We start from the raw sequence: 72,089 nt of genomic DNA, 5'->3' as shown, positions 1-72,089 counted from the left end.
ATAATTTTTAATATAAATTTATATATAAAAAATTCCCCTTATTCTTACTATATAATATGATTTATTTATTATTATTATTTTGGGTTTTGATTTTGGGAAAATACTAAAGGTATAACAAACTTTACTACGAAAAACTTACCAATTAATTTTGTAATGAATGTGACCAACACTTTAAGAAGGTAATAAACGAGTACTTTTTTTTTGAGGAAAAGAAAATGAGTATTTGAATCAACTATGATAGGGATACTATAAATTTTATAGCATGAGGTTTACAAAAATTTATCACCAATCAAAAAAAGTAATTTCAATATGCATTTAATTGGTTGTGGAAGTCTTATATATATATATATATATAAAAGGTTTAATGTCACATGACTCACATCAATTTGTAAATACTATTCTATAAAATTTATAGTATTTCTAGAATTTTTTATTTGAATTACTTTTTTTGATTGGTGACACATCTATTTGTAAAATCTATGTATTTAAATTTGAGAAATGATATGTACACAACATTTTCACAATATTTTAACAATAAATTTTAAATTGCAGGTTGTTATTAGTTGTTATTGTTGGGGCAAAAAAGTAATCTTAGTGTTAGGTTCAAATTTGAATCAATAACAACTAACCACCTATAATTTGTTGTGAAAATATTGTGGATGTAGCACCTCTCTTTAAATTTGTATTATCTCTAGCTTTGCTCAATTTTTTGAGTCCACTTAAAAGTGGAAAAAAAAAAATGTGAAACTGAATTTTTTTTTTAAATATTTGCAAAATACATTATTTGAAAAAAAAAAATTAAAAATTATATTTGGCCCGACATTTGGGGGCCTTCCTCTAGTAGGGCACCCCAGTCAATGGCCTAAGTGGGCTAAGCCTAGGGCAGGTCTTGGAAGCAGAATATGCAACCCAAGTCACCCTCAATGTCACTACTAATCCTATTACTTTAGCAAGACGTGAAACTAGAAGATGATTGCCATGGGAAAAGGTCATTGGGCTGGGCTCATTGTTAAATTTGAAGCATTCTAGGTTTTTTTTATTGGCTTGGGGTGTTCTTATATTCAAAACTAATACGATAGGGCTCATGTTTCATACGAATTTTATAGAACACACACGGAAGCCTTAATCAGATGACAACTATTAAGTGTGCGTTTGACATGACTTAATTTTGTCAATTTATTTTACTATTTAGCTTATTTTTGTTATTATTTATGGGTCCTGTGGGAGTAGAATGGTTAAAACACGCACTTGGGCCTTGGGCTTGACTTGGTGGTGTGAGCTTGTCCGAGAGAGCCTTTGAGGCCCATAAGCCAGCTCTTATTAGAAAAGTTGATGACCTTGTTCGAGGAGAGGCATCTCCTCATCTAAATCAGGTGAGGCTTCTAGGACACGTCATGGTGTTGGGAGAGGGAATCCTGGAAGGTCTGTTGGGTAAAGATATATTTCACAGTTATGAAAGGAGAAGCGTATGAGAAATATCAAGGGAAAAGGCTGCTACCACTGTATTAAAGACCCTGCACCTACCTCTCTGGTCGCATTAATGGGGAAATGATATCTGAACAGTACCAATTAGCCTTACAGTTGTTATTTGGGGACTTCCAGATGGCGGTGAATGGAGGAAAGGATCTGGATCATTGATTTGTGTTACACGTGGAAGGTAGAGGGAAGAGGAAGAGTGATATAAAAGGAAAGAGAGAAGGAAAGAAAGGGGGACTTTTCATTTTGTAAGTTATTATTTAAAGAAAGAAAGGCAATACAAGTTGTCCTCTGCTTACGTCCGAGGAGAATATTTGTTATTCTTATCCATTGATTGTGTGTATAGTGGCAATCTAGCCCTCCATCTATTGTCCAATATCCATAAGACCTAGGTTTCAAGCCCACACTCTACAAATTTTTGTTATATAAGGCTTTTTGGGCCTGAGTCCGTCTAGTGATTGGACCGGGTACAAATTGCCCACCTACAATTGGCGCCGTTTGTGGGGATCTTGTACTTAAGGAATTGTAATACTATGGCAGGCTCATGTTCGCATCACGCAGGGTCTCAGGGATCCCAGCGTGAGGATCATTTCCATCGACTTGAACATGAGAGGGATCGAGAGGGTAGTGTACATACGGTGCACACTGGTGTGAGTAATTCGAGGGACGGAAGCAGAATCCCCCATAAGAACGACGCAAAGGCCATGCAAAGGGAGATCGATCACCTTAGGAAGAAGTTGCGTCGTGCTAGACGGAGACGAACACCATCTCATTCTGATCCTTCCTTGGAGGGCTCCCAAAGCTGTAGTTACAGGCCAAGGTCCAGGACTCCTCCTAGTGATACTTTCTCTTACGAGAAAGACGACCTCCCTGGTCATAGGGATAAGAAGTCGTCCTCCAAGGGCTTAGGAAACGATGCTATGAGCAGGGCGCTGCACCAGATCTCCAAGTCACCTTTCTCGCGAAGGATCGAAAAAGGAAAGCTTCCATGACGGTTCATTCAGCCCACGTTTACCATCTATAATGGCAGAATAGACCCAGTGGAGCACGTGAGCCATTTCAATCAAAGGATGGCGGTGCACTCCAAGAATGAGACTTTGATGTGCAAAGTCTTCCCTTTTAGCTTAGGTCCCGTGGCGATGAGGTGGTTTAATGGCCTGAAGGCGGGGTCCATTGATTCGTTCATGGAGCTCACTAGGGCATTTGGCTCTAGGTTCATTACCTACAGCAGGATTCCTCGGCCCTTGGATTCATTATTATCCATGGCCATGAAGGAGGGAGAGACCTTGAAAACTTATTCAGATAGATATTGGGAGATGTTTAATAAAATCGACGGTGATTTTGATGAAGTGGCGATTAACACTTTTAAAGTGGGACTTCCAACTGATCACGACTTAAGGAAATCCTTAACTAAAAGGCCTGTACGGAGTGTACGTCGGCTTATGGATCGTATTGACGAGTACAAAAGAGTTGAGGAAGATCAACAGCAAGGTAAGGGGAAGGCGAAGGTGAAGGTTATCCCTTAGGAGAGGAGGAATTTCAAGTCGGATAGATATAATAACAACAGGCCAAGAAGAGATTTTGCTAGGCAGTCCGGTTCAGCCACCCCTTAGGTAGTCAATACCGTGTTCCAAGAACTAGTACATCAGTTATTGGAGAAAATCCAGAAGGAACCATACTTCAAATGGCCTAGTAAGATGGCTGGAGATCCTACGAAGTGGAATCAGAATCTCATTTGTCAATATCACCAGGACGTGGGTCATACTACCGAGAACTGTCGGACGCTGTGGAACCATTTGGAGCAGTTGGTTAGTGAGAGTAAGTTGAAATAGTTCTTGTGTCATCCCAACAGACAAGCAAGCTATTTAGCTTCGGGTAACCAAAGGAACAATTCATCCAGGCCCCCCTTGGGAACAATTAATGTCATATTCCCAGCCCTTGGAAGGACTGGCTCATGTCCTACCAGGGTGATGTTTGTGTCATATGTTCTCGCCGAGGAGTCAGGCTCGAAGCCAAAGAGGATTAAAGGGAATATTTCGCCCATTTTGGGTTTCTCGGATGAAGATAAGGTGGGGACCATTCAGCCGCATAACGATGCTCTGGTGGTCACGCTGAGGATAGGGGGCTACGATGTAAGAAGAGTGATGGTTGATCAAGGTAGTGGTGCAGATATTGTGTACCTCGATTTGTTTAAGGGGCTTAATTTAAGGCTAGAAGATCTTACTCATGATTTGCCGTTGATAAGTTTTGAAGGGAAAGCTGTCTTACCAAAATGACAAATTTGTTTGCCTGTGCAATCAGGTCCGAAAACAGTTGATGTAGATTTTATTGTGGTTGACGCTTATTCCCCATATACGGCCATCATGGCAAGGCCTTGTCTGCATGCTTTGGGTGCTGTATCTTCGACGCTGCATGTCAAAGTGAAGTTCCCGTCGGGGGAACAAATCGAAGAAATTCTTGGAAGTCAATCAGTAGCGAGACAATGTATATCGGCTATGATACTGCATCAGGCTGAACCTAGATCCTCGGCCTCGGCTACTGAGGACTTATAGCGATTAACGCCTCTAGATGCGCCCAGTGCGGTGACAGCAGAGGAGGCAACATGTGAAGAGTTGGAAAAATTTCTTATAGGTGACGACCCTGAAAAGTTCTTTCAAGTAGGTGTTCGGTTGCCACATCAGGAAAAGATGGAATTGGTCATGTTTTTAAAAAACAATATCAACATATTTGCCTGGGATCCCTATGAGGCACCTGGGGTTGACCCAAAGTTCATTTGCCATCATTTGAACGTCAATCATGTCATCGTCCCGAGGAGGTAACCACCTCGGCGTTCTTCCAAAGAACATGCCGAGGCTGTCAAGGAAGAGGTGCTCAAACTTAAAAAGGCTGGGGCAATCAAAGAAGTTTTTTATCCCGAATGGTTAGCACACACTGTGGTGGTGAAGAAGAAGAATGGAAAGTGGAGAGTGTGCGTAGATTTCACAGACCTAAACAAGGCTTGTCCCAAGGATTCCTTTCCCATGCCTCGCATAGATCAGTTAGTGGATGCTACAGTTGGACATCCTTGGATGAGTTTTCTGGACGCTTTCCAAGGCTATCACCAAATACCTTTGGCACTGGATGATCAGGAGAAAACAACCTTCATTACCCCTACAGGGAATTACCATTATAAGGTGATGCCCTTTGGTTTGAAAAATGAAGGGGCTACTTATCAAAGGATGATGACCAGGATGTTCGAGTCGCAGTTGGGAAAGACTATTGAAGTACATGTGGATGACATGGTGGAGAAAAGCAAGGTCGTGTCCATGCACGTGAAAGATTTGGATGACACCTTCCAAATGCTCAGGAAGTACAAGTTGCACCTTAACGCCTCTAAATGCTCTTTTGGTGTAGGCTCTAGTAAATTCCTAGGCTATATGGTGACTCATAGAGGAATAGAAGTAAATCCGGCACAAGTTAAGGCAATTGATAGCTTGTAGCCTCCTCGGAATCCAAAGGAAGTTCAAAAGCTAACGGGGATGACTGCCGCTCTCAACAGGTTTATTTCTCGATCTGTTGATAGGTGTAGGCCTTTCTTCCAGTTACTAAATAAGTGGAAGGGATTCGAATGGACCGAGGAGTGCGCCTTAGCTTTTCAACAACTTAAGGAATACCTTTCTCGACCACCCATCATGTCTTGGCCGGAGATGGATGAGATCCTATTTGCTTATATAGCGGTGGCCATTCATGCTGTCAGTTTGGTTCTAATACGTGACGATGATGGTGTGCAAAGACCAGTTTACTATGTGAGCAAATCTTAAATGAAGCTAAAGTGCATTACTTGCCGTTGGAGAAGGCGGTTCTGGCCGTAGTGCATGCTACGCGTAAGCTTCCTTACTACTTTTAGGCCCATACAATTGTTGTTTTGACCCAGCTTCCTCTTAAGTCGGTATTGCGGAGTGCTGATTACTCTGGGAGGGTAGCTAAGTGGGGAACTATCTTGGGGGCTTTTGATATTAAGTATATGCCTCGCACCTCTGTCAAGGACTAGGTCCTTGCTGACTTGGTAGCAGAGTTCGCTGAACCTTCATTAGAAGAAAGTACAAAGGGGTTGCACATGGATGGAAAATCAGTTGGCACGATCTCGTGCAAGGAACTTCTGATGTGGAAGGCATATGTTGACGGAGCAACAAATCAGAGAGGATTTGGTGTGGGGCTAGTTTTGGTATCCCCTAAAAGAATTATTTTTGAGAAATCATTGAGATTGGGGTTCTCGGACACTAATAATGAGGCTGAGTATAAAGCTGTATTGGTTGCGATGGATATGGTTCAGAAAATGGGGGGAAAATTAGTCCAAATGTTCTCGGACTCTCAGTTAGTCATGGGCCAGGTGATAGGGACGTTAGAGGCTCGAGATCCAAGAATGCAAGAATATCTGACCAAGGTTAGATACTTACGATCCAAATTTGATTATTTTGTCATGACGCATATTTCTAGGAGTGGAAACACGCATGCAGATTCATTAGCCATGCTTGCAGCATCCTCGGCTTAAGGTCTGCCTAGGGTCATCCTCGTGGAAGACTTATTGAAGCCTGCTCGGACGTCTGTTGATACCGTCCATATTCATCAAGTTAGGTTCGGACCTAGTTGGATGAACCCCATAATATCCTTTCTTAAGGGCGATGTCCTGCCTGAGGAGAGATCTGAGGCAGATAAAGTTTGTAGAAAGGCGCCCCGATTCTGGTTGTCCGAGGATCAGAAGTTATATAAACGCTCATTTTCTGGGCCATACTTGCTGTGTGTACACCCTAAAGCATCAGAGTCATTGTTGGAGGAATTGCACGAAGGGATTTGTGGAAGCCATACATGAGGAAGGTCTTTAGCTCATAGAGCTTTGCCCTAAGGATATTGGTGGCCTAACATGCAGAGAGAAGCTTAAGATTATGCGAAAAAGTGAGATCAATGCCAGAGATTTGCTCCTAACATCCATCAGCCCGGTGGTGTGCTCAATCCTTTATCTAGTCCATGGCCATATGCTCAATGGGGATTGGATATTGTAGGGCCTTTCCCAAAGGCCGTGGGAAATAAAAGTTGGTTGCTAGTAGGAACTGATTATTTTACTAAGTGGGTTGAAGCTGAGCCTTTGTCAAACATTAGGGACGTAGATGCAAAGAAATTTGTCTGGAAGAACATTGTCACTAGATTTGGGATACCTCACACACTTATTTCAGATAATGGCTTGCAGTTTAATAGCAAAGCTTTCAGAAAATACTGTGGTGACTTGGGTATCACGAATAGATACTCCACTCCAGCTTATCCTCAAGGAAATGGGCAAGCCAAGGCTGTTAATAAAGTCATAGTAAGTGGACTCAAGAAGAGGCTAGATGATGCAAAGGGAAGATGGGTGGAAGAATTGCCACATGTTTTGTGGACATATCGGACTGAAGGAAAAATTCTGGTTTTGCATCTCATGCAAAACCCACAGCGGAAGCGATGAACTAGGATCTATTTCATTCATGATTGATAATGTGAACAATGTAAATTTCAAAATTTAAGAACAAGATAGCGTACCTTGGTGTGGAGAAATTCAAAACAAAGATTAGAAGCACTTGGGAACACTTTTAATCTTCACTCCAATTCCACTTTACGCCCAAGATGTGTGGTCTCTCAATCAGTTTTTCAAAGGGAGAATGAAAGTGTGTCTCACACTCTCTCACACACAGTTTCTTTTTCTTTTCTTAACTCTCCTTATCAAAATTCTGTATGTTTCTCCCTTTATAACTAACTGATTATCTAATTGGGCTGGCCTATTGGGCCTTTCCAATTGGGCTTTAGTGTGTGGCTTGGAGTGGGACCAAAAGGGACCAATAAGACACTAGCTCCAATGGGCCTTGGGCTTTTCCGTCAACTCTTGACAAGTCCAAAGTTACCATTAATTATATTTAATACCACTATATAAATATAATTGCACTCTAGGCCTTATTAATAAATTATATCCCAAGACTTTATTATACACGTAACCCCTTCATAAAATATTCGTAGTAATACAAAGTCATAAACGTAGACTGCCACTTTGTAAATTACTACATCTTATCCTTGAGTACCCAGTTTAATTCTTTAAAGTTATTCATTATATATTTATGAAATCCAATTTCATAAATATATACTTTAGTAACTTCTTACCAAAGTGGTTAGGCCTAACTCTCCGAATAAGCGAAACCATTAAACTTATCTCAAGGGAATATTTTATATCTCCATCAAGAGACTATGAATTCCATCTTGAGAATATATGTTCCATCAACACTAAATGTGGGCGCCCAACATACCGAGGTTTCGACCGTTATTTCGCATCTCACCCCCGATATATCAAAGCAACCTACACTTCATGATTAGGTCCATTATTCTCTCGGGATTAAGAGTTCATGCAAATAGAAGTCGTGAGATTTATTATTCATTTGACGATCGTTAGAAGAATAATAAATCTCACAAATTCCTCGTTCAATATGTTTTAACTCTTAAAACATATCAACATATCAACTAGAAGCTTCCACTTCCATGATCAAGACAAATCATCTTAGTTGACACGTTATAGTCTTCGCAGATGAAATGCCCAATTTCATCACCGACTACGAACTATTAATTACGAGTTTACAAAGAACTTGTGATTTACATCTTCTGTGACTTTTCACATAAATCACATACAATGCATCTCATGGACTATATGATAATGTCCCATATTCACGTAACCACTATTTTAGATAATAATAAAATAACTTTATCAAACACAATATTAAGTCAAACATCATGTCATACATAATGTCATACATAATATCATACATAGCATCATACAATAGGATTTAAGGGCACTAATCCTAACAATCTCCCACTTGCCCTAAAGACTATTGTGCACTAATCTAACTCCCATTCCCTCCAAATGTGACTCGAAAGTCCTTTGAGGTAAGGCTTTGGTAAAAGGATCTGCTAGATTATTTGCACTTTCAATCTTTGCTACCACAACATCTCCACGAGCAACAATATCTCGAATGATGTGATACTTCCTCTCAATGTGCTTTCCTTTCTTGTGATTTCTTGGATCTTTGGATTGTGCAACCGCTCCACTATTGTCACAAAACAATGTGATGGGAACTTGCTCCATTCTCACAACACCAAGATCAGAAAGGAATTTCTTGAGCCAAACATCCTCCTTTGCTTCACAAGCAAGCAACGTACTCGGCTTCCATGGTGGAGTCCGCAATACAAGATTGCTTAACGCTCCTCTAACTTATGGCTCCACCTCCCAAGGTGAAAACACATCCCGAAGTGGATTTTAAATCTAGATCCGACCGAAAGTCCGAATCTGTATAGCCAATGGGAATCAAATCCTCACTATGGTAAACAAGCATATAATCTCTCGTTCTCCTAAGATACTTGAGAATATGTTTTACAGCTTGCCAATGTTTTGGTCCTGGATTTGATTGATATCGGCTGACCATGCCAACTGAATAACAAATATCTTGTCTAGTACAAAGCATGGCATACATGAGACTTCCCACTGCAGAAGCATAGGGAACTTGTCTCATCATATTTTCTTCCTCTTGAGTCTTAGGCCTTTGGTCATCAGACAGAGGAACTCCATGTCTAAAAGGAAGCAATCCTTTCTTGGAGTTTTGCATGCTAAACCGTTCTAGAACCTTATCTATATATCCAGCTTGTGATAAGCCTAACATCTTATTCTTGCGATCTCGCCAAAGCTTGATCCCTAGAATAAAGTTAGCCTCACCTAAGTCCTTCATATCAAATTGACTTGACAACCAAATTTTAACCATGACATTACCCCTACATCATTCCCAATGAGTAGAATATCATCAACATAAAGCACTAGGAACATTACTACTTTGTCTCGATGCCTTTTGTACGCACATGGTTCATCAAGATTTTGTTCAAAACCAAATGACTTGATTGCTTGATCAAATCTGATGTTCCATGACCTAGATGCTTGTTTAAGTCCATAAATGGACCTATTCAACTTGCATACCATATGCTCTTGATTCTTTGCTATGAAACCTTCTAGTTGCAACATGTATATTTCTTCTTCAAGATTGCCATTAAGAAATGCAGTCTTGACATCCATTTGCCAAATCTCATAATCATAATGAGCAGCAATGGATAAGAGAATTCTGATAGATTTAAGCATGGCTACTAGCGAAAAAGTTTCATCATAATCAATACCTTCTTTTTGTGTATACCCTTTCGCCACTAGTCTTGCTTTAAAGGTTTCAACCTTTCCATCTATCCCTCTCTTTCTCTTGTAAACCCATTTGCAACCAACAGGTTTAATGCCGTCAGACGCCTTTACAAGATCCCATACATGATTGGAATCCATAGAATCCAATTCAGATTTCATAGCTTGGACCCAATGATGTGCATCTATATCATTTATTGCTTCATCATAAGTATAAGGATCCGATTCAGCCTCTTCTGAGATAGCCTCATAAGTTTCTCCCAAACCTATGAATCTTATAGGAGGCCGAACAATTCTCCCACTACGACGAGGCACTTGTGTACTAGACATCTCATGAGTAGTATCTTGTGGTGTATCTAATACAAACACATCATCCCTAGTTTCATCCATTGGTTGTTCAACTACAGGTTCATTCATTTCAGCCAAGACAACTCTACTTCTCGGAGTAAAATTATTCATATAGTCATTTTCCAAGAATTTGGCATTTGTGCTAACAAACACTTTATTATCCTTATGACTATAGAATAAACCTCCAACTGTTCCTTTTGGATACCCTACAAAAAATACCACTTCGTTTTGAAGCCGTAACTTGTCGACTTTCCTTTCAACACATGTGCTTTGGACAACCCCAAATGTGGAGATGTCTCATACTAGGCTTACGCCCATTCCACAACTCTAAGTGTTTTAGGAATAGACTTCGAAGGTACTAAATTCGGAAGATACATTGCGCATTTAAGGCATATCCCCAAAAAGAAATTGGTAGAGTCGAATAACTCAACATGGACCTAACCATATCTAAAAGAGTCCTATTCCTTCTTTCGCTACACCCTTTTGTTGTGGAGTTTCGTGTGCAAATCAATTAGGATATAATCCCATTTTCGATTCAAGTAATCCTTAAAATTACCAAGAAGGTATTCGCCACCTCGATCGTATCGAATGGCCTTTATGTGTTTACCTAATTGATTCTCAACTTCAGTTCTAAACTCTTTGAACTTTTCAAAGGCTTCGGACTTCCGTTTCATTAGGTACACATAACCAAATCTAGAGTAATTATCGGTGAAAGTAATGAAATACTCATAGCCACCTCTTGCTTGGATTGACATAGGACCACATACATCCGAATGTACTAGTTCTAGCAAATCTTGGGCTCTTCTACCCTTTGCATTAAAGGTCGTTTGGTCATCTTTCCTTCCAAACAAGATTCGCAACCGGAAAACCATCAAAGTCCATGGGCTGTAAAAGTCCATCTTTGATTAGTCTTTGAATCCTACTTGAATTGATATGACCTAAACGCAAGTGCCATAGATATGCATCACTAGTAGAAGGAAACTTTCTCTTTAATGATTTCACATAAGAGTTACTATCTAATTCAGAATTGTATAATTCATGCTTATCAGGAGTTAAAATATAAAGACCATCCACAATATTGCCGTAATCGTATAAACATTTTATCCTTCTTTATTACAACATTGTCTTTCAGGATAATACAATATCCATGTTTACCTAAGTAAGTTGCAGAAATTAAATTCCTACGAACATTAGGTACATACAAACAGTCTTCCAATATTAAAACTCTAGACTTAAAACACAAATTAAACACTCCAACAGCTTCAACCGGAATCTTGCTCCCATCAGCCAAAGTAGGAAATAGTTCTCCCTCATTCAACTTTCTGGTCTCCTGGAACCCCTTTATTCTTGGCAGCCTTAAATGTTGGACAATTCCTCTTCCAATGTCCTTTCTCACCACAATGGAAACACTTTCCTTTGATTTTCTTTCCTTTGTTGGCAACCCCTAAGGCAATTTGTTTACCATCTTTTTTAGTGAAGTCCTTCTTCTTCTTCTTCTTCTTCTTCTTCTTACCCTTGCCTTTCGACTTAGGTTGAGAAGTAGAAGCTTCACCCACATTGGCTTCAACACTAGAAGTACCAAGGATGCCTTCCGCCGCCACTAACTCATTCATTAATTCAGACAAAGAATAAATCTTTTTATTCATATTATAATTGAGTCTGAATTCCTTGAATGATTCTGGTAGTGACTGGAGTATCATATCCACTTGGGATTCTCCATCAATGTCGGCACCTAAAACTTCTAATGTGTTCAGATTAGCAATCATCCTAAGACAATGCTCCCTCACTGAACTTCCTGCAGCCATTTTGGTATTATAAATTTGCCTCATGGTTTCTTGCCTTGCGCGTAACGACCACGCTCACCAAACATCTCCTTCGAGACTATGCATTATGTCCGAAGCAAGTTCTACATCCTGCATTTGATGCTGTAGAACATTTGAGATAGATGCTAGGATGTAGCACTTGGCCATCTCATTAGATTTCTGCCAACGATCATATCGCTGTTTTTCCTCAAGAGGAGCATCTAATGAAGGAAATTTAGGACATGATTGAGTAAGCACATACTTGTGCTCTTCAGCAGTAAGAACAATGTCCAAATTTCTTTTCCGACCAACATAGTTGGATCGGTCGGTTTGTTTTGGTTAAGAATAGAAACAAGTGGGCTAAATGATGCCATGATAAAATCTGAAAATAATAAACATGAATATAATAAGTAAACTAGACATTATCAATTTAGCATATAAGTATATAATATGGAACCTTAATAAAACCATAAAATAATATATTCAACGACAACCTAATCTCATATTCAATATCCCTCAGCATAGAGTGAACATAAAATACTATGATTGATTGAGAACTATTCTCATTATTAGTGCTATCATGACAACTCTTATCAAACACTAATAATATGCCGTTTTACATTTAGCCTCTAAGTAATAATAGTAAGAACTCAGCATAGAGGATACTAAAATACTTAGTCTAGTGTATACCATTGTCTAGAATCATGTGTAACCACATCTCATCCCTTTAACAGGCTTATTTTGTAGTACCATGATAAAACACCCTCCGCATGGAATGCAAAGCTCGAAGCTAAGACAAGGTGTTTATCAAACCACTATAAACCAAGAAATTCAATCTTGTAGGACCATGAAATAAATACTCTCGCAACGTGGAATGCTAAGCTCGAGGCAAAGACAAAGTATATATTTCACACTACTAGCGAAACCAACTTGATAGGGCCAGTGAGATCCAACCTCAATCTCTCCCACTAGATATTTTAAAATAAAGGTTTTTAAGATCAAGAATGATAATAATGCTAGACACGTGAAAAAAAAAATATAATCCTAATCTAATTAGGAATAAATTTTATTAAACTAGCATTAACGTATATAAATATATATATATATAACGTAATAAAAATCTTTATTATATATAAAAATCTATATTATATTATATATAATATAATATACAAATTAATATATATAATATATAATTATTACATTGTATTATATATATACATATTTATTGGACATCAAGACAACGTCCAACAAGACAATTGTCATGGAATTGTCTTATTATTTATCATGGTGGGCCATCAAGGAATTGTATTTTAAGACAATCCATGAAGTTAAGTTTTGTCTCATGCAAAGAACAACTTTATATGTAAAAGTTCATGCATGAACCGTGGGCCATCAAGGAATGGATCCCTTATATGATTAATATATAATATTCGGCCATTACCTTTTCTAAGGTATTCAAAATGACCAAGCCATGTGTGAAGTCAACCCGTGCAACAAATTCAAACAATGCAAATTGAATTCAAAGTCGGGTCCAACAACTGAAGCAGTTTTCCTTTTTCAAGCGGTTACTTCATCAATTAATAACTACCATAAGGCATGCAATCCGTACATCAACTATGAAATAACAATCAATGCATCAACACTCAATTGTATTCATATCCAAGCACTTTTCTACAAGACATGGCTTCACACAAAAACAATATATCCTTGTGAAGAAACGGATATGTATATACAAGTGATGCAATTCTCTTCATTATATTCATATGATGCAGAAAATTAAAAACACAAAGACAATGACGGTTTTTTAAATTCTAAAATTTAATCACATATTATACAATCATGATATGAAAACACTGAGCCCGATACCAAATTGAAGGAAAAAATTTGGTTTTGCATCTCACGCAAAACCCACAATAAGCCGACGAACTGTGATCTATTTCATTACGTGATTGATAATGCGCACAATGTAAATTTGGAATTTAAGAAACAGATAACAGTACCTTGGTGTGGAGAAATTCAAAACAAAGATTACAAGACTTTGGGAACACTTTTAATCTTCACTCCAATTCCACTTTACGCCCAAGATGTGTGGTCTCTCAATCAGGTTTTTCAAAGGGAGAATGAAAGTGTGTCTCACACTCTCTCACACACAGTTTCTTTTTCTTTTCTTAACTCTCCTTATCAAAATTCTGTATGTTTCTCCCTTTATAACTAACTGATTATCTAATTGGGCTGGCCTATTGGGCCTTTCCAATTAGGCTTTAGTGTGTGGCTTGGAGTGGGACCAAAAGGGACCAATAAGACACTAGCTCCAATGGGCCTTGGGCTTTTCCGTCAACTCTTGACAAGTCCAAAGTTACCATTAATTATATTTAATACCACTATATAAATATAATTGCACTCTAGGCCTTATTAATAAATTATATCCCAAGACTTTATTATACACGTAACCCCTTCATAAAATATTCGTAGTAATACAAAGTCATAAACGTAGACTGCCACTTTGTAAATTACTAGATCTTATCCTTGAGTACCCAGTTTAATTCTTTAAAGTTATTCATTATATATATATGAAATCCAATTTCATAAATATATACTTTAGTAATTTCTTACTAAAGTGGTTAGGCCTAACTCTCTAAATAACTGAAACCATTAAACTTATCTCAAGGGAATATTTTATATCTCCATCAAGAGACTATGAATTCCATCTTGAGAATATATGTTCCATCAACACTAAATGTGGCTGCCCAACATACGGGTTTTTCGATCGTTATTTCGCATCTCACTCCCGATATATCAAAGCAACCTACACTTCATGATTAGGTCCATTATTCTCTCAGGATTAAGAGTTCATGCAAATAGAAGTCGTGAGATTTATTATTCATTTGACGATCGTTGGAAGAATAATAAATCTCACAAATGATCTTTGTTCAATATGTTTTAACTCTTAAAACATATCAACATATCAACTAGAAGCTTCCACTTCCATGATCAAGACAAATCATCTTAGTTGACACGTTATAGTCTTCGCAGATGAAATGCCCAATTTCATCACCGACTACGAACTATTAATTCTGAGTTTACAAAGAACTTGTGATTTACATCTTCTGTGACTTTTCACATAAATCACATACAATGCATCTCATGGACTATATGATAATGTCCCATATTCACGTAATCACTATTTTAGATAATAATAAAATAACTTTATCAAACACAATATTAAGTCAAACATCATGTCATACATAATGTCATACATAATATCATACATAGCATCATACAATAGGATTTAAGGGCACTAATCCTAACACGGACTACACCACGAAGGTCCATAGGAGAAACACCATTCTCCATGACTTATGGGGCCGAGGCCGTGATCCCTTTGGAAACTGGGTTTCTGACGTTAAGGACAAGCTCTTTCAGCTCAGTCAGCTCAGATAATAACAATGGCTTATTGGAGAAAAGCTTGGACCTAGTTGAGGAACGAAGGGAGAATGCAATGGTTCAACTAGCTTATTTTCAGCATAAGCTCAAACTGGGGTATGATGCTCATGTGAAGTTAAGGTCACTTGCACTTGGAGACTTAGTATTGAGGAAGGTCTTGGGTAATGCCAAGAACCCAGCATGGGGAAAGCTGGGACCTACCTAGGAGGGACCATATCGAATCATTTCTGTCGGAGGCATATGGGCATATCGTCTAGCAGACTTAGATGAGAAAGTTGTACAACATCCATGGAATGTAAATAACCTGCGAAGGTATTACTATTAATGAATGGCACTTCTGCCGTTTTTGTTCTATTATCCTTGTGTTGTGTTTCAATTCATTATTACCATTCATTCTTATAAGTATCAAACAGAAACTTGGTTATGCATGGCTCCTCGGACCATATACCTCGTGGAAATTGATATCTTATTAAGTGTTAAACAAAACCTTAGTTATGTCGGGTCCTCAGACCTTCTACTTTGGGGAAATTAACATTACTGTTCATTCTTATAAGTATCAAATAGAGACTTGGTCATGCATGGCTCCTCGGACCACATACCTCGTGAAAATTGATATTTTATTAAGTGTTAAACAGAACCTTAGTTATGTCGGGTCCTCGGAGCTTCTACTTTGGGGAAATTAACATTACCGTTCATTCCTATAAGTATGAAATAGAAACTTGGTCATGCATGGCTCCTCGGACCACATACCTCGTGAAAATTGATATCTTGTTAAGTGTTAAACAGAACCTTGGTTACGTCTGGTTCTCGGACCATCTACCTTGGGAAAATTAACATTGCACTTTATTTTTCTAGATATCTGACAGAGATTTGGATAAGCCTTGATTCTTGGGCCATACACCATGGTAAGTTTACTGGTTTGCTTTATGTCCAAGTTAAACATCAAATCAAGCCTTAGACTGTTTTTCTCCTGTCTTGAGTTTAGATATATCCATACATATTCAACTGTATCCTGCTGCACTTTAGATGTTGCAGTTTTAATACGTAGTGTATTTGTTGATAATTTAAGTTGATGAAGTTAGCATAGTTTTCATTTTAGATTATTAATACTGGCTGAGACATTAATAAGATTTCTTTGTATGACGGGGTATTAAGTCAATTGTGCTACGCATATAATTTACACTAAGGTAAAAGAGGTAAATATTTCAGTAAAGGAGATTGGCAGTGAACTAAAGAGCAATCTTTTGAATTTGTCATTAATTCTGTCAGTAGGTACATTGGAAATGAAATTCTAACAAGGATCAAAATAAAAGTTCTAAAACAAAAAAGAAATTACATAAAAGAAAAAGTCCTAAATGGCCTATGCCTAGAGTTTTGTGGGAGGATCCTGTCTGGACTTGTTGGCAACTTCTTCTGTTTTGACCTCCTCCTCTGTTTGCTTAAGCTTTGCTTTGAACGAGGTTTGGACTTGTTTTCCTTTATCCTTTGCCACTGGTGGAGGAACATTTGGCTTGGCATGCTCGCTTATGCGCTTCCCGGCCCCATCACCTTATTCCTTCTCTTTATCAGAACCGGTAAGTTCTTTAGGAGATGGAAGAGGTTCTTGAATTGGAGATGGCTGTGCCGAAGGCACTGCCTCGGAGGTAGTTGAAGGGGGAGGAAGGTCTTCAATCACTCGGATATCCTGTGGAATCCCAATGTTCTCGGACTTCCTCAACTCAGAATCAGTTGGAAATCCTGCCACGTTTAAGGCTTTTGCCCAAACCTGTTAACAATACTCCCTACATAATTCTACTATCTCCTCGGTCAGACGGGTTTCCGTTGCCTCAACCCCTTCATTGTAAGCAGCCTTCTTGGCAGCCTCCATGGTTTCCTTGAGAGTACGAGCCTCTTCCTTGGCTTGAGCAAGCTCCTTTTTTAAGTCAGAGTTTTCTTGCTGAGCTTTGGATAAGTCCTTGTCTTTCTGGCGCAGGAGTTTACGTTGCCCCTCCACTTGAGCCTTGGTGGTTTTAAGGCTGGCCTCGGCATCGTTTCTTTCTCTCTTCTCGTCTGCTAATTTTTTGGTTAGGTCCTCGTTGTCCACCACAGCACGACCTAAAGCCTTCTCGGTCTCGACCCTAATTTGGAGCTCAGCCACAGCCTGCTTCCGAGAGTGCTCTACCCACTTCTCAGCGACAAAAACCTCTTGAATGACCTGTGTTAATAGTTAAATAGGCACATTATGGTAGAAACAACATAAGAAGCATGTATGAAAGACTTTACGCAGAGAGATAATAAAAACAACAAGGTAGAAGTAATTGGAGGACACTTACCAAAGCCAAGTCCCTTTTAAGGGTGAGGAAGAGGTGTGGCTGACTCATCTTCTCCAAAGCCTTCATGTCCTTTGGTAGAAGAATAGGCTGCTCCAGAGTGTTAGCCAGATGGTGGGCATGTCCTTGCTGGAACGCCCTGATGCTAGAGTGGCTAGGAATTGGAGCCCCATCTAATTCTAGTGTAGGGGACCAATTGGCCTGCGTACGGCGCACCTCGGCCTAGTCATGACTTTCCCCACTCTCCACTGAAGGGGCGCGTGTTCTGCCCTTAGCAACTTTTTGTTGTGGTTGTTGCTTCAACTTCTTCTATTTTGCCATTTCTGCCTCCTCGGCCTCGTTTTTCCTTTTCTTTTTGGGGTTGAGGGCAGGAATCTTTGGGTCGAAAAGAGGAGGAGGTGGTGGCAACTTGGGAGGGGGTTGAGATTTAGTTGTATCCTTTTTGGCAGCTTGTGTACCCCTCCTAGACATCAGTGATCTTAAGCTAGCCATATCTTCTTCCCCAGAGCTGGTCTCAACCTGCGCAATCACCAAGCCCTTTACACCAGAATTCTCGGAAGATTCGTTTTCTTCGTCTAAGATAGTGGCAATGTGGCTCTCTATGGGTCTCTCAGCCTCCTCAAGTCGGAATTGATCTATTTCTTCTTCGAGTGATTGTTGCAAAGAAGTTGACTCTTCTTGGATGGCTGTTATTTGAGAATGTGCCGAAAGAGGAACCGCTGTGATTGGGCGTGCGTAGAGGATAACCACGGGATCGTCCGGTAATTCGTGTGTATTAAGAAAGCCTGGTCTCGCAATGTTTATCCTCCTGTGTCTCTTGTCACCCGCAATGATCGCGTTGCCGATGTCTTGGAAGTCCTCTGACAAAGGATCGTATCCCAGTATAAGGTGGGCTGCCCTCACTTGCAGGTCTTCGGTCATGAACACCTTGGATCGTAGAACGCGATTGAGGTCCGCGACACTGCAATGGCTTAGACGGGGTCGTATGTGTTGTTTGTCTGCAAAAATATCTGAGAATACAAGCATGGTTAGATCAGCAAAGAATATCAAATAAAGAAGTAATAACAGGCTATGTAACTAGAAATGATAAAGTTAATAGAATCAAAGTCACAGGTTAGGGAATCTAACTCCTATGGAGTCACACTTGGGTCTCCCCATTCAACTGGGTAATGAGGACCGTTGTACCACAGTCCAGAAGCAATAAGGTAGTCGTCCTTCATGCCTTTATTGGATTTGGGAAGGCAAGATATGAGCCTCACAACGCTAGACCTAGATTTGAGGTAATATCCTACATCTTTAAGTTTATGACACTCGTACATATAGATAACGTCGTGCCATGTGAGATTCAGACCCATCTGCTCATTTAGAGCATCGACACAACCTAAAACTCTAAACACGTTGGGTGTGCATTGATCTGAGCACAGTCCATGGTTATGGAGGTATTCACTAGTTACGTTTTTCATGGGAAGTGTCATTCCACCCTTCAAAAAGGTGATGATGGGGATGACAACCTCTCCTTCTTTCCTATCGTTGGCTATGGCTTCAGGGGAACAATATCTCAAACTTACATCTTGGGGAATACGTTATTTGGCCCTAAAACCCTCCATACCGACATTAGTATCTACCAGACACTTGAATCTACCCATTTGGTGAAGGAAAGAGTGAAAATTTAGTGAGGGGAAGGATATAATTAATGGCTGAGGACAATGGTCGAGGAGAAATGAGTTAAAATAATTGAGAACTTACGGTAAAGAGGTAGATACTTCTTTGCGAGCTTCTTGAGAGGAAAGAGGTTAGGAAATTTTGAGATTTGATTGATTTCTGAAGTGAGAGGTTGAATGGGAGTTATCCCGCCCAAATTTGAGAAAGAATCCGGGCCGTTAGACGCGCATCTCACCGTTGAACGTGGAGGACAAGGTGTAACTTACAGCCATTAATGCGGGTGTTACGAATTTCGAAGCATCAGAAGCAGTTTAAAAGAAGTGAAGTGACTCTTTCACGCATGGCGGTTCGCGAAGCATGTGGAGATTGGTGTTGGTTCAAAACTCCAATTTTCTCTTCGGATAGGGAGAAAAATGGAGTTTTGAGGGGCTATTGTGGGAGTAGAATGGTTAAAACACGCATTTGGGTATTGGGCCTGACTTGGTGGTGTGAGCTTATTCGAGCAGAGCCTTTAAGGCCCACAAGGCAGCTCTTACTAGAAAAGTTGATGAGCTTGTCCGAGGAGGGGCATCTCCTCGGCTAAATCAGGTGAGGCTCTTAGGACACGTCATGGTGTTGGGGGAGGGAATCTTGGAAGGTCTGTTGGGTAAAGATATGTTTCACAGTTATGAAAAGGAGGAGCGTATGAGAAATATCAAGGGAAAAGGCTGCTACCACCGCATTAAAGACCTTGCACTTACCTCTCTGGTCGCATTAATGAGGAAATGACATCTGAATAGTACCAATTAGCCTTACAGTTGTTATTTGAGGACTTCTAGAGGGCGGTGAATGGAGGAAAGGATCTGGATCATTGATTTGTATTACACGTGGAAGGTAGAGGGAAGAGGAAGAGTGATATAAAAGGAAAGAGAGAAGGAAAGAAAGGGGGACTTTTCATTTTGTAAGTTATTATTTAAAGAAAGAAAGGCAATACCAGCTGTCCTCGGCTTACGTCCGAGGAGAATATTTGTTATTCTTATCCATTGATTGTGTGTATAATGGCAATCTAGCCCTCCATCTGTTGTCCAATATCCATAAGACCTAGGTTTCAAGCCTACACTCTACAAATTTTTATTGTGTAAGGCTTTTTGGGCCTGAGTCCGTCTAGTGATTGGATCGGGTACAAATTGCCCACCTACAGGTCCTACTGCACTTTTTAATACTATTCATTAGTTTCATTGAATTATTTCAACTAATTTTTACATTTATCTATAATACTTTCAGTAAAATATTTGTAGTTTCAGTAAAATAAACAGATGGTAAAATTATTCTAAAACTATTTACGAAAGAGATAATAGAGCGGTAAATGTTGGGGAGTTCTTTGACAACGGCAGCCAGTGACGTAATAAATTTGGATTGATTTTTGGCTTCAACAATGGTTTGGTTCGAATAGAACAATCCCACAAAGACGGGATTGTGGGTAAAATTTCATGATTCTTATTCTGATCCTATAATTTGATCTAGAAGATCCTCTTATCCATTGTATGTAATATCTCAAATTTTTAACAACCGTATTCCCTTATTAGAAACACTTTTTAACCTCCAAAAAAGTCAATACCCATTCGGCACTTAAAATAACAAACACAAGTGGAAATTTGATTAGTAAGGTAACAAACACAAGTAAATACCCATTGTTTCAGTATTAAAGAATTTTTGGAGAATGGTTCATTTTCCATAGAGTACTTTCTAAAAAATTATCTAATTTTCCAGTGTTTAGTAACAACTTTGAAAATAAATTTGAGAATGTTTTATGGTGTTTGGTATGCAATTTAAAAAAAAATATATTTATTGCATAATTTAAAACTTGTGTATTATGTAAACCAACTAATGTAATCAATATAAAAAAAAAAAAAACCAAGAATAAATTTGGTTTTCATACTAAAATTTTGACAATAGACACAATCAAAATTAGTTGTCAAATATACATGATTTTTACCATTCATCTTGCTCATATATATGGATAGTAACGTACGTACATACATACATATATATCTCAACCATTTGTCTAAATATATAAAATTGACAAGGAAATACATTTTCAATAAGTACAAATAACAATAATTTTTAATTGTCTACTCTTTTTGCTGGCACACTATTTGTCTACTATAGTCAACCACAAGTCTTCAATATTACTCTATCATCACTGCATAGTATTTACATAATGTATTTGCCAACAAATGCAATTCTCCTAAATAATTATCATTCATTAAATAACAATATTATTAATTAATCGTAAAGATTGTCTTATGTAAAAGCAATTTAGAGCCATATAGGCACTATGTTTAAAATTTTTGTCTTTTAATTCATTCATTCTTTCTTGTTCTTATTTTTATTTTTATTTTTTTTTGCACTTTTATGTACAAAAAAGAAGTAATTTTTGCCTGAAATCTATCAAACTGAAAATTTCTTAGAGAAAAATGAAAATCAAGCTTGAAATTCAAAACAAAGAATTGAGATTTTGGAAGAGATGAATGAAATAATTACTGTTACAAATCTGTTGATAATAGCTTAATTTTGCATATTTATATCATTATTAGAAAAACATTATCATACTTATTTTGAGTTAATTCATGCATTTTATAGTTGATTTTGGAATAATCCTAAATAATCAATTTTGTGCTTAATTGAATTTTAATGCGTGAATTTATCTTTTGTAGGGTAATGAAATTGAATAAATAGATTTGTGCAAAAAAGAAAGCTAATGGACTTTAATTTTTCAAGGGTCATGATGAAGTCAAAGAAGGCCAAACCAATTAAATTCAAGTCCAATTGGAGCAAGAAATCAAAGGAAATTTGCACCTAATCTAAGTCCAATTTGGATTAGGATTCCAGCTTGCACACCAATTAGTATTTGGATTTTCTCCAAATGGGAATTCAACTTGTAATAGGATTTCTTGACCTATTTAAAGGCTCTTTAGGGCCAAATTCAGGGGGGAGCTGCTGTAAAATATAATTTAGGTTTTCTTAAAGTTTCTTTACAGTTTTTAGAGTTCTATTTGTGTTATGGCTTGCTAGAAGTATTGCTAGGGTAAGGGGTGAAACCCAACCGTTTATTGGTATGTTCTTAACAATTATTTATTGGTTTTAATGTTTATATTTTTATGTTTTTGATTGTTTTACTTATCTAGAAAAGTGTTTAGTTTTGTATAATCCTTTGATTTATCGTAGACTCCGGGCACGTTGAATGCTTAGTATTCCCTGCAAACTAATTCACTAGTTTTGTTTTGCCTAAAATCAATCATTTGCCTGAAACTATCTTAGACAATTAATTTTTTGAGTTTTTATTGTTAAATCATCCGACTAAGATCATCCTTCGTATGAATTTTAGTTGAGTTATTAAATAAATATTGTGAAGACTACTAATAGATGTGTTGTGTGTGGATCCCTAAACCTTAGCGCCTTAATATATTGTTATTTTCTCTCAATTTAAATTACCTTTACTAAACTATCAAAAATCTCTTCAATTAAACTTATTATTTTAGTTTTATTCTCTTGTGGTTTGCTAATTAATTCCCTTTTCCCTGTGAATTCGACCTCGGACTTTCCGAGTTATTACTTCATGACAATCCTGCACTTGGGAGCATTATTAAGCTGCAGCAAGTTTTTGGCGCCGTTGCCAGGGAATTAGGCTATTAGAGAAGTGTTCCACTTTGTTTGGAGAGGTTTTCGGCATTAAATTTCTTCACATATTTGGTAATATCTCTCTAACTTTTTTTCTTTTTAAAGTAGTTTAGCTTTCTTTTAGAGTTTTTCTTTTATTTTTACTTCTCTTTATTGTTAAAGGTTTTTGTTTTATTTTATTTTATTTTTATTTTTTCTTTCTTGGTTTAATATTGCATGCGTGTTTGGTGTCGTGATAGTGATAATCGCTTGGTTAGAATTGAGTCTAATAATTGTTTTTGGAAATTTATCTGATTCTTTCACACATTCTGATACACTTGATATCATGGCGGACTTAGAGAGTAATCATGGTGATGAGAATAATTTAAATAATGAAAACTTCCATGCTCACCAACCCATTAGAATTCTCAGGGATTATTTGCAACCTACTAGGAGTAGTGCACCATCATGCATCATTTTTCCAACTAATGCAAATAATTTTAATTTTAAGCCCGGTATGATTTCATTACTTCCTAAAATTCATGGATTAGATTATGAAAATCCTTACCTACTTTAAGGAATTTGAGGAGGTATGTTCTATCTTCCATGACCAATCATGTAATGAAGAGACCATTAGGTTGAAATTGTTCCCTTTTTCTCTTAAAGACAAGGCAAAAACTTGGTTTAATACTTTGAGACCTATGTCAATTGGTACTTGGCATGAGATGCAAACTAAGTTTTTAAAGAAATTTTTTCCAATTCATAGGACTAATGCACTTGAAAGACAAATAATGAATTTTTCACAAAAAAGATAATGAGACATTTTATCAATGTTGAGAAAGATTTAAAGATTTGCTTAATGCTTGTCCACCTCATGGCTATGAAACTTGGCGTATAATTAGTTCTTTCTATGAAAGTTTAACTCCAAAGATGCGCAAATTTGTAGAGATGATGTGTAATGGAGAGTTTTTGAATAAAGATCCTGATGAGGCTTTTGATTATTTTGATCTCTTAGCTGAGAATGCCCAATCTTGGAATACCACTGATACCTCAGATTGGTCTAGAGCATCCACCAACCCCTCTGGGGGTGGTAAGTACCAACTTAGGGATGATGATGACCTTAGTGCTAGGGTGGCTAGTCTAACTAGGAAGCTTGAAGCCATGGAATTAAGAAAGGTCAATGGAATCAATATTGTGCCTAAAATTGATGAAGTTTGTAGAATTTTTTAGACCATGGAACACCCTACCAATGAATGCCCTACAATTCCAGTTTTTAAAAAGGTGTTGCATAATGAAGCAAATGCTATGAACATGGTGAAAAAATCATACCCTTCCCCTTATTCAGTGACATACAAGTCAGGGTGGAGGAATCACCTAAATTTTAGTTGGAGGAATGATAATGTGGTTGCACCTCCTACACATGGTTCTTCAAATTTTATTCCCTGTAATCCCCCTCCAAAGAAAAGTCTTGAGGACACTTTGCAACAATTCATGCAGAGTGAATCCACCATTAATAATCAGACCTCACAAGCCATAAATGACATTAGGAGCACTCTCACTAAATTAACCACATTCATGAGCACAATAGAAAATGGTAAGTTTCCATCTCAACCACAACCAAACCCCCAAGGTCAATTTTGTGTTGATGATTGTAGTTCCTCTGAAAATAAAGTGAGTCAAGTTAAATTTGTAACTACTCTTTGTTGTGGAAAAGTCATTGAAAAAGATATTCCTAAAAGCAATACACATGATGAGTCTTCCAAATAAAGAGTAGTGATGAAGTCCTTGAGCCTAAATCTAATGAAATTGAAAGATGTCCTATCCCTGCTCCTTTTTCCTAAAGGTTGATTTCCGCTTAAAAAGTGAATCAAAATTTTGAAATCCCTGAAGTGCTTAAGCAAGTTAAAGTGAACATTCCTCTTTTGGATGCCATAAAGCAAATTCTATCATATGCTAAATTTTTGAAAGATTTCTGTACTGTTAAGCGTAAGCTTAATATACATAAGAAGGCAAAATTGACTAAACCAGTTAGTGCAATCATTCAAAACAATAGACCTCCAAAGTTTAAAGATCCTGGTTGTCCCACTATTTCATGTGTGATTGGTAATTCAAAAATAGAGAAAGCTTTGCTTGATCTTGGGGCAAGTGTGAATCTTTTGCCATATTCAATATATGAGCAATTAGGTCTAGGCGAGTTAAAACCCACTTCCATAATTTTACAACTTGCCGATCGATCTGTGATTGTTCCTAAGGGTGTTGTTAAGGATGTTTTGGTTCAAGTGGACAAATTTTATTTTCCTAGTGACTCTATTATTTTGGACATGCATCCTATTTCTAATGCTAATTCTCAAATATCTGTGATTTTAGGATGCCTATTTCTTGCAACTTCTAATGCATTGATAAATTGTAGTAGTGGAGTTTTAAAATTATCTTTTGGGAATATGACCCTTGAGCTTAATATTTTTAATACTTGTAAGCAACCTAGGGATGAAGAGGATGTGCATGAAGTTGACTTAATTGAAACACTTGTTCAAGAAAAATTCAACAAAACATGTTTTTCAGATCCATTAGAAGCTTGTCTAGTCAATTCATTTGATTTTAATTTTGATGAGAATTCTGAAATTGCATACATTCACTATCTTTTGGAATCTGCGTAGGAATTGGAAGCGAGCAATTGGAAATTGAAATATGAGGAGTTGCCACCTCGTGAGATAAAGTTGTTGCCATCTAGTGAGCAAGTACCAAAATTGGAGTTGAAGCCCTTGCCCGTTGAGCTCAAGTATGCTTTTCTAGGAACTAATGAGACTTTTCCTGTGGTAATATCTTCTAAACTTGACTCTTTGTAAGAAGGTAAGTTATTAAATGTTTTGAGAAAACATAAGAGTGTCATAGAATGGAACATAGCTGACATTAAAGGAATTAGCCCATTGGTTTGAACTCACAAGATTTATTTAGAGGACAATGCTAAACCATCTAGGGAGATGCAACGTCGGTTAAACCCTACAATGAAAGAGGTAGTTAGGACTGAAGTGCTCAAATTGTTAGATGTGGGTATCATATACCCCATGGCAGATAGTAAATGGGTAAGTCCTACTCAAGTGGTGCCTAAGAAATCTGGAATAATTGTGGTAAAAAATGAGAATAATGTGTTAATTCCAACTTGTCTCACCACAGGTTGGCGCATGTGTATTGATTATAGAAAATTGAATGCAGTCACTAGGAAAGATCACTTCCCTTTACCTTTCTTGGATCAAGTTTTAGAGAGAGTAGCGGGTCATGAGTATTATTGTTTTTTAGATGGGTATTCTGGGTACTATCAAATTGAAATTGCACTTGAAGATTAAGAGAAAATCACATTTACTTGTCCTTTTGGTACTTTTGCATTTAGGAGGATGCCATTTGGTTTATGTAATGCACCTGCCACTTTTCAAAGATGCATGCTAAGTATTTTTAGTGACATGGTAGAACATTATGTAGAGGTTTTCATGGATGATTTTTCTGTGTTCGGTGACTCTTTTGATGAATGCCTTTCTAATTTGAAAAAAGTCTTAACTAGGTGTGAAGAAAAAAAATTACTATTAAATTGAGAAAAGTGTCATTTCATGGTCACAAAAGGGATTGTATTAGGCCACATTTTTTCTTCAAAAGGCATTGAGGTGGATAAAGCAAAGATTGAGTTGATTGCTAATTTGCCTACACCTAAGACTGTTAAAGATATGAGATCATTCCTAGGATATGCTGGATTTTATAGGAGGTTCATAAAAGACTTTAGTTTCATATCTTGACCTATGTGTAACCTCCTAACAAATGACACTCCCTTTGAATGGACCCAAGCTTGCCAAGGAGCTTTTGATAAGCTAAAAGGTAGGCTTACCACTGCACCTATCATGCAACCACCAAATTGGACTTTTCCTTTTGAAATTATGTGTGATGCAAGTGATTATGTGATTGGAGCTATTTTAGGGCAAAGAAAAAAGAAAAAATATCATGTAATTTATTATGCAAGTCAGACTTTGAATGAAGCTCAAATGAATTATTCTACAACTAAAAAAGAGTTACGTGCTGTGGTATTTGCCTTAGATAAATTCCGTTCATATATTCTTGGTTCTCTTGTTGTTGTTTTCACTGACCATGCAGCTTTAAAATATCTTCTTTCAAAGAAGGATGCAAAGCCAAGGTTGATTAGATGGATTCTTCTACTACAAGAATTTAATATCACCATCAAAGATAACAAGGGAGCAAAAAATGTGGTGGTAGACCATTTGTCGCGCCTCACTTTTAATGAATCCATGGATGCATTGCCCATTAGGGATTCATTCCCTGATGTACACTTGTTTTCCATCTCTACTTTGCCTTGGTATGCTGATATTGTCAATTTTATTGTCACCGGCTAAACACCATCTCACTGGAGTTCTTAAGATAAGAAATGCTTCATGGTTGAGGTACGCAATTTTTTCTATGATGATCCTTATTTATTTAAGTACTGTCCAGATCAAATCATTAGAAGATGTATCCCCGATAATGAAATATTTAGTGTCATCTCCTTTTGTCATAATGGAGCTTGTGGAGGCCACTTTTCTTCAAGGAAAACTGTTGCAAAGATTTTGCAATGTGGTTTTTATTGGCCTAATATGTTTAAAGACACTCATCATTTTTGCAAATCTTATGAGTCTTGTCAAAATTTGGGAGGAATAACTCGTAGAAATATGATGCCTTTAAACCCAATTTTAGTTGTTGAAATTTTTGATTGTTGGGGCATAGATTTCATGGGTCCATTCCCTCCTTCCTTTGGATATCTTTACATTTTAGTGGCTGTAGATTATGTTTCAAAATGGGTTAAGGCTAATCCTTGCAAAAAGAATGATCACAAAATTGTTTTGAAATTTTTAAAGGAAAATGTTTTGTCAAGGTTTGGCATCCCTAGGGCAATTTTTAGTGATGGGGGCTTGCACTTTTGCAACCGGCCTTTTGAGGTATTAATGAGAAAAATATTGCATAACACACAAGGTTGCTACCCCATATCACCCACAACCAAGTGGACAAGTTGAGCTTGCTAATAGGGAGATTAAAATTATTTTGGAAAAGACGGTTAACCCAAATCGTAAAGATTGGTCTTTAAGGTTGAATGATGCACTTTGGGCGTATTGCACTGCCTATAAAAATATTCTTGATATGTCTCCCTATAGACTTGTTTATGGTAAAGCTTGTCACTTGCCTGTGGAATTGGAACATAAATAATATTGGGCAATAAAGATGTTTAACTTTAACTTAGACAAGGCTAGTTCATTGAGAAAATTGCAATTGAATGAGTTGGAAGAAATTCGGCATGATGCATATAAGAATTCTAGGATTTCTAAAGAAAGAATGAAGGTTTTTCATGACAAAAAAATTGTAAGGAAATCTTTTGAGCCATCTCAAAAAGTTCTTTTGTATAATTTTAGATTACATTTGTTCCCCAGAAAATTGAGATCTAGATGGACTGGACCTTTCATTTTTAAAAATGTTTCCCCCCAGGGTGCCATAGAAATTGAAAATCCTAAGAATGGTCACATATTTAAGGTGAATGGACCCAAAAAATAAAAAAAAATCCTTTTTTTTTTAGTCCAATTTTCAAAAAAAAAGAAAAGAAAAAAGAAAAAAAGAAAAAAAGTGTTGCTTTAGCAAGAGTTTTAAGTCAAAGTTCTTTATGCTACTTTTATCTAAAGAATTCCACTGTTTTTCATGCTCAACTATTATGCACATGCACTTTAGCCCCATGAACATGTTTCTTGGTTGAGAGATAGAGATGACTTTGAAAATCTTGAAAATAAAAGGTAGAGACTATGATCCAAGTGAGTTCTTGAGCCATTCAATTTTTTTAGAGGGTTATTTTCTTTTGACCTCATTTTTCATTTGGAAGCACATAACTTTGTTGTTGCTTAAGTTGAGTTTGGCTACAGCTTATGCGTCCGCGTCTGCTGCGTTTTGCGTTTTTTTTTTTTTTCTTCTTCTTCTGCTGCTGTACGGGTCAGGGGACAAAGGCTACTGTTCATGCACTGTGCATGAACAGTAGCCAGCTTTTGCTGACTTTTCAGCACATTTGTGGGTCCCGTGTACTGTTCACGGGACCCACAAACTTCACTTTACAGAATTTTTTTTATTAAAAATGGGTCCCATGACACTATTCACACATTTAAAAATTATTTTGGTACAGTGTTTTCAGTTTTCAATTTTCAACAATAAGCTCTATCCAAACGGACCCTTAGTCTCATTATTCTTTGATTTGGTCAAATGCTAAGAATTCATCAAATTTTATGCCACACCTAAATATGTTAAAGTCATGGATTTTGAAGAACTATCCAAATCCTTAAGAGATGATTTTAGGCCATCTTTGTTAATTTTGAGCCTTTATTATTTTCTTTCTTGATACATTATCGCTAGTCACCCATTTGAGCCTATTATTTGAGCTGTTCTTTCTCAAACCTTTTCCTAAGATGTTCCAAGAATGAATGCAATCAAATTGTCTTACTATGATAAATTTGTGGTGAAATAATTGGAAGAAAATGAGGACTCACTCAAAAAAAAAAAAAAAAAAAAAGAGTCATAAACAGAAAATGAAAAATGTTGAAGAAAAAAGGGAATGTGAAAGAGGAAGAAATTAATGAATTTCTTGATGAAATTTTGAAGAAAAAAAAAAGTGAAAGTGCAATATTCAAGAAACTTGAGAGAATAAATTAATTGGCAGATATTCAAAAGAAGTTGTCTCTCTAGTTATTCTTGGGAACACTTTTTATTTTTACCTATACCCTTTGTTCTAAATTCTTCCTCTTTACCCTACATTATGTCCCAATGAAAGTCCTATTTGATCTTAAGGAATGTATGGTTTGGATCTCGACATGACTAATCAATGTGAGTGGTGTAATATTCTTAGTGTTTGGCATCCTTTCATGAGACTATAAATATCCTTTATTTTGCTTCACCATTCTTCATCTTATTTATATGTGAGATATTAGTCTTTGTTCTATATTATTTTGCCCACATATGTTTGAGAGTGTTACACCATTTTCAGAGTGATTTTATTTGTTAAGTGTTAACAACTGTGAGATTTGAGTTGAAGCATAACTTTGGATAGAAATTCAAGCCATATTTTATCTTAAGACTAAGGTTGTTGTGCGGGCCAAAAATATGTAGTATACGATTTTGGGCTCACAATCTATTTGTTTCGTGGGCTTTAAGTTTCCTACTATGGGTGATCCTTTACTTTGAGACCCATGCAATCACTTAGGACTCTGTGAGGTCCTCTATTTCTATAAGTCTCTCTTCCTCTTCTTAAGGTAGTCTCTCTCTTCTCTCCTTGTTTCTTTCTGAAATTGCCAACCCAATTTCCTCATTCCATCCTTCTATTTATAGCTCTAGATAAGTGGAGGTGCCATGATTATTTTCCTTCCTAGTGCAGATGAGGGTCCAATTCTATCATCTTTAGGTAGGTTTCTGGTGGAAAGTGGTAGTGGCATTGGAACTGATTTCCACCATCATGAACCTGCTCGGTAGTGATATTCCTAAAGGCACTACCGGGCAATCGGGTATAAGGGTTATCTGGGCAACGATATCCCTGACTAGTGGCATTTAAGTTAGCGAGGTCCTATTTCAGTTTTGGTGCATAGATTGGGCCACAGGGTGTCCGAATTGAGGCCGATGGACCAAAAATGGGTGTAAGGCCAAATAACACGTCGGGAGGCTTGGGCCCAAGGCCCATGGGGCCTAGGGCCTAGTCCTGTACCGAGGCTTGGGCTCAAGGCCCATGGGGCCTGGGGCCCATCCCTGTACAATAGCCCCTCTTGATTCATGCCAGATCACCGGGAATGAATCAAGGATAATCTAAGTGGCGTTGGTGGTCCCCCGAGAATCCCCGAGCATTAGTTGCTATGCGGACGGGTTGATTATCAGAGTCTTCTTAAAAGCAGCACTGTGCCAAGCTGTCACGTCAGTAATTATAACTTGAAGGTTCGTGAATTGTGCTCACACGTGTGGGGGAGGTTACCAAAAAGGGTTAGGAGGGGTTTTTCCTGCCTCCTGCCTCATTAAATGCCTTAACCTCTATAATAGCTTCTCCTGACTTCCCATTTCACTTTTTACATCCTTCCTCTTTGTTGAGCATCCTCCTCCTATGTGTAAACATTCCACTCCAGTTCATCACTCTCTAGAGCCCAAAGTAAGTTTATCTTTCCTTTTTAATCTATCTTCGTTCTTTCTTTCAGTCTCCCTTCGATCTTTGAGTTTAGGAATAGGATATTCTTACCTTCTCTCTTCTGAAGCATCCTTGGCTAGCTTTAGAGCAGCGTATAATGTCCCTGGAGATGTCGATATCGCCTACTATCAAGAGGGCGATATCGACCTCCACAGGTGTTCCGACTCAAACACAGTATTTTTCCCTTTGATGGCTATTCTCGAGGGTGGGTTTAGGTTCCCCATGGACCTTCTTATTATAAGCACCCTTAGATTTTACGGCTTGTGTCCCGACCAACTCCCCCCTAATTTTTACCAAGTGGTGAGTTGTGTCAGTAGGTTAAACCAAATATTTAGTTTGCAATTAAACCACCATGATATTAACTTCATGTATCGTTTGTGCAGGAACATTAAGACCGATTACTACCTAAATACCCGAGATATGTGGGTACGGCTAATATCATGCCTTCCCAATTCCAACAGAAACTCAACGGGGGAATTCATTCGAGTGAGCGACAATTGGCTTGCCGATGAGCTCCTTTGCCCATTTTCGCCGCGTAGTGTTGGTCGGTACAAATAACTTGTATTTGCTTTAAATTTGAATCTTTTACTTAGCTATTTAAGCATATGCTAACCGGTCTGTCTGTCAATTTGTTACAAAAGGGGGAAGATTCGAACCAGACCTCAGAGTCGTGCATGTGAGGGATCTTAACTTTGTACTTAAGTTAGAAAATTTTGTACACGAGGAAGGATAACTCCGAGCGTCCCATTTGATACCCAGCGTCAACCCGATGTATACTACCTCATTCAGCCAGGCATTGTTGGTAGATAGCCCGCTTCTCTCGTACATAGACGTTTGGCACGTAAACTTCCTCTCGCCTACGCTTACTATCGGTGAAGCTCGAGATCTTGGCCCCCAGTACACTACCGCGGACGATCTCACGCCGATAAGGGACACCTCTGCTGAAATTGTATCTCAGAATCACAAAAAACACGTGCCCGTTGGAAAGCCCGAAGCCCCCACCCAAGTAGCCAAGTGAGAAGTAGCCGATCTGATTAATCCCTTGGGCGTAGAGGCCAGTCAAGGATAAAAGATGGTAAAGAAGAGAGTGATGACCATTGATCGATTTTTTCTCGGCACTCGCCCCGCTGCTCAACCTCAATTCCCCCAAGGAAGGGATCAGGTTCCTCTTGCTGGTGAGGCTAAGAAAAGGAAGTGTGTTGCTGAGAAAACCCCTTTGGTTCCGGGCGACTCTCCCTCAAAGACCCCTCCCCATGTAACAGGCGGGCCCATGATCCAGGAGCCAATTGGTATTTCTCAACCAGTAGCTCTGGTTGGGACCAATGTGGCATCCTTTTCTCAGCCCAAGGTGGGTTGGCAGACCGTCTTTAGATTGGGCGACCGGTGACTGCCAGTGTGCGGACATGGGCACAAGGTGAAGGGGGTGGGTTGCCCAAAGCTTAGCGTGGGGTCTCCTTCTGCCTGAGGATGCTCATTTATTATCGAAGGGGGACGACGAGTCACAAGCTAGGTGGCTACAGTGGCACACCATTGCGGTAATTTACTATTTCATCTTCTTTCATGTCTAGCAATGCATGTGTATTTTTATTGTCTTCACTTATCGTTTTATCATTGTTCTGTCATCAAGCCGCGTAGCTGACCTGCGTCATTGACGAGAGATTAAAAGAAGCTATCGAGGAGATCGAACGAAAAAGGCGTTGAAAGACGTCGTTGTCGCTACGGCGGAGGAGAGGGGAAAAGCTGCTGAGGTTTTTGAGAGGAAGGTGCAAGCTACTGAGAAAGCCTGATTGGCAGCAGAGAGCAAGCTAATAGACATGGGGGCTAAACTGGGGGAAACTGAGCTTAAATTGGCGAAGGAAGATAGCCTAAATTTGGCCCAAGCCAACCAGATTACAAATCTGAAAGCAGGCATCATGGGTTCGGGGAGGGGTGGTTGGCCACACTTCAAGCAATGAGAGTGGCCAAGGATTCTCCACTGAGGAATCCTAAGCAAATTTCCTATCCAGCCCTCCTCCCCCGTTTAGAGTCAAGCCGATGTCGTGGACGAGAAAGATAGCCCCAGCATGAGGGAGCTGGTACGGGCGATTGACTCCCATGTGGAGTTGGTCGATCTGGAAGTCACTAGAAATATTCACATCGTCACCGAAAATGTCCAAACTCAGACACTCTCAACAGCCCAGATAGTTGAGGACGCATTTGGACAACCTTCTACCAAGCTTCTACCTATCGACCCTGTAGCATGAATATTAATGTTTCGCTTGTGTTAATCTTTCTTTTGTTGTTATATTTTTTCTTACTTGTTATGTGCTCGGTTTGCCTAGGTCGCCGGGTTGTGGCGATAAGACAATTTTTTTAACCTTTGAATTATTTTAATTAGTCCTCTTAAGATGTAAATTGGATGTATTCCTCCTTTCTCCCACCCCTTTCTTCTAAACATATCCATGCTTGTAGGCAATTGCCGAGTTTATACATGATTGTGTTTAATATGCTTATCATACCTTACTTTCTCACTCATGATGGCCGGGTACCCACATCGGGGTTTACCAGGTTTTAACAATAAAAAATCACCCTTTTGTTTGAGAGGGACAGACGACGATGGTGATCGAAACTAAGTCCGAGGTGGGCCTCTGTGTTTAGGAAGGGTTGTTAGGTTTGCCCTCCTCGGCACTTGATATTTTAATTCATAGTTACCACCTGCTTGGTAATAAAGATCGAACCGAGAGCAAGTTTTAGTTCTTAGATATAGTTTTAGATTAGGTTTCCACCTGCTTGGTGATGAGGGTTGAATCGGGAGCAAGTTTCAGTCCTTAGATATAGTTTTAAGATTAGGTTTCCACCTGCTCGGTGATGAAGATCGAACTGCGAGCAGGTTTCAGTCCTTAGGCGAATTTAAAGCTTAGGTTTTCACTTGCCCGGCGATGGAGATTGAACCGGGGACAGGTTTCTGTCCTTTAGCGATTTTAGAGCTTAGGTTTCCACCTGCCCGGTGATGAAGATAGAACCGGGGACAGGTTTCTGTCCTTAAGCGAATTTAGAGCTTAGGTTTCCCCCTGCCCGGTGATGAAGATCGAACCGGGGACAGGTTCTTGTCCTTAAGCGAATTTAGAGCTTAGGTTTCCCCCTGCCCGGTGATGAAGATCGAACCGGGGACAGGTTCTTTTCCTTAAGCGAATTTAGAGCTTAGGTTTCCACCTGCCTGGTGATGAAGATCAAACCAGGGATAGGTTTTTGTGCTTAGAATAATCAGTGTTAGTTTCCAGTGCGCTCGTTAGATGCTGAAGATGAATTGTGGGAAAATAGGTATAGATACATCTGCGTGGGTAAAAATCACATTTATATTAATTAATAGTATGTACATACAACATTATGCTCAGTTTGTGTTTTGGTGTATGGGTGATCAGTGATAAAATTTCTTCAAATTGTGAGCATTCCATGGCCAGGGAAGTGGTCTTTCATCTAAATCTTCCAAATAGTATGCTCCTACGCTAGCGATGGCAGTCACTCTGTATGGCGCTTCCCAGGTCGGGGCTATCTTCCCTGCATTAACCTCTCGGGTGTTCCTCACTACCCTTCGAAGCACTAGATCCCCAGCGATAAACTCCATTCTCCTCACGCTTCTGTTGTACCTTCGGGCAAGCTTCTGCTGATACTCCGCCAGGCATATGGTCGCCGCTTCGCGGTGCTCTTCTAGCAAGTTTAGCTATCTCATCATCAACTCTGCATTTTCGGCTGGAGCCGAACCTTGAAACCCGAGCGCTGCACAGGTTTATCTTAACTGGTATGACCGCTTCCACCCAAATGTCAAAGAAATTGGAGTCTCTCCTATGGACCTCCTCGGGGTCATTCGGTATGCCCACAGAACACTAGGCAATTCCTTGGCCCACTTTCCCTTAGTGACCTCTAACCTTTTCTTCAATCCATCCACGATGGCTTTGTTGGTGGCCTCATCTTGGCTGTTACTCTGCGGGTATGCTAGGGTAGAATACCGGTTTCTAATGCTGAGATTGTATGAAATTCGCGGAAAGCTTTGCTATCGAAATGCAACCCATTGTCCGACACAAGGGACTTTGGCACCCCAAATCTTGTTACAATGTTCCTCCATACAAACTTCTTGACATCCACATCCCAGATGTTTTCCAGTGCCTCCGCTTATGCCCACTTTGTAAAGTAATCTACGGCCACCAATACAAATCTTCGGTTACCTGTTGCCAGAGGGAAAGGACCAACTATGTCTAGCCCCCACTAGGCAAAGGGTCACGGACTACTAACAGGATTCAGGTTCCCAGCAGGTTAGTAGATCATTGAGGTGTGCTTTTGACATGGCTCACACTTCCGTGCATACTCGATGGCATTTTTTCACATTTGCGGCCACCAAAATCCCTAAGTCATCGCTTGGTGGGCCAACGAACGTCCCCTGATGTGACTATTGCACACCCCCTCATGTAGCTCGGCCAGAAGTTCTTCAGTCTTGCTGGGGTGTAAACATTGTAGGAATAGCCCCTCAAAAGACCTTCAGTATAGCTTCCGATCGGCGGATAACCAGTACTGAGTAGCAGCCCGACGCATTCTGGCCGCTTCCTTTTCGTCACCTGTTATTTGGTCTTTAGCTAAAAAGTTGATGATAGGATCCATCCAGCACTGCCCGACAGCAGTAATCTGTGAAACTCTCATCCCTGTGTTAATACTTGGTTCGGCCACCAATTCCACCCTGATTAATTGGGGCACCTTATCGGCTACTGAAGATGCTAATGTGGCCAAGGATTTGGCCTACCAGTTTTGCCCTCTAGCCATTTGGTCAACTCTTACACTTGAAAAATGGCCCATAGTTTGCTTAACTAACTGTAAATACTCGATCATCCAAGGATCTTTGGCCTCAAAGCTCCCCCGTATCTGATTGACCACTAATCGGGAATCTAAGTACACCTTCACCTCCTTAGCACCCAAATCCGAGACAACTCTTAATCCAGCCGGCAAGGCTTCGTACTTGGCTTCGTTATTAGAAGCCCTAAAGCCCAGCCTAAAAGAGTGTTCTAGCTTTATTCCTTCAGGGGTGATAACTCCGATTCCAACCCCAGCCCCTGATGCGTTGGACGCGCCATCCACAAATACCTTCCACGGGAAGACTTCTACGCGGCATATCATTTCCAATCCTCCCATCGGGAAAAATTCTGCGATGAAATCGGCGAGAACTTGGCCCTTCACCGAGCTTCTAGGCCTTTATCTAATGTCAAAAGAGCCTAGCCGAGTCCCCCACTTAGCTATTCTCCCTGTAAAATCAGATCTTCTCAACAATGACTGTAGAGGATACTCGGTCAACACATAGACGGTGTGAGCCTGAAAATAATGGGGCAATTTTCGTGTTGAGTGCATGAGTACTAACACCAACTTCTCCAGCGGCAAATACCTCATTTCAGCATCAACAAATGTTTTGCTGATATAGTATATTGGCAGTTGTACACCTTGATCTCTCAGCAGCACGGCGCTTGTGGCATGCTCGGACACTGAAAGGTACATGTATAAGTCTTCTCCGGGCACTGGGGCTGTCAACATTAGTGCTCGCCCTACGTACTCCTTTAGGTCCTGAAAGACCTTGTCACATTCTTCGTCCCACTGGAATCCCTTCCACTTCTTAAAAAGCTGATAAAATGGTTGACACCGATTAGCAAATTTGGAAATAAACCGGTTAAGGGCAATTAACATGCCGGTTAGTTTCAGAACTTCCTTTGGACTACTCAACGGTTTGAGACATTTCGCGGCTTCAATTTGATCAGGGTTAACTTCTATACCTCGTTTAGTGATCAAATAACCCAGGAACTTGCCGACCCCCACTCCGAAAGCGCACTTATTAGCATTGAGAAGCAGCTGGTGTTGTGAGAGTATTTCAAACACTTTTTTAAGGTCGTCAATATGTTGCATCTCTCGCCTGCTTTTTATCACCATGTCATCAATATACACCTCATCGTACGCCCAATCTTATCCCTAAACATCCTCGTCATCATTCATAGATATGTGGCCCTAGCATTCTTCAGTCCAAATGGCATCATGGTATAATGGTAGTTGGCATCAGGGGAAATGAATGCCGTCTTCTCCTGATCCTCGGCAACGAGGGCAATTTGGTGATATCCCTAGAAAGCGTCTAGAAAGCTTATCCTTGGGTGCCCGTAAGTGGCATCTACCAGCTGATCAATCTTCAACATGAGAAATGGATCTTTCGGGCATGCTTGGTTTAATTCAATAAAGTCAACACAAACCTTCCACTTGCCATTCTTCTTCACTACCACAGTGTTTGCAAGCCATTCTGGGAAAAATGTCTCCTTCATAGCCCCGACTTCCTTTAACCTCCTAACTTCTTGTCTGACGACTTCGACATGCTCCATAGCTGATCTCCTGGGTCTCTGCTTCTTAGGAGGGTACAGAGGGTCCATGTTGAGTTTGTGAACTATAAACTCAGGGTCAATCCCAGGCACTTCGTATGGGCTCTAAGCAAACACGTCTATGTTCTGCGCAAGAAACAGTAGCAACTCTACCCTCTCTTCGTCCTTCAAACTTGCTCCTATCAGAAAACTCCTTTCATGATCTGGCAGTATCTTTACTTTCACTACATCCTTGGCATAGCTAGCCCCCATTTCCCCTTGGGGTTCTTGTAGTTGCTATAATAGAGCTTTCTCGGTTAGCTCTTTTTGCTAGCTTTCCCTATCAACCACGGCTACTAGGCACTGTCTGGCCATTTGCTGGTTGCCCCGCACTATAGCGATACCCTACTTGGTGCGAAATTTGACCTTCACGTGTAGGGTGGACTGTACCACTCCCATTGCGTGAATCCATGGCCTACCGAGGATCTCCGTGTATAGAGAAAATGATGCGACCACTATAAAGGCTGCCATCACTTCCTTACCTTTCATATTTACAAGAAGGGTAATCTGCCCTTCTGGGATTACCACCTGGCCATCAAACCCTACCAGGGGTGTATCATACTTGGAGAGATCTTCCTTCTTTAGTCTAAGCCCCCTGAAAAGGTCGGGATACATCACATCGGCACCGCTCCCTTGATCTATCATCACTCTTTTCATTGTGAAATCATTTATCCAAGTCATAACCACTAAAGCGTCATCATGTGGTTGAATCGTGCCCTCTAGATCATCGTCATCGAAGGCTATAGTTTCCCGAGTGTATCTCAGCCTCTTTTTAGGGGGTCGCTCATCCGTGCAGCTTCCTGCGAGCGCCACAGCTAACACATCCCTTATCCTGGGAACCAACGTGCCCCTAGGGGCTGCATGGATGACTTCTATCACTCCCAGCGGAGGGGGAAGAGGATTCCCTCGTGGCCGTGCATCCTGCCCTGTCTCCTGGTTCCTAAGGCCCACCATGAACTCTTTTCAAATATCCCGCCTTTACCAACTGCCCCAAATAATACTTTAACACCCTGCATTGCTCGGTGGTGTGCCTTTTGTCTTTGTGGTATGTATAATATAGGTTTTGATTTCTTCTCGACGGGTCACCCCCATCTTGTTTGGCCACCGGAAGTATGGCTCATGTTTGATTCGATCCACGATCTTATGCATCGGCTTTTTGAATGCCACATTTACTTCTCCTACCCGGGCTTCCGATTCTTGAATCCTCAAATCCTTCCTGGGCCTTGGCTAAAAACTGCCCTATTGAGGATTGCTTACAACTGGGGCCTTACCTTTATTTTGGAGCTGGTCATCTTCTAACCACTTATATTCCTCGATACGCCTCATCAGTTCCCTCATATCCTCGGGAGGCCTCCTTGTTAGTGACTCTTGAAGCTTAGAATCCTTGGGCAATCCCAACTAGAAGGTGCTTGTCGCGATTCTCTCGTTGCCCCTACTGATTTCATTGTAAAGCTCCTAATACCGGTTAGTGTAGTTACGAAGGGTTTCTCTAGCCCTAATTTTCACTGAGAACAGTGCGTCCACCAGCTGTGGTACCCGGCTGTAGGTCATGAATCGGACACCGAACTCCTGGATCAGCTTAGCAAAACTGTGAATCGAGCCCTTCCTTAGTCCATTGAACCATCTCAATGTAGTGGGCCCGAGACTTGAAGGAAACACCTTACACATCAACGCATCATTATGGGCATGTAACGACATCATCTGTATATAATGACTTACGTGCTCTACCGAGTCTATCTTCCTATCGTAAGAGTTAAACAGCGGCTACGTAAATCTATTTGGCATAAGGGCTTGCAGCTTGCTCATTGTCCCCCGAGAATGGTGATCGAGCAGCTCGGCGCAACGTTCGGCTCATAGCATCCATGGCGACATTCCTGGGCCCTTACTCTTCGGGGGAAGTTGAACCCATATCTACATATTCCCATGACCGCGAGCGATCCTTGTGACAATGGGGACCAGACTGATGAGACCCGGTTTCGTATCGACCTCCCACATTGGTCGACCTTACCTCGTGTTCCCCACGACCTCTCCTCTGATGCCTCCCTCTCTTTTCCAATTCCAAATCTCTCACCAACCTTCATAATCGCTCAAGCTCCTCGCCTTGCTCGTCTACACGCCGATGCTCTGAAGTGCCCGACATTATCTAGTAAGTCTGATACGACTTGTCCCCAAGGCTGGATTGCTCTTCTTCTCGCTCATGCTCCCTATCTTCATGTCTCTTTTGCCTTCTTTCTCGCCAAGTAGATCCCCGAGAAGACCTTCTAGAGCCACTTTCAGCGTAGCTCCCTAATTGTCCTCCGGACATTTTCTCGCTTTGATCTCAGCAGAACCACAACTTTGTAGGAGATCCCCATAGATGGCGCCAATTGTGCGGGCCAAAAATATGTAGTATACGATTTTGGGCTCACAATCTATTTGTTTCGTGGGCTTTGAGTTTCCTACTATGGTGATCCTTCACTTTGAAACCCATGCAATCACTTAGGACTCTTTGAGGTCCTCTATTTCTGTAAGTCTCTATTCCTCTTCTTATGGTAGTCTCTCTCTTCTCTCTTTGTTTCTTTTTGAAATTGCCAACCCAATTTCCTCCTTCCATTCTTCTATTTATAGCCCTAGATAAGTGGAGGTGCCATGATTACTTTCCTTCCTAGTGTAGATGAGGGTCCAATTCTGTCATCTTTAGGTGGGTTTCTGGTAGGAAAGTGGTAGTGGCATTGGAACTGATTCTCACCATCATGAACCCGCCTGGTAGCGATATTATTGAAGGCACTACTGGGCGACTGGGTACAAGAGTTCTACGGGCAACGATATCCCCGACTAGTGGTATTTAAGTTAGCGAGGTCCTATTTCAGTTTTAGTGCATAGATTGGGCCCTGGGGTGTCCGGATCGAGCTGATGGACCAAGAATGGGGTAGGGCCAAATACGCGTTAGGAGGCTTGGGCCCAAGGCCCATGGGCCTGGGGCCCATCTATGTACTGGGGCCTGGGGCCTATTCCTGTACCGAGGCTTAGGCTCAAGGCCCATGGGGCCTGGGGTCCATCCCCATACAGTTGTGTTTGTATTGGCTAAACTATTCACACACTAAGTATTGATGGCATGTGGAATATCTTTGGTGGTTGTTAGTGTTTTGACATTTGATTAACTATTTCTACTAAAGTAATAATTTTTTGTTATTTTGTGTCTTTGTCTCGAGTTGCTTAAATTGCTAAGGACTAGCAATGAGCTGGTTGGGGATTGTGATAATAGCTTAATTTTGCATATTTATATCATTATTAGAAAAATATTATCATACTTATTTTGAGTTAATTCGTGCATTTTATAGTTGATTTTGGAATAATGCTAAATAATAAATTTTGTGCTTAATTGAATTTTAATGCGTGAATTTGTTTTTTGTAGGATAATGAAATTAAATAAGTGGATTTGTGCAAAAAAGAAAGCTAATGGACTTTAATTTTACAAGTGTCATGATGAAGTCAAAGAAGGTCAACCCAATTAAATTCAAGTCCAATTGGAGCAAGGAATCAAAGGAAATTTGCACCTAGTCCAAGTCCAATTCGGATTAGGATTCCAGCTTGCACACCAGTTAGTATTTGGAGTATAACTTTTGGCTCAGATGTTCAATTGAGATGATTCAAGTTGAGCTAGAAAGCTAACTTAAAGGGCTACAACTCTTTAGTTTACCAACAGTCTGAATTCTGAAGTTAAATGAGTCAAAAACGTCGGTTAAGTGAAACCTAAAAACCTGAGATTTTTTCCAAATGGGAATTCAACTTGTAATAGGATTCCTTGACTTATTTAAAGGCTCTTTAGGGCCAAATTTAGGGGAGAGCTGCTGTAGAACATAATTTAGGTTTTTTTAAAGTTTCTTTACAGTTTTTAGAGTTCTATTTGTGTTATGGCTTGCTAGAAACTTTGCTAAGGCAAGGGGTGAAACCCAACCGTTATTGATATGTTTTTAATAATTATTTATTGGTTTAATGCTTATATTTTTATGTTTTTGATTGTTTTACTCATCAATAAAATTGTTTAGTTCTGTATAATCCTTTGATTTATCGTAGACTCCGGGCATGTTAAATGCTTAGTATTCCCTGCAAACTAATTTACTAGTTTTGTTTTGCCTAAAATTAATCAATTGCATGAAACTACCTTAGAAAATTAAATTTTTGAGTTTTTATTGTTAAATCATCCGACTAAGATCATCCTTCGTATAAATTTTAGTTGAGTTATAAAATAAATATTGTTAAGACTACCAATAGATGTGTTGTGTGTGGATCCCTAAACCTTAGCGCCTTAATATATTGTTATTTTCTTTCAATTTAAATTACATTTACTAAACTATCAAAAATCTCTTCAGTTAAACATTATTATTTTAGTTTTATTCTCTTGTGGTTTGCTAAGCAAATTCCCTTTTCCCTGTGGATTTGACCTTGGACTTTTCGAGTTATTACTTCGCAACAATCCTGCACTTGGGAGCATTATTTAAGTCGCAACATCCGTTCTCCTTTGCATGTCGAAGCTATTAACCGATCAGTGAGGGGGAAAAAATCTAATCAAAGAACTGTGTTATAAAGGGGAAGAGAAACATTGAGAGAGTGAGAGAGAGTGAGAGAGAGAGAGAGATCTATGGAAGAGGAGAGACCAGAGTTAGTGATAGTGAGGGTGTGAGGAGTAGAAAAAGCAAAGGGAAGAGAGAAAAAGTGAGAGAGAGATTGTTTTCAAAAAAAAAATTTTGGAAAAGAAACTGTAGAAAATAAGCCTTATTTTTATTAGGGTTTTCAGTTGACTAAAGATAGTTTTCCGTTGACCATTTTTTTTTTTTTTTTTTTTTTTTTGCTACCAAACACTAGAAAATGTAGAAAATTATCTTTACCGAATGTTTTTTAGTGAAACAAACAGAGCAGAATGTATGAAATAGAAAAAATTTTGGTACTCCATATTTTTATTTCTCTTTTCTTCATCTTCTTCTTCTTTTCATCCTTATATCTTGTTTGGACATTGCAACTATGGTTAACACTGACACAAATAGAACCATTGTGGGCATCATTGGTTAGTACCTTAAAACTTCACCATATATATTACAAAAATTTAGTGTTCATGTTTTCAATAACTTTTTTTCTATTTTTTTTTTATTTCAATTTTATCGGGGAACTTTTCATCTTGTGTCATTTAATTTCATCCAAGTATTCTGAGGTTTTGTTCTTATACCATTTCCATTTTTCTTATTTTTTTAATGGTCAGGGCAATTAGACATTTATGATCACACAGACAATGAATGGGGAATTATCCCTCAAAATCTGTCACTAAGTAGATAAATAGTAAAGCACTAGAAGTTAAATTGTGGCAGATTGTTGGGAGCAAGGAAAGAGTTCATGATCACATTCTAATTGCACTCTTTCTAGCATAACCGTTAGTATTTTGGAAGGGTAGGGTAATTAGAACTAAGAGTTTGAAGTACATGCCATTCTTTATCTCACTCGCCTACTTCTGCAATGGAATGATTTGGATGATCTATGCGCTCCTCAAATTTGACGTCTTCATCTTGGTAACTCCATAGACTAAGTATGCTTTTATGATTACTTATTTAGTAAAAAAGAAAGGGTTAATACAGCAGTGCCTAAAAATAAAAATAAAACTTTAATTATTGTACCTAGCCAAAAAAGTAAAACAAATTGCGGAATAAGTGGAAGCAAATAAGCAATAAGTATAGTAGTGTTTTCTAGATTCAATTGAACGAAGAAGTAGTCTCTTAATTGGTGTTGCCAATGGATCTATAATCTATTCTTGATGTTGCCATATACACTGGATCAGCACCAATGAGAAATGGTAACTGGGCACAATGCGAATGATTGAGTGAAACTTTGCCAATTAGAGAAACCCAGAAGTTCTCAAGCAGTGCATTTCTACATTTCACTGGTTGGCTGTACTTCCGGTTTGCATATTTTCTTGTCATCTTTGTTTTAAACGGCAAATGTACTTTTTTATGAACCAAGGATTAGGCTTCAGTTTAATTCCCGGCGTAGTACCCATAAAAAAAAGCAGCAAAGCCAGCTTACACAACGCTGAATCAAGTTTATCAGTCACTGAAATCAACAAGGAATATAGTCTACTCACTTCAAGAGATTGAATGGTCTTGATGAGCTGCGGGTGAAAAAACAACCATGTCAATTTTAATGAAAATGGCTGAAATTACATCCAACTTTGTTATATTGCTTACCATAAAAAAGACGTGTAATTTCGCAAAATAGTCAATGTGTAAGTTGAATAAAAAGTTAGAGCAGTATTCATTTTCAACACGAAATTCATATTTTATCATTCTAAAGAACTAAATGTTTATAGCGGTATGCTGATTAGTGAGCAAAGCATAACCGTTAGTATTATGACATTATTATCAAACATGAATTTTATGAGATCAACAGAATGCTTGCACGCAGCAAGAATTTTATTATCAAACATCACATGTCAACGTTTACATGCTGTTGCTACTTACCATATAACGAAAATTATGTCATGTGATGTGCACTATACAGCCTAAGAAGATATTTTTCTTTTAAATTTTAAACCTGTGATTACTAACTGAAGAGGATGAACAATTAAAAGGAAAAAAATTAAGACAATTTTGATTTGGTACAAATTACCTGTGAACTTTCCCCAATCACAGCTTCCTTGAGTGAAACAAGGCTTGGTACATAAGGAATCACAAAGTGGAATGGAGCAATACCACAAACCTGAATTTTCCGCTCATGTCTTTTGGCATTATAGGCAGACAACTCAGAATTATGCAAAATGTACAATTCAACACCTTCCATTGCTTCCATTTTTGTGTATGGACCATAGTTCAAAATCTGTACAGGTCCACGATTCCATATTGAATTAGTCCATTCCGCATTAGAGATAACGAACTCTTTCCTCCAAGACTGTTCGACACCATAATCCTTCATAACCCAAATTTCAACAGAATAAGAAGTCAAAAATTTCTCACATAAATAGAGGAAACCTCCTGACACTCCCAAATGCATATGCCTGATCCTCGAAAGGTCTTGAACAGGGGGTCCGGGAAATGGTTTAAATTGCTCATTCTCAATGTCAAATTGACATATGAATGTGGTATTGTTATGAGGCTGAACCAACCAATGCAGAGCACCATTCAAGGAGTCACAAAAACTTTGGTATTCTGATTTAGGAAATGAATACGGGAAATCTCCAATATTTCTCCATTTCTCCGTACCAAGTGTGTATACCTCAATCTGACGCGATTGAGGCTCCTGTGTAGCAAAAGACCACCTATTATCACAAATTTCTTGAATCAGCTTGTATCGTTTACTGGTTTGGCTGAAACAAAACCCCAGTATTCTTCTTTTGAATCCATCATTCTTGGGTTGTGGAAGGGCCACGTACTCTCCTGTAATTACATTACACACATACCTAACGGGTTTCCTGCGACAAACTGCACTGATGCACAACAAGCCATTGCAGGAAGTTTCAAATTGCAGTACCCCACCTAGATGGTTAATCTCTCTAGGCAACTTTTTCAACGGAGCAAAAGAATCATGTGTGTCCCAAGCTTCAAGCTCAAGCACATACAATCTCTTATCTAAAATACTAAAATCAGATGTGTTGCTAAAAAGAAGGCTGACGGGTGCTCTTGCAAAGTGCAGCTTAGCGAAATAAGGGTCTGAGATTATATTGAACCAGGTCTTACAAACGCACTTATATTGAAGGATGCTCGTAATGGGAAGTCTGGATAAAATATCCATAAGTATTATACAAGGCAGTTCTGGTATTGAGTCTTCTGATATATTGGTCTTCTTCTTCTTCTTCCTCAGCAACCACATCTCAGTGTTCAATGTAGAGGGAAGGACTCGAAATGCAACTCCTAGCCAGATAATGAAGAAAATGGAAAAAACCATGAATATAGAGTCGAAGGACATGAGTTTGCAAAAGGTTTTGATATGCTAAATGATACTCTCACATGCAATACAGCACCGAGAGAAATTTATAAACTATGCTATAAGGTCTTGAAATTTGTGTACCCCTTCGTTCTTAGTTTGTTCCTATTATTCGTTATTCCTATGTTTGTTATATAATTAAGAGATCAGAAATAAGCTGGAAATTAGGAGTAATTAATAGACAAAGAGCAATTCACCCTTTGGTTGTTATGTATTATTGTATTAAACTGACACGACTATTTCACTTATATAGAGTCACAGTCACTTTTTTTATTTATATATTTTATCTTTTGAGAAACGATAGTCACATATCTAGTTAACAAGGGATTAGGCCTTTTTGGTTTTATACTTTTAGTGGTCGCTAACGATGTACGAAAGTAGCTACTAAATGAGTTTTAGGAAAGAAAAAAGTCATTATTTTTTTAGTTGCAGTAGTAAGTAAAAATGCATAAAAAAAAAATATTGATAACATAAAGTTTTATTAATTAGGTAGAATAAAATAATATTATTTTATTTATTAGTTTTTTGTGGGAAGAAATATGAGACAGAATGCTGCCTCTATAGTTTAATTTGCGGTGAATATAGATGTATATGAGATAGGTTGTAGTATATATATGCCAAAAGGGGTCTATTGAAAATGCATAACTCTTCAATTTTGATATATTAAAAAGTGTCTATTGAAATTTCCTTGGTATTGGATATACCAAACAAATATAAATAGCGTGACAGTGTGAACATCGAGGGGAAGGAAAAATAAATTGAGCCACCCAAATTACACAAACAAACTCTCACTCGGAAGGGGAAGAAGATAAAGAAAGAAAATCCTAAGTATTACAACAGAAAGGGAAAACGCAAGAAATCAGTTTTACCGGTAGTGGTTTTGCTGGCTGACCGGTGGTGGCAGGCCAATGAAGGCAGGACTCTGTTCTTTCTCTTCAAGCGTCACTGGGTTTCCTTCTCGTAGAGGAAAAACTAAAAAAAGCATAACATAAAAAGGGAAACATTATAGAGAAGGAAGATAGAGTGGTTAGAAACTGAAACGGTGTGGGTTTTTAAAAGTTAACGTGTAGGTGAGGATAAAAGTAATTTTTTTTGGCCTAATTGGTTTATTTATTTATTTTATAATTAAGTCATATTTGCTGATATGTCATGATTTTAAAGAAGTATTTGTTCTCTAATTTTTGTTTTTATTCGGTAACTACTGTCTAAGAGAGACACACCGAACACTAATCCTATTACGAATATTTAAATGTTTCGCATAAACCACCTAATGTAAAAGGTATAACTGTTCGGTTTTTAAATGTAAGCGTGTGACAGTAATTTATGTAGTCATGTGACGCAATAAGACGCGGTCAACAAAAAATCAAACTTTTTGGCTATTAGTTATTATTAGTCACAAACTCATACGATGCATGAGAAAACTTTGCATAGATGTATAATGTAATTATGATTGTCTTGAATTAAAACAAACATAATATTGGCTGTGAAAAATGAAAAATATTTTTAAGAAAAGTCTTATTAAGAATTATCAAGATAACAGATGCAATTAAACACTTATTTATACTACTATTTAATGGGTTTTTTCTTGTTTGGACCGGATTTTTTTGTTCCAAAATACCCCTACACCCCTAGGTTTAAGTAGAAACAAAACTAAAGGATAGTTTGGTAAAAATACATGTCTAACTTGCACTAAAATATTGCCTACAAAATAGAAAACTCTTCCCTTCTGAGTAATTCTTAGGTACTCCTGGAGCACGGAAAATGATGCTCCCTCCTCTCACATTTATAGTGAGGCTTACTCATTAAATTCATGGTGGGGTCCACAATGAATGTGAGAGGAGGGAGCACCATTTCACTATACTCCGGGACTACCTAAGAATTTTCTCTTCCATTAACTCACTTCTTCAAAGCAACTATATGTTTATTTATTTTTTTTCGAAATAGAAAAATAAGTTAAACACCCCACATTTATCCAAAAACAAATCTATATATATATATATATATATATATATATAAACTAAAGGACAATCCAGATTTTTATTTTTATTTTTTTGTTCTGAAATATCCTTACATTCCTATATTTAAGTAGAGACAAAACTAAAGGACAATCCGGTAAAAATACAACCCTAACTTCCACTAAAACATTGCTTAAAAACTAGGGTCACTTTTTTATTGATTTTCAAATTTATTTATCCACTTATAAATTAGGTTCTAAAAATAAAAATTATATATATAATTAAAAACATAGATTTTTTTTTTTTTTTTTGCTACTACCACTAAAAAAAAAAAGAAAGCCTCATCTCACACTCGAAGCGCGTGTGATGAGGCTAGTAGATGTTTATATGGCTACATATGTACTACATAGATGAAATAAAACTGAAAAAGAAATATTAGTGTAGTAGCTCATATGAAAACCAACATGATTAGTATTACTATTGCTAAACGCTCTAATTTTTTTCCCAATTACTCCTCTTTAATCCAAATTTTATTGAGTTGTTTAAAAGGTTTAGAAATAAAGCCTTCAAGATATGTAACAAAACATCACACTGCATTGATTGAACAAAAAACGATTTTAAGTATTTGTACATCCAAGACCCCATGGATGCTTCCACATATTCTGAATGCAAAGGTAGAAGTAGAATAACATGGCCAAAATGGGCTTTTGCCCTTTCTTTTTAAAAAATCCAGCAAAATGTCCCACATCTGAAACTAATTAGAAAATTGCCCCTATTTTGAAACTCGATTTTCTAAATATCGAGTTTCAAATGTAAAACTCGATTTTTAAAACATCGAGTTATAGCGAATGCGGACTTAAGAATTTTTTTTTTTTTGGTACTCGAGTTCTATGAACTCAAGTACCATGTAAAGTACTCGAGTTCATGGAACTTGAGTACCATTTTTTTTTTTTTTTTAATTTTTCAGTTTACTATAACTCAATTGTCCAAAAATCGAGTTTTAAATTGAAACTCGATTTTTAGAAAATCGAGTTTAAAAGCTGGGGCATTTCCCTAATTAGTTTCAAATATGGGGCATTTTGCTGAAAAGTTTTAGTGAAAGAGACAAATGCTTATTTTCTCCAGAATAACATCATTGAATAGTAATGAATTAGATAATGAAGTTGCAGTTAATATGATCTCACAAAGTACAGGACTTGAAGAAAGCAAATCTTCAATATAAGGTGTATCATTAGTCTATCATATATCCAAAGAATGAAAATTAGCCAATCTTAAGCTAAACTATGTTCTTTCAATCAAATGAATGATATAGTCATAATTATAAAGAGAGAGAGGTAAACCTGAATAATGTAGATCAATAATAGTGCAAAAATGATCTAATTAAAGGTTTCATACTAAATATTTATTTATTTTTGTTTAATAGACATAAGTAAAATGTAATTTAATTAAAATTTTTTTATTATTGATTTTTTAATTTTTTTAGAGATAATTATAACTTGCTGCTAACCTCGCAACTCAAACTTTTTTATTTTAAATGCTAAGAAAAGAATGAGGTAATCCAAAGTCAGCAGTAGCCTTTAAACTTATCACATCATTTTTATTCAACTATAAAAGATTTTACCAATTAAGTTAATTGAAATTTGCGATAAATAATTAAAATTATTTCAGTAATAGGAGGGGGTAAAAATAAGTTGGTTCCAAAAAAAAAAAGTGGAGTACAGAGCAAAAAATGATAATATAAATAGCAAGAAGTGTTTTGCTAGCAAACAAAGAAAACCACATCAAGTGTAAAAATTCACTTTTTGGAAACTGGAAAGAACGAATGAAATGTTATTTTCCTAAAAAATCTAATGAAATGGTAAAATTAACAAGTAAAATAGTAAATATATTGAAGTGGGTGATAGCTGGTGGCTGGAACACGTGAGCCACACACGTGATAGGAGTTGGAGCAATCCAGCAAATTGTAACGTGAAAAAAGAAACCTTAAGAGACTCGTTAGTAAAAAACTGTAAAAGGGACAAAGAAGTAAGGACGAAGAAGAAGGAGGAAAGAAAAACCAGACTAAATAGTGAGTGTAGATACCGAATACTAAGGAGTCAGAGAAAGAGACCAAGAAATGTGTCTCCTTTCATGGTCAACTCCAGCTCTCCAATGTAAGTTTGTTTTTCTTTTTTTAAATTACGAAGAGGCAAAACTGAAGCCCCTTTCTTTTGAGATAATTGTTCAAAATTTTTTTGTATACATCCTAGTTTTCTTGAGCCCATTTAATTTAATTTAATTTTTTAAATTATAGGGAGTGTTTGGGGGGCCAAAATTGTTTATGGTCTTTTGAAAGTTTTGCAGAACACTATCAGTAGAAATGGGTAGTGAGAGAAAAAAGGCAAAGGAAAAGAAAACAAAAATTGTCTCTTAATTGTATCCGTTGCCGTTGGTTTGGATTTTGTATGGTTATAATTTGACATTTTATTTTATGAGAGAATATATTCTAGATTAGAATGATCAAAAGGGTAAAAAGGCAACGGATTTGGCACTTGGTAAGAAGTCCTGGTTTTGAGATTGTTCAACAGCAGATAGAGGAACACTTATCTGGGAAAACTGATTCAAAAAGTGTCCACAGGAAATAAATGTTAGAGAGAGAGAGAGAGAGAGAGAGAGAGAGAGTATAGATAATGAAAGAGATTAGAAAGAACCATTTGTTTGATATTTTGTAACTACTACGACAGAACGTTGTATCTTTAAATAAGGCAACTGAAAGATCAACTGTATTAAGAATAGCATTGAAACGGTTCGCATAAACCACCAAACCGAAAAGGCACTTTTTTTTCAGTGTTTTAAAATGTAAAAGTGGCAACAAGTTGCCACTCGCCACCTCGTTTTGGTTTCCTGAAGAACAATCCTAGCTCATCGCAGACAACACAGAATCGTAGATCAGGCTTCTTCTTCTCTGTTTCTTCTTCACTCTTTTGTTCTTGTTTTTGAGCCTTCTGACTTTTCATCTCCTATTCTTTAGTTTCTCTGCTTTGTTTCTCTTTTATCTTTCTTTTTAGTTTTGTGAGCTTAGTCTGTAGTCACGTGACAAAGCATTGGAAAGCAGCAAAGAGAGTTTGAGAATTTTTTTTTCCCATTTAACCTTATTATTAGAAGAATTTTGTTAGTTGACAACCTGTGAAAGAAAGTGAAAAACTAGCATTTCGAGTTTTTAAAACTTGAGTTCAATAGCAAATAGAGTTTTAAAAACTCGAGTTTTAGAGTTCTGAGACAATTGACGTGAATAAAAATTCCACGTGGAATCCACGTGGAATTCAAGTCTCTAAAACTTAAGGTCCAGTGTACAACCCCACAAACGTACCTGACTTTAGAAAGAAGAAGCTCCAATCAAGAACCAACCCACCAATCTCCAGCAAATGTTCAACCCTTCAAAACCCAAAAAGCAACAAGACCCTTTTCAATACAAACCAAGACAACAAAAAGCAAGCAATGCCCACATAGGCATTAGACCAGCTGAGGCAGTTTTGGTAGAAAAATAAACAAAAAGACTCAATCTTGTTCATCTCTCTTCCATAGCTTTTTCTTTCAAATCATTCACATCTTTAAGAGTTGTGTGTAATTTGTTCAGATTGTTTGCTCGGTGATGGAGATTGTGAACTATACCGTAGATCAACGATCGGGATGTGCTTGATGGAGACTGGATTTGTGTGTGCCGTGGGTCTTCTTCTTTGCTATGGATCTTCTTCCTCTTGCTTTCTTTCTTCTGGGTTTCCTTCTTTCTTCTAGGTTCTTTCTTCTTTTTCTAGGTTTTCTTTTTATGGGGTCTGGGTTTTCTTTTTGTGGTGTTTGTACTTCTTTCTTTCTTCGGGCTCTTTCTTATTTTTCTGAGTTGTACATTTTTCTTTTGTGTTTGAAATCGAGTGAAAAAAACTCAAGATTTATTTTTTTTTAGACTCGACTATTAAAAACTCAAGATCTATGTGGCATAAATGTGTCCAAATTAGCAAGTAGAAAGCGAGTCTTTAAGTCTCAAGTTTTATATGGAACTTGAGTTTTTAAAACTCGAGATGCTAGTTTGCAATTATCTTTCAAACCAGTATTAACTTACTATATTCTATCCCTACACAATGTTAGTCTGCAAATATCCCCGAGAGTTTGAACTTTGAACTCTCAAACATTTTTTATTAGTTTGAACTTGGAAAGTCTGACCCCTCCCCCAAATGTAAATGTACTATTTTTCTTTCTTTTATAATTTTTTTTTTTAACTTGTGGCTTTGTTTTTTGTTTTTGTTTTTGTTTCTTTTCATTATCTACGTACATATATAACTGTTTTAAACTTTTAATATTCTAAAAAGTGATAGTTGTTATTAACTTATTATTATAATTATAATTTAGGTAGATATTTAGGCGTAATATTGATATACAAGTTGAAACATAGACTTATAATTTTAATATTTTCAATAAATTATATAAGAAATATATGTATATAAATAAAATAAAATGATATGTCGAAATACGTTAGTACCGAAATATTTCATTCCAATGAACAAATAGCAATGGGTTCCGAAACGGTATTCATAACATTGGTTTCTACATTATGGATTCATGACTTGGTATTCACTTTCTAATGATTTTGAGCCATAAAAGCTATTTACTATGATTGTAATGCTACAATAATTTTTAAGTTACTTTTACAAACTAATTTGACAATGAATATAATTACTCAAAAAAAAAATTGTGACAATGAATATATTTACTTGTTTAATTGAATATTAATTTATTTGTTTAATGATAAATAATACATAAGCAATGCAGTAAAATTTGTAAGTCATAACATTACTCTTTATACTAAATTATATTAAATGTTCAACTTCATAACCAATTGCTAAAGAATCAATGACCAACTAATGAAATGTGAAATGTCGCTGTGAAAAAGTAACTAATAAAATGACAAAAACATGTGTAGTTAAATAGGCTTACGTGTTGCCTAAAGGTGAGTTAAGTAGGGAATAGACTTTGACAAATAGACTCAGGTGGGGCTGTTGGGAGAAAGCAAGTAATAAGCAGTGATATGATAATATCTTACAAAGATTTTAAAAAGATTAATGGTTTGTGGGTTCTTGTTAGCTCAATTGGTAAAATTTTTGATGATTGTATAAGAGATTTGGGGTTCAATTCTCGCCTACACCAAAAACTGATTGATGTCTTAGTTTGATGATAAAGAGATCATCAGGAGTAGATAAGTATAGATTGGAACTCTCTAAAAAAAGAGCAGATAACTATAAGTTAGAACTCTCTAAAAAAAAAAAAAAGATTAATGGTTTACTAAAAAAAGTCAAGTGAAATACGATTTTTTTTTTTGGTTTTGTTTTTTAAAAGGGCAAATAAAAGAAGGTTAAGAAGAAAGAGAGATTGAGGCTTAGAAGTTCGGCCTAATCCACTCCATCAACCACTTTCAGATTGATCATTAGGAGCAGACAAGCATAGGTTGGAACTCTCTATAAAAAAGAGTAGATAACCATAAGTTGGAACTCTCTAAAAAAAAAAGAAAATATTAATGGTTTACTAAAAAAAAGTCAAGTGAAATACGATTTTTTTTGGTTTTGTTTTTTAAAAGGGCAAATAAAAGAAGGTTAAGAAGAAAGAGAGATTGAGGCTTAGAAGTTTGGCCTAATCCACTCCATCAACCACTTTTAGACTGCTGGACTTGGACACTACTGGTGAGCGATGAGTGTTTTTTTTTTTTTTGGTTTTGAAATTATTGAGATAAATTTGGAGTGGTTATTTTGAATGTGTTCTTCACTTCTTCTCCACTTTGGTGCCTTTTGTGGTTTGAAAAGGAAATTGGGGTAGCATTAGCAATTTGAGGGATGTGAAAGAGTCAGGGAAAAAATATACTAGCTGAGTGGATATCAGTATATTTTAAGTTCATATAAATATATATTGTAAAAAATAACCTTTATAATTCATGCATATCATGCACATGAACTATCTTCTTTGAAAGAACTTAAAAGAATTTTCTTCTAAAAAAAAAAATTCAAAGCATTTAATTATTTTGATTAATTTAACCACATAATTCTTTTCTTTATTTGTTATTGCGTGTGTATTATTAATTTTTTGTGCGTGTGTTTTGTTAGTGTTTATTTCAATTGCTGTTAAGCAAATAAACTTAAGCAGAAATAACATATATTGAACAGTCAATTTATTAGTTTACAAACTCACAATTTAAATTAGGGGTGTGCATGGACCGGATTGGGTCGGGTTGAGGGGATTTTTTGATCCAACCCATCATGGTGGGTTAAAAAAATTCAACCCAACCCATCACATAAGTCCAACCCAACCCAACCTAACCCACATGGGTCGAGTTAGGTCGGATTGAACCTATGGGTTGGACAATTTATTATTATTATTATTGATGCGGAACGAAGAAAAAGTTACTCCAAACCGTCCATGGTCATCCACACCATCAGCCGTCCAGAAGAAAGCACCAAGACGAGGCTAACTCCCATGGTCGTCCATGGACGAAAACACACTCACATCACTCGTCCTAGGAAAGCGCCCATCCTCGTCCTGAAGGGATTCATCCACAAGAGGACCCCTGGACGAGACTTTTACACTTAGGAATTACTAAGTACATTTCACCACTTCGCAACATACGCATAACTTCTGGTAACCGTTGTATGAGAAAATATAACTCCTAAACGGTTGTGGGAGTTATCCTTGAACCCAACCTCCTCAAATCCAGGGGAGGTCACAATTCCAATAACTGTTCCTAGGACACTATATAAACACTTATTCAGACCAGAAAAAGGTATGTTTTTTACTTCTCCCAAAAAGTTGGAACTCCAAAAATATAGAGAGAAAACTAACTTTGCCATCGGAGGGTTCTTGGCCGGTGACCTCGGTCACCTTTGATCGCTTTTCTTTGCTTTTCAGGCCATCGAGAGAGCAAGTGGTCCTTTCAAGTCCGAAGCATCCAGCCTACTGATTTTCTTTGCATCATCAGTTGGCGCCGTCTGTGGGAAAACTCTATTCACTGTTCTTTTCATTCGACTATCTGTTTTTGTTGTCAACGATTTGCCTTTCCCAGACAAAAGGCTGAATGGTTCAAACAAGATCAAGGGCTACCAGCCCAGGCCACCAAAATAGTAGGGATGTTTCTAGTAATCCCCTTCGCGATCGCAGGTCAGCGCCTGTCATGCAACTGCCTTCAATTCAACATATACAATCCATGACTGCCGCTATGGCAGAACTGACCCGTCAAAATTAGGAGTTGAATAGGGAGATCAACCTTAGGAGGCAGTGTCAAGATGGGCACACGGAGGGACGAGCCCAGAGTCAGGAAGGTGGAGGAGAAAATGTCGAGTCCGAAAATCAGACAAGGGGTACCGCTTCAAGAAGAGTGCCACACTTGGAAAGAGAGATGGACCAGATGAGAAAAGCCATGGATGAGATGAGGGAGAACATGAGGCGGGCAAACCCAGTGGATGATATGGTTCACCGAACGGACTCCCCTTTCACAGCTTCCATCAACAGTCATCCCCTACCTTCGAAATTCAAAATGCCTTCCTTGGATTCGTATGATGGAAATCGTGACTCGTGTGACCACATTGCTACTTTCAAGACGATCATGCACCTTCAAGGGGTCTTGGACGAGATTATGTGCAGAGCTTTCCCTACCACACTTAAGGAACCAGCGTGGGTGTGGTTTAGTAAAATACCCTCAAACTCAGTGGGATCGTTTGAAGAGTTGAGTAAGTTGTTTGTCAATAACTTCATTGGAGGACAACGCCACAAGCGTTCCTCTTCTAGTTTGCTGACTATAGAGTAAGGGGAAAATGAGAGTTTGCGGTCCTTCATCACTCGATTTAATAGGGAAGCCTTGACAGTAGACGAAATATATGACAAGTTATTGTTGGCCGCCTTCCATAATGGGGTCAATTCAGACTTGTTTATCCATAAGCTCTACGAGCAGGAACCACAGACTATGGCCGAACTCGTCCATTCGGCCTAGAATTTCATGAATGCTGAGGACACTATTATAGCCAAGAAGAGAAAGAGAGCAGAGCGCTCAGAAGCAGGCTACCAACGTTACTCAGATCAGGGACCTCGTCCAAAAAAGGCTCGGGTAGACGAGAGAAAAGATAAGAATGGTAAGAAGGCAAGTTCCTCACAGAGGAATCAGCAATACACGCCCCTGACTATGCCACTAGAGCAGGTTCTTATGCAGATCAAGGATGATCTATCCTTGAAGTGGCCGGATAAGATGAAAGGAGATCCTAACAAGTGCAACAAGAGCAAGTACTGCCGCTTTCATAGAGACCACGGGCATGACACGGACGAGTGCTTTGATTTGAAACAGCAGATAGAGAATCTCATTAGACAAGGAAAGCTAAGGAACTTCCTTGGACAAGACCAGAGAGATGAGAAACTGAAAGCTAAGGTGGAAGAGTCATCCCGACCCCTACTAGGAGAGATAAGAGTAATTATAGGAGGAAACTCAACAGCGCAATCATCCAAGTCCAGGAAGACATACCTGAAGGTGGTGTAGAACATCCAGCTGTCTGGATGACATTCTAAGACGAGGGATGTAAACGAGTAGGCCGTTACATTCACGGATGAGGAAGCAGGATGAATTCACCACCCACACGATAATGAGATAGTCATCACCTTACTCATTGCCGACTACATGACCAGGAGGGTGTTGATAGACAATGGTATTTCTGCGGATATTCTGTATTACCCCGCCTTGCAGCAAATGAGGCTAAGAAGAGATCAGCTTCAACTAGTGAATTTACCATTAGTAAGATTTGAAGGAATGAATGTACAACCAACAGGCACCATCACATTACCAGTGGTAGTTGGAACATATCCACAGCAGATAACCAAGGAGGTAAATTTCCTTGTTGTTGATTGTGCAATTTCATATAATGCAATTATTGGAAGACCAACTCTGAATACTTGGAAGGCGGTAACCTCTGCCTGCCACTTGTCCATCAAATTCCCGACCGAGCACGGAGTGGGCCAAGTACAAGAAGATCAATTGGCCGCTAGAGAGTGCTACATAGTCATGCTGGCAATGGACGAGCATATACAGGCAATGAGTATAAACAAGAAAAGAATCACCGTGGAACCCACTGAAGTGTTAAAGGATGTCCTTTTGGACGAGAACCAGCTTGAGAAGTTCACTAGAATTGGGGCGAGCATGAAAGAAGAGGCAAAGCATGGTTTGGTCCAGTTTTAGAAGAAAAATCTCGACGTCTTTGCATAGAGTCATAAAGACATGCCTAGCATTGATCCAAGTATTATTACTCACAGCCTGAACGTGTGTCCCTATTCAAAACCAGTGCGTCAGAAGAAAAAGGTTTTCACTCCTAAGCGAGACAATGCCATTAAGGAAGAAGTCCAGAAGTTGGTTGCCGCGGAGTTCATCCGAGAAGTTTGTTATCCAGATTGGTTGGCAAACGTGGTCATGGTAAAGAAAGCTAACAGCAAGTGGCAAATGTGCGTGGACTTTACCGACTTGAACAAAGCTTGCCCCAATGATATTTACCCATTGCCATGCATTAACTAGCTGGTGGACTCCACGGCAGGTCATAGGGTGCTGAGCTTCATGGACGCCTTCTCAGGTTACAACCAGATAAAGATGGATGAAGCGGATCAAGAGAAGACCTCATTCATTACAAGCCAAGGGTTGTATTGCTACAAAGTGAGGCCCTTTGGTTTGAAAAACGTAGGGGCGACCTACCAAAGACTGGTTAACCACATGTTTTATCCTCAAATCGAGTGAAATGTGGAGGTTTATGTAGATGACATGCTGGTGAAAATCCAGGACGAGGACAATCATCTGAACAACCTTCAAGAGACTTTTGATACACTGCGGCGGTATAGCATGAAATTAAATCCAAGCAAGTGTGCTTTCGGGGTTTCGTCAGGGAAGTTTTTAGGGTTCATGGTTTCGCACAGAGGAATTGAAGCAAATCCGGACAAAATCCAAGCGATACTGAATATGGAACCACCGAAAAATATCAAGGAAGTCCAATCTCTTACCGGACGAGTTGCCGCCCTTAACAGGTTTGTGTCGAAAGCTACTGACAAGTGTTTGCCATTCTTTAAAGTCCTCAGGAGGCATTTGAGTGGACAGACGAGTGTTAAAAGGCCTTCCAAGACTTGAAGACACATCTCATGACAACGCCGTTACTGAGTCCGTCTGTACCTGGAGAAGAGCTGTATTTGTACTTGGCGGTGTCCCCACACGCAGTAAGCTCGGTGTTGGTCAGAGAAGAGGGGAGAATCCAGAAACCGGTTTACTACACAAGCCGTGCAATGAGAGGAGTAGAAGGACGATAACCGATGATGGAAAAGCTAGCCTTTGCCTTAATTACGACTTCCAGGAAGCTGAGGCATTATTTCCAAGCTCATATTATTAACGTCCTAACAAATCACCCCATAAAGAAGGCAATGAACAAGTTGGAAGCTGCTGGACGATTAATATAGTGAGCTGTTGAACTTAGCGAGTTTGACATCAGATACCTTCCAAGGTGTGCGATAAAGGCGCAGACATTAGCAGATTTCATCGCAGAGTTCAAACCCAGCCAAGATGAGCTGGACAAAGATGAAGGAGTTGAAAGGTGGGTCATTAATGTAGACAGATCGTCCACATGATATGCAGGAGGGATTGGAGTCATACTAAAGTCCCTAGAGGGTGACAAAGAGTACGCGACCCGTCTACAGTATCAAACTGCCAACAATGAGGCTGAGTACGAAGCTCTACTCAAAGGATTGGAATTGGCTAAGTCCTTAGGGGCGGAATCAATAATAGTCAGAGGAGATTCTCAGCTAGTCATCAACCAAGTAAATGGAATGTGTGATACTAAGGAAGATCGGATGAAGAAATACCTCAGTAAAGTGAAATGACTCGCACGAAAGTTTTCAGCAGTAAGTTTTGTTCAACTCCCCAGGGAGGAAAATATGGAAGCAGATGCCTTGGCAAAAGTAGCTTCGGCAGGAGGAGTTACGGACGAGTATGACAACGTCCAATATATGGCAACCATAGACTTTCCGGACATACAGCAGATGAAGGAAAAATTCTGGTTTTGCATCTCATGCAAAACCCACAGCGGAAGTGATGAACAAGGATCTATTTCATTCATGATTGATAATGTGTACAATGTAAATTTTAGAATTTAAGAACAAGATAGCGTACCTTGGTGTGGAGAAATTCAAAAACAAAGATTAGTAGCACTTGGGAACACTTTTAATCTTCACTCCAATTCCACTTTACGCCCAAGATGTGTGGTCTCTCAATTAGTTCTTCAAAGGGAGAATGAAAGTGTGTCTCACACTCTTTCACACACACTGTTTCTTATTTTTTCTTTCTAACCTCATCAAATAAAAATTCTGTATGTTTCTCCCTTTATAACTAACTGATTATCTATTTGGGCTGACCTATTGGGCCTTTCCAATTGGGCTTTAGTGTGTGGCTTGGAGTGGGACCAAAAGGGACCAATAAGACACTAGCTCCAATGGGCCTTGGGCTTTTCCGTCAACTCTTGACAAGTCCAAAGTTACCATTAATTATATTTAATACCACTATATAAATATAATTGCACTCTAGGCCTTATTAATAAATTATATCCCAAGACTTTATTAAACACGTAACCCCTTCATGAAATATTCGTAGTAACACAAAGTCATAAATGTAACATACTATGATGTGGTACTTCCTCTCAATGTGCTTTCCTTTCTTGTGATTCCTTGGATCTTTGGATTGTGCAACCGCTCCACTATTGTCGCAAAACAATGTGATGGGAAGTTGCTCCATTCTTACAACACCAAGATCAGAAAGGAATTTCTTGAGCCAAACAGCCTCCTTTGTTGCTTCACAAGCAGCAACGTACTCGGCTTCTATGGTGGAGTCCGCAATACAAGATTGCTTAACACTCCTCCAACTTATGGCTCCACCTCCCAAGGTGAAAACACATCCCGAAGTGGATTTTACGAAATCTAGATCCGACGGCGAAAGTACCGAATCCGTATAGCCAATGGGAATCAAATCCTCGCTATGGTAAACAAGCATATAATCTCTCGTTCTCCTAAGATACTTGAGAATATGCTTTACGGCTTGCCAATGTTTTGGTCCCGGATTTGATTGATATCGGCCGACCATGCCAACCGAATAACAAATATCTCGGTCTAGTACAAAGCATGGCATACATGAGACTTCCCACCGAAGCATAAGGAACTTGTCTCATCATATTTTCTTCCTCGAGTCTTAGGCCTTTGGTCATTCGGACGGAGGAACTCCATGTCTAAAAGGAAGCAATCCTTTCTTGGAGTTTTGCATGCTAAACCGTTCTAGAACCTTATCTATATATCCAGCTTGTGATAAGCCTAACATCTTATTCTTGCGATCTCGCCAAAGCTTGATCCCTAGAATAAAGTTGGCCTCACCCAAGTCCTTCATATCAAATTGGCTTGACAACCAAACTTTAACCGATGACATTACCCCTACATCATTCCCAAGGAGTCGAATATCATCAACATAAAGCACTAGGAACATTGCTACTTTGTCTCGATGTCTTTTGTACACACATGGTTCATCAAGATTTTGTTCAAAACCAAATGACTTGATTGCTTGATCAAATCTGATGTTCCATGACCTAGATGCTTGCTTAAGTCCATAAATGGACCTATTCAACTTGCATACCATATGCTCTTGGTTCTTTGCTATGAAACCTTTTGGTTGCAACATGTATATTTCTTCTTCAAGATTGCCATTAAGAAATGCGATCCTTGACATCCATTTGCCAAATCTCATAATCATAATGAGCAGCAATGGATAAGAGAATTCTGATAGATTTAAGCATGGCTACTGGCGAAAAAGTTTCATCATAATCAATACCTTCTTTTTATGTATACCCTTTCGCCACTAGTCTTGCTTTAAAGGTTTCAACCTTTCCATCTATCCCTCTCTTTCTCTTGTAAACCCATTTGCAACCAACAGGTTTAATGCCGTTAGGCGCCTTTACAAGATCCCATACATGATTGGAATCCATAGAATCCAATTCAGATTTCATAGCTTGGACCCAATGATGTGCATCTATATCACTCATTGCTTCATCATAAGTGTAAGGATCCGATTCAGCTTCTTCTGAGATAGCCTCATCAGTTTCTCCCAAACCTATGAATCTTATAGGAGGCCGAACAATTCTCCCACTACGACGAGGCACCTGTGTACAAGACATCTCATGAGTAGTATCTAGTGGTGTATCTAATACAGTCACATCATTCCTAGTTTCATCCATTGGTTGTTCAACTACAGGTTCATTCATTTCAGCCAAGACAACTCTACTTCTTGGAGTAAAATTATTCATATAGTCATTTTCCAAGAATTTGGCATTTGTGCTAACAAACACTTTATTATCCTTATGACTATAGAATAAACCTCCAACTGTTCCTTTTGGATACCCTACAAAAAATACCACTTCTGTTTTAGACTGTAACTTGTCAGACTTTCCTTTCAACACATGTGCTGGACAACCCCAAATGTGGAGATGTCTCATACTAGGCTTACGCCCATTCCACAACTCTACAGATGTTTTAGGAATAGACTTCGAAGGTACTAAATTCAGAAGATACATTGTAGTATTTAAGGCATATCCCCAAAAGGAAATTGGTAGAGTCGAATAACTCAACATGGACCTAACCATATCTAAAAGAGTCATATTCCTTCTTTCTGCTACACCATTTTGTTGTGGAGTTCCAGGTGCAGTCAATTGAGATATAATCCCATTTTCAGTCAAGTAATCCTTGAAACCACCAAGAAGGTATTCGCCACCTCGATCAGATCGAATGGCCTTTATGTGTTTACCTAATTGATTCTCAACTTCAGCCCTAAACTCTTTGAACTTTTCAAAGGCTTCGGACTTCCGTTTCATTAGGTACACATAACCAAATCTAGAGTAATCATCAGTGAAAGTAATGAAATACTCATAGCCACCTCTTGCTTGGATTGACATAGGACCACATACATCTGAATGTACTAGTTCTAGCAAATCTTGTGCTCTTCTACCCTTTGCATTAAAAGGTCGTTTGGTCATTTTACCTTCCAAACAAGATTCGCAAACTGGAAAACCATCAAAGTTCATGGGCTGTAAAAGTCCATATTTGATTAGTCTTTGAATCCTACTTGAATTAATATGACCTAAACGTAAGTGCCATAGATATGCATCACTAGTAGAAGGAAACTTTCTCTTTAATGATTTCACATGAGAGTTACTATCTAATTCAGAATTGTATAATTCATGGTTATCAGGAGTTAAAATATAAAGACCATCCACAATATTGCCAGAACAGATAAACACTTTATCCTTCTTTATTACAACATTGTCTTTCAGGATAATACAATATCCATGTTTACCTAAGTAAGTTGTAGAAATTAAGTTCCTACGAACATTAGGTACATACAAACAGTCTTCCAATATTAAAACTCTAGACTTAAAACACAAATTAAACACTCCAACAGCTTCAACCGGAATCTTGCTCCCATCAGCCAAAGTAAGAAATAGTTCTCCCTCATTCAACTTTCTCGTCTCCCTGGAACCCCGCAAAGAATTGGATATGATTAGTACAACCTGAATCCACACACCGAATCGTTGGATTCGTACCAAACATATTTCAAGAAGAAATGAACTTTTCATACCCTTATTCTTGGCAGCCTTGTATGTTGGACAATTCCTCTTCCAATGTCCTTTCTCACCACAATGGAAACACTTTCTTTTGGTTTTCTTTCCTTTGTTGGCAACCCCTAAGGCAATTTGTTTACCATCTTTCTTAGTGAAGTCCTTCTTCTTCTTCTTCTTACCCTTGCCTTTCGACTTAGGTTGAGAAGTAGAAGCTTCACCCACATTGGCTTCAACACTAGAAGTACCAAGGATGCCTTCCGCCGCCACTAACTCATTCATTAATTCAGACAAAGAATAAATCTTTTTGTTCATGTTATAATTGAGTCTGAATTCCTTGAATGATTCCCGGTAGTGACCGAGTATCATATCCACTTGGGATTCTCCATCAATGTCGGCACCTAAAACTTCTAATGTGTTCAGATTAGCAATCATCCTAAGACAATGCTCCCTCATTTGAACTTCCTCGGCCATTTTGGTATTATAAATTTGCCTCATGGTTTCTTGCCTTGCGAACGGCCTTGCTCACCAAACATCTCCTTCGTACTATGCATTATGTCCGAAGCAAGTTCTACATCCTTTTGCATTTGATGCTTTGTAGAACATTTGAGATAGATGCTAGGATGTAGCACTTGGCCATCTCATTAGATTTACGCCAACGATCATATCGTTGTTTTTCCTCGCAGGAGCATCTAATGAAGGAAAGTTAGGACATGGTTGAGTAAGCACATATTTGTGCTCTTCAGCAGTAAGAACAATGTCCAAATTTCTTTTCCAGTCAACATAGTTGGATCCAGTCAGTTTGTTTTGGTTAAGAATAGAAACAAGTGGGCTAAATGATGCCATGAAAAAATCTGAAAATAATAAACATGAATATAATAATTAAATTGGACATTATCAATTTTGCATAAAAAACATATAATATGGAACCTTAATAAAACCATAAAATAATATATGCAACGACAACCCAATCTCATATTCAATATCCCTCAGCATAGAGTGAACATAAAATACTATGATTGATTGAGAACTATTCTCATTATTAGTGCTATCATGATAACTCTTATCAAACACTAATAATATGCCGTTTTACATTTAGCCTCTAAGTAATAATAGTAAGAACTCAGCATAGAGGATACTAAAATACTTAGTCTAGTGTATACCATTGTCTAGAATCATGTGTAACCACATCTCATCCCTTTAACAGGCTTATTTTGTAGTACCATGATAAAACACCCTCCGCATGGAATGCAAAGCTCGAAGCTAAGACAAGGTGTTTATCAAACCACTATAAACCAAGAAATTCAATCTTGTAGGATCATGAAATAAATACTCTCCGCATGGAATGCTAAGCTCGAGGCAAAGACAAAATATATATTTTACACTACTATGAACCAACAATGGAGGCCGTGAGATCCAACCCTTGAATCTCTCTCCCACTAGATATTTTAAAATAAAGGTTTTTAAGGGTAAGAACCATAATAATAATGCTAGACACGTTGAAAAAATAATCCTAATCTAATTAGGAATAAATTTCTTAACCCTAGCATTAATATATATAAATATATATATAACGTAATAAAAACCATTATTACATATAAAAATTCATATTATATTATATATAATATAATATACCAATTAATATATGTAATATGTATTTAATTACATTACGTTATATATATGTATTAAGTATATTATAATATAATATATAACATATATTATAATATAATATATATATATATGTATTACATTACGTTATGACATATATATATATATATATATATATATATTATAATATTATATTACAATTTTTCCTTGACAACATATATTTTTGTCAGAAGATTTGAATCTACAAGGATTCACCTTTTTCAAAGCAACAAAAAATGGTCAAAGCAAGCAATATAGTCCAAAAGGTGCAAAACTTCAACCATTCACAATACGGTTACATAACTGTTGCTCTTGAAGAAAGTTTCACGGACTCACTTTCTTCAAAACTAAAATTGGCCAAGCCATGGTCAAACCATGCATTAACCGTGGGCCAAAAAGATGCATTCACAAGTCCCATTCGGCCAAAAAGTACATGCATTATATAACTTTCGGCCATCAATGCTTTCGCGTGAAATGATGAAAGACCTTTAGATAATTAACCGCCTTGGACATGACAGTTATATTTGAATCATTTATGGCATATGAACATCACGGAATCATATTCATTAAAATCAAAAGTATGACACAACATCATAATTTGATGCAGAAAATTGAAACACAATGATAACGGTTTTTCTTAAATTCAAAAATTGAATCACACGCTATACAATCATGATATGAAAACCTGGCTCTGATACCAATTGAAGGAAAAATTCTGGTTTTGCATCTCATGCAAAACCCACAGCGGAAGCGATGAACAAGGATCTATTTTATTCATGATTGATAACGTGCACAATGTAAATTTTAGAATTTAAGAACAAGATAGCGTACCTTGGTGTGGAGAAATTCAAAAACAAAGATTAGTAGCACTTGGGAATACTTTTAATCTTCACTCCAATTCCACTTTACGCCCAAGATGTGTGGTCTCTCAATCAATTCTTCAAAGGGAGAATGAAAGTGTGTCTCACACTCTTTCACACACACTGTTTCTTATTTTTTCTTTCTAACCTCATCAAATAAAAATTCTGTATGTTTCTCCCTTTATAACTAACTGATTATCTAATTGGGCTGGCCTATTGGGCCTTCCCAATTGGGCTTTAGTGTGTGGCTTGGAGTGGGACCAAAAGGGACCAATAAGACACTAGCTCCAATGGGCCTTGGGCTTTTCCGTCAACTCTTGACAAGTCCAAAGTTACCATTAATTATATTTAATACCACTATATAAATATAATTGCACTCTAGGCCTTATTAATAAATTATATCCCAAGACTTTATTATACACGTAACCCCTTCATGAAATATTCGTAGTAACACAAAGTCATAAATGTAGACTGCCACTTCGTAAATTACTACATCTTATCCTTGAGTACCCGGTTTAATTCTTTAAAGTTATTCATTATATATTTATGAAATCCAATTTCATAAATATATACTTTAGCAATTTCTTACTAAAGTGGTTAGGCCTAACTCTCTGAATAACTGAACCATTAAACTTATCTCAAGGGAATATTTTATATCTCCATCAAGAGACTATGAATTCCATCTTGAGAATATATGTTCCATCAACACTAAATGTGGCTGCCCAACATACTGAGGTTTTGACCGTCACTTTAGATCTCACTCCTAATATATCAAAGCAACCCACACCTCATGATCAGGTCCATTATTCTCTCAGGATTAAGAGTTCATGCAAATAGAAGTCGTGAGATTTATTATTCATTTGACAGTCATTATGAGAATAATAAATCTCACAGCGGTCCTGTTCAATATGTCTTAACTCTTAAAACATATCAACATATCAACTAGAAGTCACCACTTCCATGATCAAGACAAATCATCTTAGTTGACACGTTATAGTATTCGCAGATGAAATGCCCAATTTCATCACCGACTACGAACTATAAATTCTGAGTTTACAAAGAACTTGTGATTTACATCTTCTGTGACTTTTCACATAAATCACATACAATGCATCTCATGGACTATATGATAATGTCCCATATTCATGTTACCATTATTTTAGATAATAATAAAATAACTTTATCAATCACAATATTAAGTCATACATCATGTCTTACATAATGTCATACATAATATCATACATAGTATCATACAATAGGATTTAAGGGCACTAATCCTAACAGCAGATAAGAGGGGGAGAAAACTGGATGAGTCTAATAGTAATTTATCTTAAAGATGGAAGGATTCCAGAAGACAAAGATGAAGTTAGTAAGTTGAGGGTCAGGGCAGCCAAATACGTCTTCATAAACGAAGTGCTGTACAAGCGAGGTTTTTCCTAACCTTACTTAAGGTGCTTGGCTCCTAACGAGTCAAACTATGTTTTGAGTGAAGTTCATGAAGGAGCATGTGGAAATCATTTGGGAGCAAGATCACTAGTCCATAAGGTCGTCCGTGCAGGCTACTATTGGCCTACAATGCAGGCAGATGCTAAGGCCTATGTCAAGGTCTGTGACCAGTGTCAACGCTATAGCAATGTACCTAGACAACCGTCAGAGTACCAGACCCCAATGATGGCCCCATGACCCTTTGCACAGTGGGGACTAGATATCCTAGGTCCCTTCCCCATGGGAACTAGACAAATGAAGTTTTTGGTAGTAGGGATTGATTACTTAACCAAGTAGGTAGAGACCGAACCTCTTGCAACAATCACTCAACAAAATGTTAAAAATTGTATGGAAGAATATTCTATGTAGGTTCGGTGTACCCAGGGTACTAGTATCGAATAACAGATGTCAGTTTGACAACGCACCCTTCAGGGATTTTTGAAATCATTTTGGGATCAAGAATTACTATTCCTCACCCTCCCATCCATAGGCGAATGGACAAGCAGAAGTAGCGAACCGATCCCTGTTGAAAATCATCAAAACTCGGCTCGAGGGGGCAAAAGGGATATGGCTAGACGAGCTACTAGGTGTTCTTTGGGCCTACATGACGACTGTACGAACTCCGATAGGAGAGACCCCCTTTAAGCTGGCCTATGGAAGTAAAGTCGTCATACCTGCAAAAGTTCATATGGCTAATCATCGAGTGATGAAGTATCAGGAGAGAGAGAATGGGGAACAACTTCGTCTTAACCTCGATCTCATTGACGAGATAAGAATGGATGCGGAGCAAAAGGCAGCAAGATACAAAAATCTTATGGCTAGGCAGCATGATGCCATGGTGAAACCCAGACGATTCAGTGTTGCGGACCTTGTTCTCAAAAGAGTCTCCTTAGCAACTAGGAATCCAGCTCATGGAAAATTGGGACCCAATTGGGAAGGAACCTACAGGGTAATCAACTGCAAGAGGTAAGGGTCATACTACCTGGAGGCCCTGGACGGACGAAAGTTAGAGCACCCCTGGAACGTGGAACACCTGAGGAGGTACTATCAATGAGGAACTTGGATGAAATAATCCGGGGGCGAGGTTGATACTATGGGCAACTACAGCCACAATTTGTGTTTACTTATACCTACTGTTGTGTTCTTATTACTGCTATAGTGTGTACTAAGAATAAAGAGCGCACTAGTTCTTAAAATTTTGCACCGTCTACAGACTAGTTTGTAAAAGACAAGGTTATGTATTTTCTTAAGTGTGTCAATAAGGCACCAGCTTCTAAAGCGTGCCATATTTGTGGACAATGTTCATGCAATAATATGATTTGGATTTCTAATATACTTAATCTAGTTTCCATAATAATACCCACAAGGGGGCAAAAGCCTAAGACGAATGAAAATCTCTAGACGCAGGGATGTATCGTTCATAAGCTTTTCTTGAAATAAGGATAAAGCAAAAAGAAAAAAGCTAAGGCATACTCGTCCAAGCTTTCCTTGAAGTAAGGATAAAGCAAAAAGAAAAAGCTAAGGCATACTCGTCAAAGAAAGATAGGCAAGAAAAAGGCATACGTTAAGGCATAAAGTTCCAAAGATGAGCGACTAGCCAAGACGCCTCAATTTCTTAGGACGAGTAAAACATTATAAGCCTTTTTGCAAGAAGACGAGTGACAATTGCCCAAAGGAAGAGATAAAGTACTGCAAAGTCATCATTATTGTCCTAAGACGAGTTGCACTTATAAAGATTTGACTGGCTAATAAAGACATCCATGCCTAGGTGGGTCGCCCATAAGAAAATCACATGGGCGATCATTCAACACTTAGAACATTGTTTAAAAGCCAATAGCATAAATGGTGAAAATAATTGATAAGCTCGTCCATACAATAGATAACGGATAAAAGAAAAATATTCTTTAGTCTAAAGAGGGTAGACGACCACCGTCCAAAAACCCTTATAAAATAAGCCTTAAAAGGCAATTGTTAATAAACTCGTCCAGAACACTCTGGACGAGGTAATTTTACTCAAATACATTTTAAAAAGGGTCAAAAAATAACGGACCAAAAGAAAAGCAAAATAACAATAGCACTAATTTAAAAATTGTCTTCAAGAAAGGGGGGCATCAATGTTGGGGTTGTCTTGAGATGGTTTGGTGGTGGCATCGTCCTTAATGTTAACATCGTCTGAGTCTGTTTGGAGGAGAGAACTTGTAGCAGCGCCAAGGTTGAGTTTAATGGTGCTAAAGTCCATTCCAGGAAAGTTGTCTATAGCATCCATCCTAAAATCTTCAAACCCTGCTACATAGTTCGTGTCCAACAAGTCAGTAAACTCCTTGGATGCTTTGAACTCCTCCACTGCGTCGTCTTTGGCTTTCTTGAGAAGGAGACTCAGCTCGTCATTCTTCTTTTGAAGAAAGTCAAGACGGTCGTCTTTCTTAGCAGCATCGGATTTCAGCTCCCCCACCAAAGCACTTAACCCCTTAACCTCGTCCTTGGCCTTGTTCGCCACCTCGGCCCAAGTCCTGCAGTCATTTTTAATCTCTTCTATTCTTTTCTCTAGAAGGATCCTCGTCTTGTCCATCTCCGTGGCCTGCCTGGACGCAGCTATGAACTTCGACATTTCCTACATAGAAGATAAGACGGTTCAAGAGATAAAAATAACAATAGATAACATGGCTAAAGCAAGACGAGACAAAGATGCTCACCTTAAAAAGGTTGTGGGCACCGTAGTGCTCAAACTCCTTTAAAGACATGTCGTAGCACGCAGCCACGTCCTCACCTGTTACGGCCTCTTGGAATCGTTCCCAAGCCAAATCCTCATTCTCCAATAAGTTTGTAGAAATCCTTTGAAGAGGCTGGGACAAAGCAGGAACATGGGACTTGGACAAAGTGACGCCAACAAGCGTAGACAAGCCGACATCAATGACTATGATGGATGGCAGGGAGGAAGGAGGGTCAGACCTGGCAGTTTCGAGCCTGGACGAGCCATGCTTGGTCTTCTTCCCCTGACAATTGGGCAAGCTTCCTAGGTCCAAATTTTTGGACAAGCTCTTCCTCTTGTCTCCAGCAACAGGATGAGGTTGGGGTTGAACTTCAGGCCTGGCCGTCTCGTCAATCACCTCATTTCCCTTATTTTCTTTCATGGTTGTCATTCCTGAAAAACACATGTACACATATATATATATATAAAAAAATTAAGTAAGAAAAGCACTCACGTCTACAGAAAGTTTGCTCGTGCGCAAGGGCTTCAACAGACGAATCAGGGCCAAATCCCCACCTTTGCAAGCGTCGAAGAGTCACCAACGAGTGAAAATTCCTCTCGGGGTGTAGACGAGCTCTGTGGACGCGGTCACAGTGGAACTTACTTAAAGAAGGACGTCTAACAGCTAAAAAAGAAGAAGAGGAAAATTAAGGTTAGACCACTGTTTAAAGATAAAATATAACAAAAAAAATAAAAAAGAATGAAGGAAAAACATAATATACCTTCTTGACGAAGGTTCCCTAAATCTCCAGTATAAGGGGCAAATACATCTCTACCAATCTCGATAGGATGCCCCGCCCAGAAACCAGAGACAAAGAAAAATTCTGTCTTCCAGTTTCTGTCAGACGAAGGCAAAGACTTAATCAACCTACAGTCATTGCCCTTAGCTGTAAACTGATAAAAGCCTAGAGATTGACTTATCTCGGAGGGTTTATAACAGTACAGAAACTCGTCCACGGTGATAGGATGGTTCCCATCAAGTACCTCCCTCCATAAGACTTGCATAGAGACAATAAGTCTCCACGCGTTGGGGTTAAACTGACAAACTCCCAAACCCAGCCTAGTGAGTAATTCCCTAGCGAAGGCATTCAAAGGAAATCTAAGCCCCCCTAGCAAATAAGCTTCGTAAATACCTATCCCAAAATGGGGTTGGCAACACCATTCCCCTTGGACGGCTAACCTAGGATTCAGATCGTTTGGAATTTGGAACCAACTCCTAAGAGCATCTAACCTCTTCTCGTCCGTCTTAGAAGGGATTTCTATAGCACAACTATATACAGTTTCTTCTTCGTCCAAAGGGGAGGACGGCGGGACGCTCGTCGAGGTATCAACCCCAGAGGCTGCCCTCATCCTAATATTTTCCTGTAAGGTTTCGATGGGAATTCCAGGAACACCAGAGGTATATTCCTCTGTTGTGTAGCCACTACTACTACTACTATCATTACTAGAAGTGCTATAACTAGAAGAATCATGGTACTCGTCTATGGCCTTGTCTACATTGTCGCTAGACGAACAGGTAGCCATTGCAGACGTCCTAAAGCTTAAAAAGGAAAGCTTGAGAGTGAGAGTAAGGGGAATACCTGGCTATAGAAGAAAGATACTAAGGACGCAGAGAATACTCCTAGACGAGGCGAAGGACGAGAATGTCAAAACAAAAAATCTGAAAAAGTGAGAGGGGCACGAGAGGGAAACCACTATTTATAGGTAGAAAAGTCTCGGTATTCACAACGACGAGACCAATGAGAAAGCGACACGTGGCATCTGCCTCGAAGAGGTAAGTCGACATGACTAACCACCTATGAAAGCGTGACACGTGGTATGCTGTTTGAAAAACAAATAAAATAAAAATTAACAATAATAAATGTTCTTGGAAAACTCGTCCTAAAGTCTGGTGATATACTGCATGACCCCTAGACGAAGGGGCAACTGATGAGGAATAAAGAAAAAGTTACTCAAGACCGTCCATGGTCATCCACACCATCAGCCGTCCAGAAGAAAGCACCAAGACGAGGCTAACGCTCATGGTCGTTCATGGACGAAAACACACCCGCATCACTCGTCCTAGGAAAGCGCCCATCCCCGTCCTTAAGGGATTCGTCCACAAGAGGACCCCTGGACGAGACTTTTACACTTAGGAATTACTAAGTACATTTCACCACTCCGCAACATACGCATAACTTCCGGTGACTGTTGTATGAGAAAATATAACTCCTAAACGGTTGTGGGAGTTATCCTTGAACCCAACCTCCTCAAATCCAGAGGAGGTTACAATTCCAATCATTGTTCCTAGGACACTATATAAACACCTATTCAGACCAGAAAAAGGTATGTTTTTTATTTCTCCCAAAAAGTTGGAACTCCAAAAATATAGAGAGAAAACTAACTTTGCCATCGGAGGGCTCTTGGCCGGCGACCCGATCACCTTTGATCGCTTTTCTTTGTTTTTCAGGCCATCGAGAGAGCAAGTGGTCCTTTCAAGTCCGAAACATCCAGCCTACTGATTTTCTTTGCATCATCAATTATTATTATTATTATTATTATTATTATTATTATTATTATTATTATTATTATTAAATTGAGTAGAAAAAAATATAAATATAAATATATTAAAAAAAACCCAAAGATTAGTATCAATGTAACTCCTTAAAGGCAAACAACACTAATGACTAAACAACAATAGTAATTTACTAGGCTTTGTGTGAACTAATTGGCTTTTATATAGGATAGGAAGAACTGGTTATTTTAAAAATTTTATTAATTATATAATATATTTTAAATATTTATATATTAAATATATGAGTGGGTCGGGTTGAGTTTGGCGGGTTTGAAATTTTATGACCCAAACCCGACCCGATCTGCTATCAAAATTTTTTTTATAACCCAACCCAACCCACCAAAACCTAAAAACCGACCCAACCCGGCGGGTTGGATTGGTTTTGGTAGGTTGGCAAGTTGGCTGCACACTCCTAATTTAAATGTTGGCAAGCTGTTTATGGTGCACAAAACCATTATTTATTTAGGGATTTTAAAAAAATTATTTACAAAAGATATATGGTTGATAAAAAATTTGATTAAAATTTAAATACTAAGGATATAAAAATATTATAGTTGAATATTAATAAATAATTAAAATTAAATACTTATATATATATATATATGTTACAATAATTCACATTACTCTTACTTTTTAATATGATTTATTTATTATTATTAAATTTTTGAGTTTTGGTATTGGG

At 38.4% G+C, this 72,089-nt stretch overlaps 4 protein-coding genes and 1 pseudogene across 4 annotated transcripts; 2 read left to right on the top strand and 3 right to left on the bottom strand.

The window, feature by feature from the left end:
• The first annotated feature begins 3,446 nt into the window (after window positions 1–3,446).
• On the top strand, window positions 3,447–4,028 carry LOC142628710 (uncharacterized). The gene is made up of 2 exons (XM_075802755.1): window positions 3,447–3,633; window positions 3,778–4,028. Exons 1-2 carry the CDS (start codon window positions 3,447–3,449, stop codon window positions 4,026–4,028), a joined length of 438 nt encoding a protein of 145 aa, XP_075658870.1.
• Window positions 4,029–24,134: 20,106 nt separating this feature from the next.
• Window positions 24,135–31,686, top strand: LOC142628709 (uncharacterized; annotated as a pseudogene).
• A 5,567-nt stretch (window positions 31,687–37,253) lies between these two features.
• LOC142628708 (uncharacterized) lies at window positions 37,254–38,495 on the bottom strand. The gene is made up of 2 exons (XM_075802753.1): window positions 37,932–38,495; window positions 37,254–37,607 (listed from the first exon to the last, which is right to left on the bottom strand). The coding sequence occupies exons 1-2, from the start codon at window positions 38,493–38,495 to the stop codon at window positions 37,254–37,256; spliced, it is 918 nt and encodes a 305-aa protein (XP_075658868.1).
• A 4,720-nt stretch (window positions 38,496–43,215) lies between these two features.
• Window positions 43,216–44,498, bottom strand: LOC142626919 (uncharacterized). Its single transcript, XM_075800644.1, has 2 exons — window positions 44,175–44,498; window positions 43,216–43,677 (listed from the first exon to the last, which is right to left on the bottom strand). Exons 1-2 carry the CDS (start codon window positions 44,475–44,477, stop codon window positions 43,486–43,488), a joined length of 495 nt encoding a protein of 164 aa, XP_075656759.1. The 5' UTR covers window positions 44,478–44,498; the 3' UTR covers window positions 43,216–43,485.
• LOC142628706 (F-box protein At3g07870-like) lies at window positions 44,487–46,468 on the bottom strand (the record flags this gene model as incomplete). Its single annotated transcript, XM_075802752.1, has 2 exons — window positions 46,355–46,468; window positions 44,487–45,412 (listed from the first exon to the last, which is right to left on the bottom strand). A coding segment is annotated over exon 2 (885 nt), but the record flags the coding sequence as incomplete, so codon positions are not given.
• Between the last annotated feature and the right edge of the window lie 25,621 nt (window positions 46,469–72,089).

The sequence above is a fragment of the Castanea sativa genome, chromosome 3 (genome assembly GCF_040712315.1).
Source record: "Castanea sativa cultivar Marrone di Chiusa Pesio chromosome 3, ASM4071231v1".
Lineage (NCBI taxonomy): Eukaryota > Viridiplantae > Streptophyta > Magnoliopsida > Fagales > Fagaceae > Castanea > Castanea sativa.
This window is presented reverse-complemented; position numbering and strand designations above follow the sequence as displayed.

Excerpts from the sequence above, each read along its gene's own strand:
- LOC142628708 (XM_075802753.1), bottom strand. The coding sequence starts at position 38,495 with ATGGTGGGCCTTAGGAACCAGGAGACAGGGCAGGATGCACGGCCACGA. Across the intron at positions 37,608-37,931 it reads GGATTCACGCAATGGGAGTG|AGCCCATACGAAGTGCCTGG; the intron begins GTACAGTCCACC and ends GTGTTTGCTTAG.
- LOC142626919 (XM_075800644.1), bottom strand. The coding sequence starts at position 44,477 with ATGAAGGATTATGGTGTCGAACAGTCTTGGAGGAAAGAGTTCGTTATC. Across the intron at positions 43,678-44,174 it reads TGATTGGGGAAAGTTCACAG|CTCATCAAGACCATTCAATC; the intron begins GTAATTTGTACC and ends TTTCACCCGCAG.
- LOC142628710 (XM_075802755.1), top strand. The coding sequence starts at position 3,447 with ATGTTTGTGTCATATGTTCTCGCCGAGGAGTCAGGCTCGAAGCCAAAG. Across the intron at positions 3,634-3,777 it reads AAGAGTGATGGTTGATCAAG|GTCCGAAAACAGTTGATGTA; the intron begins GTAGTGGTGCAG and ends CTGTGCAATCAG.